The following is a 72,089-nucleotide window of genomic DNA, read 5'->3' on the forward strand; positions in this document are numbered from 1 at the left end:
AATGAAGTTGGAACTCGTCTATGGGTGGAATTTTATAAACCTAAAATGAAAAGAAATCAAAAGGCAAACTCAAATTTGGGTTAGCAAAAACAGTCCTCGCCTTTGTTTGAATACTCTCATCTTTTTCACTCGTTTCTTTTTCAATCTCATTTTCAAACTCTCTTTCTTTTTCCACACTCTCTTTTATTTTTGAAAACTCACTCTCACTCTCACTCTTCATTTCACTTTCTTTTTCAACAATGTCACTCCTTTCATTCACATTTTCTTTTATTTCTTCAATGTCAATGAAACACTCATCTTTCACATTTTCTTTTCTTTCGCTCTCATTTTCCTCATTTTCAATTTTTTTTTCTTTTTCATTCTCAAACTCTTTTTCAAGGTTCTTTTCTCGCTTGCATTCTCTTTCTTTCTCTTTTCTTTCAATTTCATTTTCTCTCATTCTTTCGTTACAACATAGGGTTTGCATGAAATAATCGGAATAAGAAGCTTTTTGTTGGGTAAGAGTGGAAGGATTTACATATGAGACACGATCAACTCTTCATGACTGAACCTCCGTGGATGAGTACTTTGGTGCAGTCGAAGAGATACTTGTGCCTTCTTGTTTGTTACCTCAAAAGGCTTCAAACTACGATTTGCTTTACTCCCACTCAAATTTCTCGATGAATAGGAATCACGACATGGATCTCTTCTCAAGAAATCATAGGATGATTAACTCCTTAATGATCTTACTTCTATACGATCTATTTTTTTGTATTTGCTCGATTTTTGATCTCATAATCCTTCTCATTTCTTTCAACAACATTTGCAATTTCAACTCGAAAAGTTCTTGGGACAAGATTTTAACAAAGAATTAGAAAATAAAAGAAGAATTAAATAGAAATATGAACCTCACCAAATTCAAAATTGATACGAGTCACAAAAGCCCAAATTCTTGAAGGCGAGGCCCAATAAGCAAATTCCCAGCCCAATCAAGAAATCCATACATATTTAGTTGAAAATCAGGCCAAAATGTCAAAGGGCCCAATTTGTAAACATTTTAGTTGTTTAAGTTAATTTTTAAGTTTTAGGAATATCACATGTTAAATTCGGCCCAAAACAGCCCAATAGGATGCATGGCCGAATTTTCCTTTGTTTTTTTTAATTAAGTTTAATTTTTTTAGGTTTTCTAATTAGATTAGGATTTGTTGGAGGCCTATATAAGCATTGGCCAGCCACCCTTTGTAAACATCTTATTATTATTTTTCTATCAAATTTCAGATTTGTTGAGTGCAGAACTTTCTTTGGGGTTTTCTCCAAGAATTCTCTCTTGAGTTTTCTTTAGAAGTTGTTTTAACAATCTTTTGATTGTGGGAGCCATCTTCAACCTTCTTCTTGCCATCGATATTCTTTGGAGGGGAGATTAGAGCCGTTTGAAGAGATTTGTGAAATCTTTCGGGATTTCAAGGATCTTTAGGACTTCAATTTACTTTCTTGCTGTTCATTCTTTTCTTTTAAATTCTGTTTATGCCGATTCTTTTGATCTAACTTGTTTATTCTTCTTGTGAATTTCCAGCCATCTTTATTACTCAAAAAGATCGATCGGTACTCATTCTTGGTAGCCAAATTCGACTAAACTTATCTTTTCCAATTAATCTTGTCGAATTCTTCTTGTCAAAACTGACTGTTTTAGGTTGCTGGAATTTTGGGAAAAATCAAGTTGCTGGAATTTGGGGCTTTATTCATCGGTTTAGTTCTTGGACAGATTCAGCTTGTTGAAAATCAATCTTGGAGATCGATTTCGTGTTTTTGCATTCCGAAAACATCTATTCATAAGATCTTTGATTCTTGGCTGTTCTTGATTGTTTTGGGGATCTTAATTTCCAGATCTGATTTGTTTTTAATCTTATTCTTTGTTTTGATTTCAGATCTGTTCAATTAGAGCTTTCGTAGGAGTTTCTCGTGACTTGGCAACTCGATCTTGGTCTGCGCGCAACCCCATATCAAAAATCCTCACAAATCCTCTCAAAAGGAAAAAGAATTCACTCCGCTCGTGTTTCACTCAATTTTGGCTTTTTCTCGTTCTTTTAATCTTACCACTCGTGCCTTTTTTTCACACAAGTTCTTCTCTAAGTACTAGATCGAACTAGTTAGGACCTGGTCAAAGAACACTTGCACCAGTCGGTTAATAACAAATAGTTGATACGTGATAAGATAGGTTCAAAAAGGAAAGGAAAAATGTAAAAAAAATTTAATCGAAAGATTTCAGTAGTATGACAACTTGTCGAAAAATATAAGATATACTCCAGGATATGAATCAATTTTTTTTTCAACTTAAATTATTTTCACAAAATTTCACTTCGTATTTTTTCATATTTTTTTAATTCTTTTCTCTATTTCAAAACTTCTAATACGATACTTGGATTAGGTTTTTGTAGCTCTGATATCAAATGATGTGTGCTCGTAATTGTGAATTTAATTCCAAGATGTTGAGTTGTCTGATCGTCTAGTGTTGTATCATTTTGAAATAGACTTTAAGGTGAAAATGGGATTAATGGTTATTGATTCAATGGAAAGGATGGAAATGGTGCTGGATGGATAACTTGCACGAAATGAACACTCAGAAATGAACCAACGATATGAAATATCGTGACCCGATTTCTATAAAGTGAAATAACAAACAAGTCTTTGAAGAAGAAGAAGTAAACTGTGACCCACTATTTAGCAAAATAGGAACCAACAGTAAGTTAGAACACAACACTTCAGAACAAAGAAAGAAAGGAAGTGGGTAAGTTCAAAAGAAAAAAGGTTTTTATGCCACAAGGAGAACCTTGATAACTCCAAGTAAGTTCTATCAAGAACAATGAGATAGAATTTTTGCAATAACTCAAAAATATTCATTCATCATAGTCTTATCAAAGTTCTATTTATAGGATATTTATAGGCACTTTTGTGACTATTCAACTACCTATGTGAGACTTTTCATATTCTGCCATTAACTAGTATTATTACGAGCACTAATCTCATTTTTCACTCTTGTAGGGAAGCCAATGAGTCATGTCTCTTCATTGGAATCTAATGTAGTTGAAAGGGCATGCCAATTCTCCTTAATGAAGACTTAATGTATTCTTCAGCTCCCTTAAAACCAAATTATAAAAGCTTGTGTAACATCCTCTTAAATGGCATCATGATGAATGTTTAACACTCCAAAAATGTTCAGACTTGAAGAGTCTCCTTTGGCCCATTAAACATCCTCCATAATGTTTTTTAAAAAGCTTTGAAACTGTCCAACTTGAAGAGTCTTTAAACATATGAAAAGTCACTTGCAAAAAATAGATAATTAAGCATTAAACAATAACTTAAAACACTCATAAAAACAACATATTTAATAACACTCATGGACAAGAATTAATTTAAATGCAACTTAAATCACCTTATTTAAAATGAAAATAAACACACTTTAATTTATGCATTAAAAAGTAATAGCCAAATTAAATAAGATACTTATAAACAAACTCAAACATATTTAACAACTAAAATGCTTAAATGTATGGTTTAAGATGCAAACTAAATGAACAAATGAGTTACTTAATGCATGAGTTAATTTAATGATGCAAACTTTAGCTAACATGGGAGTTACATAATGCATGTCATAATTTATGATGCAAACTTAACTAACATGAGAGTTACATAATGCATGACTTTATTAAATGCAGAACACATAGTGCATGTCACAATTAAAAGGTGTAGATTAATAATGCAAGACATTAATTAAAGATGCATATAATAAACAAGACATAATTAAAAGTTGTAGAATTAGTTAAACTAAACTAATAGCCACATGCAAAACATTGCATGGACTTGGGACGTTATTTTGGGACCATTAAGGGTTGGACATTTCATGTTCATCCCGAACTTGTTGAATTAGGCCTATCATATCCTTTTTAAACTTTTTTGATCTAGCACGTGTTATAAACCCGATGAGAATTTCAAATGGATCCTCTTTTGAAACGGGAAACTTGGAGTTTGGTCCACTTAATGAACTCGAATGCACTTCAATTGTTCCCGTGCATGTATCATGTTGAAGGACCACCCTTAACTTTTGAAAGTGAATCACATCTCTGATTCTAGTCGTATAAGATAAACGTGGTATTGGAAATCAAGAGTAAATCATTTATTATTAAAAAGGATAACTTAAGTTACAATTTAATGATGGATTATTATTCTGTGCTCAGATCTAAGATTGATCTAATTAGATCCAAGAGTCAGTGTTCGAAGGATTGTAGTTTAGCATTGGATCTATGAAGTTCAAGTGTGGGTCTAAGTTAATATAAAAATTGTATGAATAATGGTTAAGTAATATTTACTAATGATTGGCACTTTCATAAGTATTCTAAAATATGGTTATATGCATCCAAGTAAGTGATTCTGAATTGGTTAATCCGTGATGTTATAAATGTGTTTGTGTGTTATGTTGATAGATGAAATATTATGTTTATGTTCTAACACTCATGTTATGTGATTTAATGGCTTTATTTGATCAAGCAAAAATTTTATATCATGTTAAACCATGATTATTGCATTTTGTTTTGATAAGCATAAAAATATTGAAAATTTCTATTTATGTATGCCATATCACATGTATGGGGTTAGGACGATATTGAAAGGAGGAAGATTCTGTCAGTTTAATGATCTGCATATTCTGGTGGTTTAACAACATATTATGGCAGTATATTTGCGATTCTGGTGGCTTGTCCACATATGTCTTTTCAGGTAGCTTGTGATAGAGGGGTTGCGCGCGGACCAAGATCGAGTTGCCAAGTCATTGGAAACTCCTACAAAAAACCCTAAACAATCAGATCTGAAACGAAACAGAAAATTAAAAGATTAGAATTTTGAATTTCCAGATCTGAAATAAAATCCCCAAATCAGCAAAGAATCAAATTGATAATAGAAATAAGTGTTAATAAGGGTTCTTGAAACCCTAAAGGAGATTACGATTCTGCCCAATTGAACACCAAGATAGTTTTCTCCAAATTTTGACAATCTAATTTCACCCAAAAAGAGTATGGAAGAACCCTAGAAATTGGGGATTTTTGGGTTGATTCCTTAAGATAGAAAAGGCTGAAAACACAATAAGAACAGAAAATAAATTAGATAAAGATTCAGCACAAGCAGAAATAAAGAAAGAATTGACAGCAAGAAATTAAAAGATAAGTCCTAAGAAGCCTTGAAATCCCAAAAGATCTCACAACTCCCTTCAAACGGCTCTAATCTCCCCTCCAAAGAATATCAATGGCAAGAAGAAGGCTGAAGATGGCTCCCACAATCAAAAGATTGTTAAAACAACTTCTAAAGAAAACTCAAGAGAGAATTCTTGGAGAAAAACTCAAAGAGAATTCTGCACTAAAACAAATCTGATATTTTTGATATGTTTGAGAAGTTGTTTACAAGGTGGCTAGCCATGCCTTTAAATAGGCCTTATAACTAGTCCTAGTCTAATTAGAAAACTAAAATAAAAAAAAACTCCTAATTATTTTAATATGGAAATTCAGCCAAGGGTCTTTATTTGGGACTCTGGGACTAAATATTTACATAAAAATTAAACTAAGTAAAAATAAATAAATAAATAAATAAAAATAAAAATAAAACTTTACAACTTGGGCCAGTTTGACAATTTGGCCTGATTTTTAACTAAGTATGGGTGGATTTCTTGATTGGGCTTGGAATCTTCTTATTGGGCCTTGCCTTCAAGAATTTGGGCTTGTGATCCATCTCCTACTGAAATTGAATCGTTGATGCTCGTAACGGAGATCCAATGCGCTTTGGCTGCAAGATTTGGTTTCTTGGACCAAGATTCCCAATATTTGAAATCTTGATTTTCCCGTTCTTTCATGTACGCATCTAAGGCCTTACTAAGAAACTCCTGAATGGTCCCATTTAGTTTGGAACGCATTTTTCGGGCCTTTGATCTCGTATCATTCCCCCCTTCCTCAAAAAGATTCGACCTCGAATCTGAAAAATCAAATGGGGACAAGTCAGCTACATTAAAAGTGGAACTTACATTGTACTCACTAGGTAGATCAATTTTATAGTCATTATCGTTGATCCTCTCGAGTACTTGGAAAGGCCCATCGCCCCTTGGGTCCAACTTGGTCTTTCTTTTTGCAGGAAATCGTTCTTTCCTCATATGGACCCAAACCCAATCTCTGGGTTCTAGGACAACCCGTTTGCGCCCCTTGTTTGCTTTGTTGGTGTTGGCATCATTTGTTTTGGCTATTCGTTGCCTAGCCTTCTCATGTAAGGATTTCACCAACTCAGCTTTCTGTTCACCATCTAAATTAACAATGTGTTCAAGTGGTAATGGCGCAAGATCAAGTACTGTTAGTGGGTTAAAACCATAAACAAGTTCAAATGGAGAATAACCAGTTGTAGAATGAATAGATCTATTATATGCAAATTCAACAAACGGTAGGCATTCTTCCCAATTTCTAATGTTCTTTCCCACAACAAATCGTAATAAAGTCCCTAAGATCCGATTAACTACTTCAGTTTGGCCATCAGTTTCGGGGTGACATGTAGTGGAATAAAGTAATTTAGTACCAAGCTTACCCCACAATACCTTCCAAAAGTGGCTAAGGAATTTGACATCTCTGTCAGAAACAATTGTTTTAGGGATGCCATGAAGTCTTACCACCTCTTCAAAGAATAAGTCTGCCACATGTGTAGCATCATCTGTTTTGTGACAAGAAATAAAATGTGCCATCTTTGAAAACTTGTCAACAACAACAAATATACTATCTCTTCCTTTCTTATTTCGAGGCAAACCTAGAATAAAATCCATGGATAAATCTACCCAAGGTGAAGTAGGAATCAGTAAAGGAGTGTAAAGGCCATGAGGCATTACCTTAGATTTTGCTTGTTTGCATGTAATGCACTTGGAACATACCTTTTCGACATCCTTTTTCATATGTGGCCAATGGAAGTGTTCTTGCAAGATGTCTAGTGTTTTGGCCACTCCAAAATGTCCCATCAAACCCCCACTATGGGCCTCATGAATTAATAAGTCTCTCATGGAACACTTTGGTATGCATAACCTGTTTATACGAAAAAGAAAGCCATCTACAAGATAAAATTTTTCAAAAGTAGTATGTCCACAATTCCTATAGATATGGCCGAAATCAGCATCATTATCATATAGCTCCTTAATATGTTCAAACCCTAAGACTTTAGCATTCAATGTAGTTATTAAAGTATATCTTCTAGACAAAGCATCTGCAACTACATTATCTTTACCTGTTTTATATTGTATCACATAAGGGAATGTTTCAATGAATTCTACCCATCGGGCATGTCTTTTACTTAACTTACCTTGTCCCTTTAACCATTTAAGGGATTCATGATCTGTGTGTATGACAAACTCATTAGGCAGCAAATAATGTTGCCATACTTGAAGTGCACGAACCAATGCCAAGAGTTCTTTGTCATAAGTTGAATAGTTTAACTGTGCACCATTCAATTTCTCACTAAAATAAGCAATAGGTTGCTTATCTTGCATTAAAACGGCGCCGATTCCAATTCCTGAAGCATCACACTCAAGTTCAAAAGTTTTAGCAAAATCAGGTAATTTAAGCAAAGGAGCAGAACATAACTTAGCTTTTAGAGTTTGAAAGGCCTTTTCTTGGGTTTCACCCCATTTGAAACCCACTGATTTCTTTATAACCTCTGTCAATGGGGCAGCAATAGTAGAGAAATCTTTCACAAATCGTCTATAAAAACTAGCTAAACCATGGAAAGATCTCACCTCAGTTACCGATTTAGGAGTCAGCCACTCCTTAATTGCCTTGACTTTGTCCTCGTCGACATGAATACCTTAAGCACTAACTATGAAACCTAAGAATATTAGTTTATCACAACAGAATGTGCATTTATCAAGGTTGGCAAATAATTTTTCAGCTCGCAGAATATCCAAAACGGTTCGAACATGGAAAACATGGTCATCTAAAGTCTTGGAATAAATTAAGATATCATCAAAGTAAACTACTACAAATTTACCCAAGTATAGCCTTAAAACATGATTCATCAATCTTATAAATGTACTAGGTGCATTAGTAAGGCCGAAAGGCATAACTAACCATTCATACAATCCAAATTTTGTTTTAAAGGCTATTTTCCATTCATCGAATTTGATGATAACCGCTTTTTAAATCAATTTTTGTAAATATTATTGAACCATGTAATTCATCAAGCATATCATCAAGTCTAGGAATTGGATGTCGATATTTTACCTTTATCTTGTTGATTGGGCAACAATCAACACACATACGAAACGTACCATCTTTCTTTGGTACCAATAAGACAGGAACAGCACAAGGGCTTAGGCTTTCACGAATGTACCCTTTATCTAGTAACTCCTCAACTTGTCTTTGCAATTCCTTTGTCTCCTTGGGATTGCATCTATAGGCTGGTCGATTTGGAATCGAAGCTCCGGGTACTAAGTCAATTTGATGTTCAATCCCTCGTAAAGGTGGTAAACCTTTAGCGGCCTCACTAAAAACATCCTCATAATCCTGCAAAAGAGACTGAAACACACTAGGCAAATTTTTGTTAACGTTAGATAAAGATAAATAATTTTGCCTAAACCTCACAAGGATACAAGGCTGTTTGTTGAGTAGGGCTCTCCGCACATCTTTTTTTGTTGCTAAAAGATTTTTTTCGCTCATTTTACCTCTTGAGGATTCACTCACCTTTGGGCTTTTTAAATTGTGACTTTTTTCACTATTAGCCTCTTTTCTCTCTGTCTTTTGTACTTGCCCTTTCTCCCTTACCCCCTCACAAAATTTCATCATCCTCTGTTGATCTTTGTATACATCAGTGGGATTTAAAGGAGCAAAAGTGAATTTCTTACCTTTAAATACAAGGGAGTATCGATTAAGTTTACCTTGGTGTGTAACATCACGATCAAATTGCCAAGGTCGTCCAAGGAGCAAGTGTGTCGCATGCATTGGGACCACATCACACCAAACTTCATTTTCGTAATTGCCGAGCTTAAAAGTGACCAAGGACTATTTTGTAACTTTTACTTTGGAACATTCATTAAGCCATTGAAGGTGATATGGCTTAGGGTGTTTGGTACAAGGCAACTTTAAAGAATCCACCAAATAGCTACTCACTACATTCGAGCAACTCCCACTATCAATAATGAGTGAACATAAGTTACCTTTAATAAAACACCGAGAATGGAAAATATTGGTCCTTTGGCTATCATCATCTTTTATCTGAATGTTAAGGGTTCGGCGAACTACAAAGCAATGGAAATCAGCAAAGTCCCCTTCCTTTGGTGGTTTGACCAACTCATCGCCATTATCACTGTCATCCACAAGTTCTGGCATATCTGGATCTGTATTATCAGAGTCGGAAGTGTACTCACCGTTATCTTTTAGAAGAAGTAATCTCGTGTTAGGGCATTCTCTACTATAATGACCACGCCCTTTGCACTTAAAGCATTCAATCTCACGAGTCCTCTTCGCACTCGAATCACCTAAATTGGGCTGCTTAGAAGGTGTTTGCGTTTTAGCAGGAGCCCTTTTTTTCCAATCTGATTGCTTACTTCCATTACTTAAAGAAGACTTGTTAGTAACAAAAGGGGATTTCGAACTCTTAAAATCAGAATTGGAGTTGTTACCTCGGTAATATTGTGAAGTCGAGAAGGAACCAAACCTTTGTTCCTTTAGTTGTTGCTCAATCTCAATGGCTTTATAAACTGCTTCTTCCAAATCAATGTAAGTTTGTAGCCTCAATGTATTAGCTATCGGCCTGTTCAAACCATCAATAAATCGAACCATAGTTGTTTCCTCATCCTCCTCCACATTAGCTCTCTGAATGAGCATCTCCATCTCCTTAAAATATTCATCCACTGTCCTACTACCTTGAATAAGTCTTCTAAGCTTTGTTTTAATCTCCCTATAGTAGTGAGGTGGAACAAACCTTTTTCGCATAATTTGTTTCAACTCCTCCCATGTCGAAATCTCACCTTCATAATTTCGATGACGATTTATCCCAAGTTGAGTCCACCAACTTAATGCATAATCTGAAAATTCCAACATTGCTAACGCAACTTTCTCATCATCCGAACATTTATAATACCTAAACATTAGTTCAATCTTAGATTCCCATTCACAATAAGCTTCTGGATCATTCTTACCATGAAATTGGGGAATTGTGAACTTCGGTTTTGCCAAGGAGGGTTGCCCACGATCATGAAAATCAGCACCAGTTCTAGGGACACGTCGAGGACCGCGTCTATGAGTAGGAGGTGGGTTATCCCTATCTTTTGTAATTGGATCCCGATAATGAGGATTTGATTCAATCTCACCTCATTGAAAGCGGTACTCAAGGTGCGAAGTGTGGCAGTGTGTTCATCTAATTGTTGTTGGAGTTTTTGAAACATGTCATAGACATCATTATGGTCAATATCACCTTTAGACATTTTCCAAAAACCTGCAAAAATAAACACTCAACACTCAAAAATAAAAGTTAGCAAACCTCACCGTTAATCACTCAAAAAGAAAATTCAAATTCTCAATGAGGTAGAATTCAGTCTTGTGAGTCCTTTAGGAGATTTTATATCAACCAATTAGAGAGTGGATGAACCGATCTACCAAAGAATCCTAATGTGCACTAGGATGCCAAAAACTGACGAGACACCAATTGATTCGTGTTGCACCGAGAAAGAATTGGGCACACGTTTAAATCCTACTAACACAAGAAACAAGAAGGTGTTAGATAGCGTAAAGGAAGAATAAAGGCAAACAAATGAAAACCTACAGCTAAGAATCAATAAAAATTGTCGAAAACAGAAAACCCAAAAAACTGCGGAGTAACTTGACAACTTCGTTTGAGGTGTTCCTGATCTCTAAAAATCACGAAATTAAATCTGGAATGTCCTTATATATTGAAATTTTGATCTGGAAAGTTTTAGCACCAAATTCAACCCGCTGAATATTGTTTAAAATTTTTATTGGATTTCATCTTTTTTCAATTTTTTGACTTTTTCGACTAATTTTTTTGTGAGAAATATTTTTTTCTATTTAATAACAGTGCCTCAAATATGTATGTAAAATTTCAGATCAATCGGACAACGTTTACCCACTCAAATGAATTTTTTTCAAAAATTTTTTCTGGGTAAAACTGTTGTTTGTGCTTTAAAAAAATTGAGATCAGTTTAGAAATCAACCAAGAACACCCAAAACGCTCAAAATCTGATACCAAATGATAGAGGGGTTGCACGCGGACCAAGATCGAGTTGCCAAGTCACGGGAAACTCCTACGAAAAACCCTAAACAATCAGATTTGAAACAAAACATAAAATTAAAAGATTAGAATTTTGAATTTCCAGATCTGAAATAAAATCCCCAAAACAGCAAAGAATCAAATTGAGAATAGAAATAAGTGTTAATAAGGGTTCTTGAAACCCTAAAGGAGATTGCGATTCTGCCCAATTGAACACCAAGATAGTTTTCCCCAAATTTCGACAATCTAATTTCACCCAAAAAGAGTATGGAAAAACCCTAGAAATTGGGGATTTTTGGGTTGATTCCTTAAGATAGAAAAGGCTGAAAACACAATAAGAACAGAAAATAAATTAGATAAAGATTCAGCATAAGCAGAAATAAAGAAAGAATTGACAGCAAGAAATTAAAAGATAAGTCCTAAGAAGCCTTGAAATCCCAAAAGATCTCACAACTCCCTTCAAACGGCTCTAATCTCCCCTCCAAAGAATATCAATGGCAAGAAGAAGGCTGAAGATGGCTCCCACAATCAAAATATTGTTAAAACAACTTCTAAAGAAAACTCAAGAGAGAATTCTTAGAGAAAACTCAAAGAGAATTCTGCACTAAAACAAATCTGATATTTTTGATATGTTTGAGAAGTTGTTTACAAGGTGGCTAGTCATGCCTTTAAATAGGCCTTATAACTAGTCCTAGTCTAATTAGAAAACTAAAATAAAAAAAACTCCTAATTATTTTAATATGGAAATTCAGCCAAGGGTCTTTATTTGGGACTCTGGGACTGAATATTTACATAAAAATTAAACTAAGTAAAAATAAATAAATAAATAAATAAATAAAAATAAAACTTTACAACTTGGGCCAGTTTGACAATTTGGCCTGATTTTTAACTAAGTATGGGTGGATTTCTTGATTGGGCTTGGAATCTTCTTATTGGGCCTTGCCTTCAAGAATTTGGGCTTGTGATCCATCTCCTACTGAAATTGAATCGTTGATGCTCGTAACGGAGATCCAATGCGCTTTGGCTGCAAGATTTGGTTTCTTGGACCAAGATTCCCAATATTTGAAATCTTGATTTTCTCGTTCTTTCATGTACGCATCTAAGGCCTTGCTAACAAACTCCTGAATGGTCTCATTTAGTTTGGAACGCATTTGACGGGCCTTTGATCTCTATCAGCTTGTCTACATTATATGGTGGCTTGTCCACAATTTTTGTGTGTTACTGGATGGATAAGTTATGGGGAACTTTTTTATGGTGTGTAGCGGAGTTGGGTAGGAACTTTTCCGAAAATTCTGCATTGATTTCTGAAAAACTCTGAATTGACATCATCACTGTAACACCCAGCTTTGGAAGGTCCTAAGTTTAGCGAGTAAACCGAAAGAAATCTAAGTGGCGTATACATCGGGCACATAGTTGATGTTAGAATATCAAGTAAGGATTGTTCTCTGAACGTGTGGAGATGTAAAGAAGAAGAGATTGGTAAGAGTATTGAGGGTTTTGGGGTAATATGGGTATCGCCAAAGGTATAGTACGCCAAGTTTGTTTAGTTACTGTGCTAGTTCAATTCTAACAAGATGGTTAGGAATGAATGAAGGGATGAATCAGATATAAATATGAGATATTGGATTCTCGTATACGTTTGCCTACAGCTATAAACCATTAATAAAGGTAGTCTAGAAAATTTGTGATATGTGTCAAGTCCCACTATGAGAACATGGGTTTTATATATATTATGATATGGGCTTGAGAAGAAAAGAGAGTGATCTTTTTTCTTCCATTTAAAACTCTATTGTTGATCTGCCTTGGAGCTGAGCATAGATCTTTCTTGTCGAGCTGAAATAAAGGATCTGAGTTCATGTAGAGGGTTGTTTAACATCCTAGGTAAGTATTATGGTCTTGCATGTTGACTTCTAAAAGAGTAAGTCTGTTTTATGTGCGTGAATAGTAAAATGGAGAAGTAAGGCTTTGCATGGGGGTTCTCTGGGTTTGAAATGATGGTAAAGATTATATGAATGAGTTTTAATGGTGTTCAATGGTGTTCATGTGTCTTACAAGTAGAGGTTGCTAAATTTTCTAGATGGATGTGTGAATTTGGAGATCAAGTTGTTGTTCATGCGAACCAGGTGAGTCTCAAAGTTGACTCTTACATAAACACTATTCATATGACAAACTTTTGTGGGAATTGGTTGAACTATGAAACTAAAATCAGAAAAGTATAGTAAGAATGTTTGCTGAGAATAACATGTATAATTTATATGGAATCTGTCAAGTTTAAGTATGTGTTAAGAATCCTAATGTTGAAATGAGTCTATGTCTGTTCACCGCGGTGGAGTCTAAAGGGGTCCGTCGAGACTAAAAACATAATCTTTGATATGAATCTTGAAAGAAAAGCCCATGGCCATTTCACCTTTCGAAAGGAACTAAAGGATGGTGATTACCCAATGGGGTTCTCTGCATGTCCCAGGATGATGATGGGCAAACCTCACATAACATGAGTTTAGGCAAATCCATGTCATAAACATGTTAGGAAAGAAAAGCCTTTATGGCATAATATGAAAGAAAATAATTTGTGGCATAATATGAAATAAAAGCCTTTGTGGTGTAATATGAAAGGAAAGACTTTGTAGCATAATATAAAAGGAAAGACTTTGTGGCATAATATGAAAGAAAAGCCTTTGTAGCGTAATATGAAATAAAAGCCTTTTAGTGGCGTAAACTGTTAGGAATATCTAATAAGCTATGAATTAGAATGTCTGTCTCGATGGTAAGGTATGAGTAATTAGTAGTTCGATAACAAGTATAACTGAGAAAAGGTCTTGATCTTCTTTGGAATGAGAGTTGAATAAAGTCTTAAGGGTTCTCCATAAAAAAAAGATGTTTATTTGTATGAGTTCTCATGGTAGTGAGCTAAAAGTTGGTATATTGGGTAGGCGTGAGCATTTGATCAAATCGAATGAAAAAAGTTCGAGTTAATCGAGTTAATCGAGTTGATGAATCCTATTTTATCATCCTTATTCGATTTAAAATTTTTTTGAATCAAATCAAGTGGAATGAAATTCAAGTCGATTCGAATCAAGTGAAATTGTTCAAGTTAAATTAAAAAATTAAACATGTCAAATTGAAATCTTGTTACAATATAAGTAATTTCACGTTGGAGCACATAAATTTGAAACCATATATATTTGAAAACTTTTCAAAGAAAAAAAAGAAAAAAAAAGATACTTTAATATGAAAAACTTGAATCATTAAATTAACTTATTTAGGTCCCAAAATTATTATTTTAGAAAATTTTTAAAATTTTAACTTTCTTTATAAATTCTTTAGAATTTTTTTTAAAAAATTAATATAAATTGTGGAATTTTTATAAATATTTTGATTTTCTTTTTGTAATTTTTGCTGAGAGAGACTGATTTGCTCATTTTCAAAATTGATAAAGACCAAAGATATATTTACACCAGTCTGTTATTCGAATTATTCGAGTTATTCAAATTATAAAATTCAACTTGAATCAAACTCGAAACTCGAATTACTTATTTGAGTTGACTTGAAAAAATTGAATAACTTGAAATTTAATTTTTATTTTATTTTTTCAAATCGAATCAAGTTTTGCTCACCCTTACTATTAAGCACATAATTTATACTTACATGACTTCACTCACAATAGTAGAATAATAGGTAAATAGCTTCCTCTTTATCATTATTTTATGTATTATGCAAATGGAACAAGACTACAAAGTGTCTATGACAAATGATTGATCATCACTAATAATGGTCACTCTCATTATAAAAAAAACAAAAATGAGATAAAATGCATTAAATTAGGTCAACATATTTAATACAAGATGATGTAAGCACGGCTGGGAGCTCGACGACTTCAAGCCAAACATCTATTAAGCTCCCTAAAGGCCCTATAACTCGAGCTAAAGCTAAGCGCTTTGACGAAGTTGTTTTAGCTCTATGTGCTCAATTTTGGAATGAGAACGAGCTCCATGTTCAAGTAGAGTTTCGGACCAGCTCAACAAAGGCTCATTGCATCTTGGTGCAAGCTGAATTTAGCTCATATTCCGCTCCCCGAGCTCTTTTCAGCTCGAATCAGCTCACTTGAGCTCATTTAAGCTCGTTTAAGCTCAATTTAGTTTATTTTCAGCTCGTTTCTTTTATCATTTAAATAAATTAATTATTAGTTTTAATTTATTCTATTTGATACAACTCATGATCGAATTCCCTAGCTCAAATCAGTTCATTAATTATTTCACTTGTTTTGAGCTAGCCAAATTTAAATACTAGCTAGTCCTTTAATTAAGTGTTTTTAATTTGTCTAGATGATGCCTTGTTTATGTTCAGCCGAACCTATAACTAGTTTAATTTGTTTAAATGCTATGTAGGTTCAGCCGAATGTGAAGAGAAGCATTTAATGAAGATTCATGCACGGTTCGGTTCAAAGAATGTAAGGATGCATGCATGGTTACTTTCAATGAATGGCGGCTGATCCATTGGCTTCCCAAGGTATCTATTCGGCCAAGAGTCATCTCCTACCTTTAATTCCCCAAGGTTGGCCAAAGCTCCATCACTTCATTCATACTTGGTGTTCATACCTAGTGACCATTCGGCTGAAGGTGTTCACACACAAGAGGCTTTTCAAGGCTGACTTTTCACACCTCAAAGGCTGTTCAAAGACCCTCTTTAAGGCTCATAACCTTTCAGCCAAACACCACAACTTCAATGCCCATTTATGTCTATGGCCGAATCTAGACAAGACTAAATTAGCTTCCATACATTCACCAGGATTCAAGCTAATTTTACTTAATCAAGAAGCTGACCATTGAAGCTCCATTCAGCCGAATTTAGACTTAGTTTAATTAATGAATATTTCTAGATTATTACAGCACATTCATAGTCGAAGTACTAAGCTTGATTCATTTGTCCATTCGACTATCTATTGTAATCTATAAATAGTTTACTCTTTTCATGTAAGAAGAACTTTTTTGCCAAATTATTGAATGAACTATTGTTCTTATGAGGTTTCTTCCTCTTTATTTCGTTTGAGTCTCGAATTGACTTATCTAGCTTGCTAGTGGCATCAACCCGAACTCTTTGAACTTATCACCAACCTTGGTGTGGCGTTCTTCCATCTATTTATACCTTTGGTTCCTACCTCTTTAGGTAACAGGTCAAGGTCCATCTTCTATCATCCATTTACCCACCTTGAGCGATATAAGTCCCGGGGCAATACTCATTATAGTATTGAATCGATCTTGAAGCTTGAGTTCACTTATCCATTCCATCATATCTATCAACTATTTACTCTATTTCTTTGTTAAACCAAGCCTATCAAATATCAAACCCATCCAACTTCTTACAAAACGAAAGACTCTTCTCATCGACGATTGGACAACTAAAGTGATTTGACTCAACATTACCGAGCCGGCTCACATCACAAGATTGTGGACATATTATAGGAGTGACACATAACAAAGCCAACAAAGTCATTGAACAAAAATTTAATATAAAATATAAGTAGCTTTTAATTAAAGTGAATTTTTAAATAATCTATCAAAATTTAATTTTATTTAGATAATTAAATACGTTTACACAAATTCTAATACAATAAAATTTTAATACGATAAAGCTAAAATATTAACAAAATTAGAATGAATCGTATAAATTATTCAATTAAAATTAATTAATTAAACTAATTATTTATATTTAATAATTAATTTTTTTCAAAAATTAATTATTGACTTAATTAAATAGACTTGTTCTTTTATTATTTAAATCCAAGGGTAAACCAACCTCTAATCAGCCCAGCAAACTGCGTCATAGGAGACTTATTTCTCACCAGTATAGTAATATACTTCAAAAAGAAATAATAAAAAAGAATACAAGTTCAATTGCAATAAGAAAGAGTTTCTTGTTCATGCCAATGTATTAATTACAAATTGAATAGTAGCAATAAGCATACACAACTGTTTAATTCCAAATAAGCAGCATAAAAAATAAAAATTTAAAACAATTTGCTCAGTTTCCCCTTATATTTCTTTTATAGCGCAAAACCAAGAAATTGCATTTAAAGCTAATTCCCAAACTAAGTTGACACCTTGGTGTTATCCCGAGATCAAAATATTTAGCAAAACAGTGTACTCAAAGGCCAGGTATTCCTGAGTTTAGGCTAAAACCTAATCCGGAGAGACATCAATTTAGAGGTTGTCTTTTAGCCATTTAGCAACTCCATTTGCAATTGACCTGCAAGATGCCACATTTTCTATGATTATTATACCAGAAACTAACAAAGAAACTCGAAGAAAATGAGAGGAAACATTGACAGAGAGATCAGATATTGATGATAAATCAAATAATGGTAAAATGATTCGTTGCATCTGCTTCACATATTCTAGATAGAGATAAATTTTAAGATGTTTGAATGAAAAATGGTAAAACATGCAACACAAGGTAGGGAGCAATGGTTCACCGGATCTTGCACCACTATCATTCATACCCCATGCATCAATCTTGAATTGAAAGACCATGTCCCAAGCCAAAGAAAAAAAAATTAATTGCAAGTTTCTTTTATACATCTAATCTAATATACTATGTTGCTCGTACACAGATGTTGGGTATGGGTATGTGTCTAAATATCCAAATTGTCAATTAAGTTAAACTCAAGACTCGAGTATTGGTTTGGTTAAATATTAATAGGCGATGACAAATATGTGATGCTAACTTTCTAGTAGTATATAATACATTAGTATTTTTTTATATATAATACTTGTTATATCTTTTATACTTTTTATACTTTACTTTTATTTTTATAATTTTTTGTCAAATAGTTTTCCTGATTTTCATCTAATATCTTTTCTTTTCCTTTCTGTCGTTTCTTCTTTATTTTTCTTCTTTTTCTTCCTTTTCATCTCACCCAGTCACTAAGAGTCCAACAGATTCGACCCATATTCCGTACTCTTATCCGTGTCATGCCGTGTTGACACAGGTAGGGCTCCCATTTTGGCAAGTCTGAACAATTGTATATCTATATAATCATATCCATAGCAGCACATGCATGAAGAAAGGTAAGCATGTGAGAACGCATGCACACACGACATGTGGAGAGTAAGAGAGATTACCCGGCAAATTTTTTTAACTTTGTCCACGTATCATTCTCATCTGCAGCTGCTTCTTCAGTTTTCTCTCCATCGGTACTAACCTTGCTTCCGCTAGTTTTGGCTGCATGAGTATGTGAATGCTAAATTTGTGTAATCCAAGCAATAAAGTATGATCTTGCGGAACGTACGAGAAATACAACTTTTGCATATAGCCCAGATGGTGACGATGATATGTTAGTATCGCAATATATTTGACTCATTAAATGCTAAAAGTTTAGGCCATATGTAACAGTGGAGTGCATATGAATTCAGCAAGTTAAATAATAAACAAAAAGTCATCGCTTTCACAAGGCATAAGCAATTGCTTACTTGCAGTTGCGGGTTGAGTCCTAGGGCGAGTTCGAGAGCGACTGCCGTTTGTATTACTTAGAGAGGAAAGTTCCTCAAGCAATTCTCGCTCCTTAGCACTGCATGCAAGGAAGAATTACAGTATGAAGTTATTAGAAATAACTAATATCCGAGGCATTGAGGGAACGGGTTGGTCAATAACAGGTCAGGTCAGGCAAGGCCACACCATTATAAAGTAGTCTAATTTACCAAACTGAAGATAATTCATATGGTCTAGAAAGAAAATATAAAAGAGAATCAAATGATATATTTAATTCAGAATGCAGTTCAGCTATCCTATTTCCACATAATTAAATGCTAATAAAAATTTATCTTATACCTAATTCTATTCGGTATGTTAACTTTGATTGTGAATAAATGGTCACCACGTATAGATGGTTTGTTCAGCTTTGGTGCGCCTTTCCTTGCAAGTACTAATACATCCCCTGGTTGAGTCCCTGGTGGGATCTGTAGGTCAGTCACCCCTTCCACTGTTTTAACCTGTTTAAGTGAAAGGAATCAAATACTTGATGAAGTACGAGGTGTTGGTTAAGGGAAAATAAGAATAAAGTTACACCAAGTATGTTCCTGGGACTCAAGTGTGTCAGATACAGGCATGTCTCCGACATGGGTATGTTTAAAATTTTAAAAAAATTTACATGTATTTGGCGGGTCATAAAATGCCATATGGCTGTCTCGTTGATTGAACATAAGACACAAAAAATACAAATTTGTATCTTTATTTGGATCATGTTAAAAAACAAAAAAGTAGCAGATATAGCTCAGAAAACACTTCACTGTGCAGGGCAGTGATTCGCAAAAACTCTCTGGCATAAAATGGCATATGGCTGTGATGCAGAACCTAGATGAGTTACTTGAGCATGCATCAGGCTGTCTCCCTGATTGAAGCTATGTGCAGTGCATTTTAGGATGACACCTTGAGAATGTGATTTCATAAGGGAGATAGGAATGGGCTTACAAGTAATGTAATAAAATAAAATACGGGACACGATTATCAACCAGATAAGAACTAAACGATCAAAGAGATATGTAGATGCAGGCTTTTACTCTCCAAAGTTGCGCATTAATTTTCTAAACACGCATGCTTTTTCATTCAAACTTTATGCATTTCTTTAATTTATAAGAATTAATATGAAAACTAAAGCATAAAAAATTTAAAGCATGAATGTAAGATAACGCAAAAAATAGTGAGGAACTACCTTGACAACAGACCCCAATATGGCATCAAGGTAACAAATGGAAACTGTTGACAAAAGATTTATGCCATCTCTTTGAATTCCTGGGACTTCTTGAACATCTAGATATGCATAGAGATCTCCTGGAGGGCCCCTGTTAAAACCAGAGCATTTTCTATACTCAACAACAAGAAAATATCTAAGACCTAAGACTACAGCCTCCTTTATCCTACTTCTGCAGCTAAAAGTTCCTAGTTACTCAACAGTAAGTTTTATTCCTTGCATAAACAAATTTGTCTAAAGTAGTAATAAGCAAAATATAACCACTTGAGACATGAAACAGCATCCCTGAAAATATTATATTAATAAATTTACTTCATAGAAAATAACACAAAAAGAACACTAATTGGGAAGAAAAGGAAAGAAATAAAGTGGAAGGGTTAAAATCACAATATAATAACATTTCTGTGACAATACTTCAATGAAAAAACGGACCATCTACATCAAATAAATGCAGTAGAATCATAGTACAAGTGCAAGAAGTTAATGTCATTCCAAAAAGTCAAGGAATTTGAGAAAAGGAACATCACTATCATTGCAACTTAAAATCAAACTTCACCATTCTTAACTTTAAAATGTAAGACTGGATGTTCCCATGCATATTTAATTCAATATAACATGAACAGGCTGTCATGATGCAAGATATAGTTTTGGCTAGTATTTTAACTTCCTGAAGGTAACCACCAGTTCCCTAATTTTACAATTAGCCAACAAACTAATGTTGTATCCTAAAAGTAACAAATATAAATCTACATCTGCCATGAAATCTAGCTGCAACCCTCATACCAGGTCATTATGGATAACAGAAATGAGCTTATGTATATCCAATAACCAATTACAAGAGCAGGAAACTATCTAGTATAACTGAAAATTAAAAATGTAACTTCAGAATGCAATTGGCATTTAATACCCGAATATCTCATCAATATTAGATATACAATAAAAAGTCCATCTACATACCCTTTTGGTCCAGCATCACCCTCGCCTGCAACTCTGAGGATACTGCCAGCACTAACCCCGGGAGGAACTTTGACTTTGATATTTTTCTTAACTCGTACATGTCCTTTACCAGAGCATTTTCGGCAGTTTTCAGAAATAACTTCACCATCCCCACCACAATTTGGACAAACAGAAACCTAACATATTGCAATGGAGAAGCTATATAAGAAGCATCGTATAACAAAATCATCAGACATTGGTTCAGATCAGAAATCAAGATTGGAACTGCAAACCATGGAGGGAAAAAGGACAACCAAAATCATTATTTTTAAACATAATTGCTTCCCTATCTAGCAGGCTAGCAGACACTTTAAAAGGTCCCTATATTGAATACAAATATCATCCTGTTCAATGTCTCCTTTGATCTATTTGTTCTGCACTGGAAAAAAAAAAGTACTGGGAGGTTCTTTCCCTCTGCCTTTTGAGTCAAATTCATCAATTGGGATCAATAAAATTACTACAACTTAAATGAATGTAATCCATTACACAATAGCATCATCAGTTTTCCACTAGAACCTGGCTAGACAAAAACCCTTCCACGGATGAGATTGAAAAGCTCATTGGCAATGTCTTCCAAATTTATCTTTTAATCCTTAAGAGGCTTTATCATTTTGGTCTTGGAATTTTAACCATGTACCAAGTACCAACATGGCTCTATCACTATTCCCGTGTGGTAAAGCAGTAGACATTTTTTTGTACAAAACTGATCTTTGGCATCAAACTCTCCACTTTTACCTCTTTTCTTCACAATATGATTTCCGATTTGTTAGTATACAATGTGACCAACTCAAGTACCAGTGAGTGAACCCACCTCAAGTAAACCACTGTCTACAATTTATGTATAACAATCAGATAGTAGTCCATTGTTATAACTAAATAGAATGCCTAGTACCACCAAGGTCCTGATCCTAAAGGATGTTACACACTTAAAATGTAGAAAATGCCATGATGAGAAATGATCATAAAAAACCTTATTTCCTCATAACACCCCCTGCCATGATGAGAAATGATGATCATAAAATGCCTAGTACCCCCTAGCCCCCAAGAAAAAAGGTGACCAAGAGCCAATTGGACAAGAAAATTTCCAATTACCTGTGAAAACAAGCCAAAGGGCGTCTGCTCAGTCCTCATAACTTGACCCCTTCCACCACAAGTTGAGCATATCCTCATTTTTGACCCAACTTTTGCTCCAGTTCCAAGACAAACTTCACATGTTTCTAAATGGGAAAGCTCAAATTCCTTTTCAGCTCCAAAAATAGCCTCCGAGAATTCTAAAGTAATGTCGTAACTGAAAATATTTGAATTACCAGAACAATATCGATTACAAAAGCCTTTGAAAAAGGATGTATAGATGCATAGATACAGAAAAATGAGAACATATACAAGAACCTGCAAAAAATATTTGATTAACATTATTACCAAGGGCTTATCTGACATAAATGATATTTCTTCATAATCAAACTTACAAGACATTTGAAGTTTATCAAAAAGAGCACTTACGTAAGTGATAAGATGATAGGATGGGATTTAGTTATATATCGTTGGTTTGACTGGTTATATTTTTTCTGGTACTAAATAAAAAGAAAAGAGCAGAGAGAAGCATGATTTAAGCATTACATGAAAACAATCAAACTATTAGAAAATGAAAGATTGAAATAGTGTGATCACACAAGGCAATAAAACACTGTCAGCAACACAAGAAATGCTACAGATTGGAAATAGAGAAGACCGTAGCCAAGCTTGGTAAACATACTAAAGCAATCAATCAATCAACACTCACTGTAAACAAAGCGAATAATCAAGGACTGGTAACTATTATCAAAACATCAAACGAAGATCTCAACTTACCGTATATCATCACCTTTACTAACCGTACTACGACGGCTTGTTCCGAATCCAGTTTGATCCATGCCAGGAAAACCACCCATACTTGGTCCAAAGAATGTTTCAAAGAGATCAAAGGGATTAGTCTGCAGGGAAAGAAAATTAATGTCTGAGTTTTACTTAGACAGACAGATGTCGAGAGTCTTTGGTGCTGCCTGGGCTAATTGCATGCTAGTTAGTAGAGCATCAATCATGACATTTCACAACATTATAGGTGCATAACAGTTTTATTTCCCCATCTATTGTGAAACACAGTTAAAACCCTACACATAAAGCATGCAAAAAAAAGGTCACTGCTTAGAGGTAGACATAGATCACAAATTGGCAAGTACAAGGAAATAATGACTCAGACAGGCTGTCTGAAAAAAATGATTATCTCACAATGATTATTTGAACTCAACATTTTAAGAGGCATCATTCTTACACCCGGGTAACCAAATATTTTGAAATGAATAACCAAACTATATCTTCCCATGAAGTAATAAACAAGGCAAAGCATATCTAAACTTCCAAGCATATGCCAACCAGATATCCTTTGCAATTATGACTCATGAGTACAAGCTTAATCAGAAAATCTCATAGTAGATGCATACCGTATAAGCACTGGACTGGCCCCCTACTGCACTCTTGACTCCAGCTTCACCGTATTGATCATACAAAGCTCTCTTTTTATCATCTGATAACACCTGACAGTGTTGCACTTCATTGTTCAAAAAACAACATGAATAAATTTGAACATGGTAATGTACTTTTACACAAAGAAAACTCTAGCAAAGAAAATTTGCAGCACTCCATGCTCCACAAATTGAAATGTCGCTAACAGAGAAGGACTAAAATATAAAACAATTGTGCTGACCAACATGATAAATATCAAGACTTTTATATCCAATCATAGGATAAATAATAGAATTGAATCTTAATACTTCAAGGCATGTTGAATCAGTATCAACAACACTTCAATAAACTCATCATTAAAGACAATTAATCAACTTGACACAATAAAAACTCATTTTTTGCTTCCCTATTCAAAGAAGAATGCATATCATACGTGTTTTATCACCTCCCAAGGATGAAATGGTCAAATAAATTTAGTTTGTGGGGCAAGAAAATTTCAGATGCTTTTTCAACAGGCTTTACATCTAATTCCTCCTTTACCAGGATTCTGAAGTTGTTTAAGTTTGAGAGGACTTTATAGGGATCATACATGAGTTAGCCTAGATGTCTCGCCCAAAAGGTAAATAACAGCTTGACATATCATTGATCACAAATCACAATAAAAAATAAGAAAGCCGGTATTCATTGTCCTTATAATCTAAAACGTTCCATGCTGTAACAACATTTTGGTCTAAACCTTTTGCGCATACCTCATATGCAGCACTAATCTCCTTAAACTTTTCAGTTGCTCCTGGCTCCTTATTGACATCAGGATGATACTTCAAATGAAGTTGAAACGTTACAATGTCAGATTACCAAGACAAATGAAACAGAAGTGAAGAAATAGACAATTCATTAATGTTCACAGTGCCAATACAAACTTAGTAGCTTCAAATTTATATGAGAGCACATTTACAAATTGAAAGAGATAATGGAATTAAACCAGCAAACTAGGAAGAACACCAAGGGTTCCATAGCTTGATTGAATCAAGCCAAATAAGAAAGTTCAAAGAACAATATAAAAGACACCAGCTTGAGATAGTGGTGCATGAAGTACAATTTGATTCCTAGTGGTAGCTATTCTGCCACCGATATTATGACTAGCAACAGATTACAACAAGTGAATTTGGAATAGTTCAAAGAAACAATGGAAAAAGATAGGCCAAATGAGATTAAATTAAACACAAAATAAATTTGCCAAGTAATTGTCACCCCATGCATGCCCTTCTATAAAACCAATAGAAAAGATTGAGCAATAATGCTAAGCGCCTCACACTGATAATGAATTCACATTACTAGAATAATCCATGATATGTTACAGTTTAATTACTCAAAATATGAAAAAGAAAATAGGTTTCTGCCAAAATGATATGACCAAAATAATCCAAGGAACAATCAAGTGTCTTGCCCCATTAAACATTCATTCATATCCACCAATTCCAACAGTTAAAACTTGAGCTTGAGCTCTCGGTCCGAATTTCGGGTTCTGCTGGGAAAATTTTCCTCTTTTTCGTAACTCAAAACCTAAGAAAAGAGCTTTTTCCTTCTCTAATACAAAGTATCTTCTCTTAGAACTATATTTAACTATTTCTAAAAAAAAAAAAAGAGCAGCAACAAAACCCAGAAAGGAAATGCAAAACTAAACTTGTAAATTTTAAAGAGGAGAGGGGGGGGGCAACAACAACAATTGAACTGAGTGAAGTACCTGACGAGCCAATCTACGATAAGCGGCCTTAATTTCTTTACCGGAGGCTGATTTGGGTACGCCAAGAGTAGCATAATAGTCCCCAGAAGCAGCCACCACCGTGGTCCCAAAACGGTGAGTACCAGCCCTATTATTGAATCTCCAAGAACATGTAGAGGAAGAAGAAGGAAAAGTCACACAAGCGAAGCTGTCGTGGGACCTGAGACGGGTCCCAGCATTGAAGAAAACAGAACAAGAACAAGAATAAGAAGAGGATTGTGAAGTGCTGGAAGGGCGTTCATTTGGAAAACCAAGAGATGAAGGCAGTAGAGATAGAGAAGTAGTGGCAGCCATAAAAAGAAAAAGGAAAAGGAAAAAAAGAAACGAAAAAGTTAAGTTTCAAAGTTGTGGTACAAGGTGTTGGATAAAATTGATATCTCAACAAGACAAAATGTTGCTTTTGATTTTGTAATTCATGTTTGATTGTTGAGCCACAGTTTCAATGGAAACTGCAAAAAGGGCAAGAGAGTGAAGGTAAAGGAAAGGAGAAGAGGGGATAGCCACAAAGATTGGATTTTGTTTGGTTGCAAACTTTGTTTTCGTACCCGGACTGGACTGAACTAACACGTTTTTTATTGCTACCCAACAAAATTTCCCCTCTTCTTTATTTTCGTTTTTTTTTTCTTTCTTCCGCTTCAAATTTTTTTCCTTTGGGAAAATTTTTTACAACTACATCGATTTTTTAATAAAGGAGGATTTAGTTTTTGAATTTAACAACCTTTTGATTTAATCTTTGAATTTACTTTTGTTGATATTAGTTTAAAAATATGATTTTTTTTTAAATTTAGTCATTGAACTTGAATTCCTTTAGAACCTCAAGTTATCATTTAAAGATTTTAAAATTTTATATAAAACTTTAAGAATACAAAAAGTATTAAAAGTTATAAATTTTTTTTAAAAATATATACATATGATAGGACACAATCTCAAAGTGATCTCGCACAATCTCAAAGTGTTTTGTCTTCACATTTTAACAAAATCAAAGTTTAGAGATCAAAATGAGAAAAACTAACAAGTTCCAAAACTAAAATGGAAAAAAAGGGGCCAAAGCTAGAAAGTTGTTAAGTTCACAGACTAAATATTGTTTTATCCCTTTTTTTGTTGTTTTAGGTCTAAAATTGATAATTGCAATTTAGAAACCGAGTAATTCTACAAGCAGTGCCAACTACTTCAGGCACTCGATATGTTTACTAAGTTCGATTTCTGATACGATCTCAGTTTAGTAGTTGAACCCGAGTCGTTTATGATGTGATCTCAATCGCATCATGTTGTGGCACCACTCGTTGCTATCATGATTGGCCTAAACACGAGGGCCCCAAGTGCAAGATGAAGCTCAATCTCAGCTCAACAAGCTCAATCTTAGTTTTTCCCAGCTCGATTTAGCTCATATGAGCTTAATTTAGCTCGTTTGAGCTCAATTTAGCTTACTTTAGCTCGTTTGAGCTTGGCTTAAGTTTATTTCAACTCATTTATTTTAATGTCTGAATAAATTAAGTAATTTATTAATTTAGCTTAAATTAATACAGCTCATAATTATGTTTTGACTTATTACATGTTTTAAATGTGTCTTGGCCGAATTTAATATGTCTTGTTAAGACTTTATTAAATTTGTCTAATTTAATTTATGTTTAATTAGTGTGTCTAAATTATATTAATGTTTGTTCAGCTGAATTTTATGTGATTTAATTTTGGTTCATGTGTTTTTGTAGGTGAGTTGAATTTGGAGAGTAATTAAACAAGGTTCATGCATGATAGGTTCAATGTATGGGACGGTGCATGTAAGGCCTCTTTCAATGAATGGTGGCTGATCCATTTGGCTCCCCAAGGCATCTATTTGGCCAAAAAGTGTCCAGCAACTTAAAGCACAAGCTTGGCCGATCGTATTCCCAAGGCAGCATCTAAGCCATTCACACCTCAATTTGACCAATCAGCTCCTATACATGTATGGGTGGATTCATGAACGTCCAAAGGGAGGGAATATTACCTTAATTCATCACATTGAATGTATAATGTGCATGTACAAAGGGGAGAACGAATTTACAAGGTACATGCTTCCATTCATGAAGCAGCCCATCATTAAAGTTTTAATTAAGAGAGATGCATGACCCATGCACCTAGCATTCGTCCAAGAGGGGTTGGATATGAATTGAAGATGCACATTCATGGAACAAGGAAGCTTTCTTATTGGTTAAGCATGCATGAACGGGTTTTGGGAAGAAACATGATTATTCAACCATGCATGAACTTACACTATCCATGAACAGAGATTTAATGCTTGAAGTGTGAACATTTTTAATTGTTGTGTGAACACCTTAGTAGCTGAATTTTAATAGGCATTAGAGAGCCTATAAATAGTTTATTTTGTTTATTGTAAAAGGTTACAGAATTTGATTATTGAAAACTTGATTGTGAGGTTTCCTCCTATCCTATTTCGTACGAGTCTCGTTCTGACTTATCTAGCTCGCTAGTGGCGTCAACCCGACTTCTTGAACTTATCACCATCCTGGTGTAGCGTTCATCCACCTTTTTATACCTTTGGTTCCTACCTCTCTATAGGTAACGGGTCAAGGTCCATCTTCGACAATCCATTAAACCCACCTTAAGCAATATAAGTCCCGGGGCAATACTTCATATAGTATTGAATCGTTCTTCGCTTGAGTTCTATTTTTCCATTCCATTTTAACTATTAAATTATAAACAATATTTCTTTATTTCACCGAGCCTATCAAACATCTATCCAAACCATCTTTTGAACCCATTTTCTCAACTTCCGCTATAAAAAAATCATCTAACTCAATCTATCTACAAAATCGAACAAACTTCTCGTCGACGATCGGGCAATCAAGTGAATCGACTCAATCAACCGAGCCGGATCACATCAGTTTAGTTCTCGATCGTAAACGAAGAAGTATATTAGACAAGAAGAAGAAAGAATATATTTGTGTTCAAAGAAGTAAAATAAGTTTGATCAAAATAAGATGTGGATTTGGCTTAAGTCAAAATGGTATGATTAGTATGGTCGAATTCGGTTTAGGAATAAACAAGAAATGGTATTTGGTTTAGGTACGATTTGGTATTTAGGAGTTGGTACGAAATGGTATGGTATTTGGTACGAATTGGTAATGGTTCAAAAAGGTCAAGAGTGAACCAACACTAAAGAAGAGTGTTGACCCGAAACTTATAAGACCAAATTGAGTTGGAAATGGTGGATAAGGACCTTGACCCAATACTTAGTAAAGTATGAACCAAAGGTATCAAAGGTGAACGCCACGCTCGGGTTTAGGGAGTGATAAGTTCGAAAGAAAGACTCGGAAAGACGCCACTAGAAGCTAGATAAGTCTTACGGGTCTCGAACGAAATTTGAGAGAAAATGCCTCACAAATTTGGCAGCAATTCGTTACTTAAAATGTCCAAAGTCCTTTACAAAATGAAATTTCAGCTATTTATAATCAGCAACTAAGTTAGCCGAATAGTCACATACATTTTCTTAAAAATTAAGCTAATGAATTCTTCAATGGCTTGGCTAGGTTCGGCTGGACTTGGAAAGCTTCTAGAATTCACATTGAACCTTGGACAACTTGAATGGTGCATGGATGAGCTAGATTCGGTCAATGTGCATAAATAAGCTCATTTAATTTGTAGCTTTTGCTGAAAAGTGACCAGCAATTAAAAGGGACTTGAATGGCCAAATGAAGTGTGAACACTCAATTTTGAAAAGTCCTATGGTGTGAACATTCCAAACCGAAAAGCCATGAGTGTGAACTCCATGTGTGAACGGCATTATGCTGGTTCTTGGAATAATGAAATCAGCTGAACATTCATCATGCATGTATCACCAAATTCATTGAACCTATTGTGCATGCATCTAACTTAAATGCTCCCTTCCACATTCGGCCAACCTACAAAACATGAGCAAATGAATTTAAGTATTCAATATTCAGCTGAATCATATTTAAACACAATCTAGACAACTTAAATTCTTATAATTAAAACAAACACAATTAATTAAACTAAAAGCTAATTAATTCGGTTTGGACAAGACAAATTAAAAACATGTAATAAGACATATTGATAAGCTGTAGGAAATTAAATTGACTTAATAATGTGTAAGAAAAACACAATTATCATGCATAATTAAATTCGCCCAGATTTAAGACCAATTAAACAACAAAAATTAATTGAGCTGGATTAAAAGCTATGGAGCTAAAATTGAGCTGAAATGTACTTATTGAGCTGATTCCGAGCTTAATTCAGCTCGTAGTAAAATGCATGGAGTGTTCTTCGAGTTGGTCCAAGCTTCTTCGATGTGCCCAACCAAAATCTCGCCCCAAACTTTGTTAACTAAAGCCGAAACAACCTCCTTGAATTGTTTAGCTCGTGATCGAGTAATAGGACCTCGAGGCAACTCCAAAGGCTCCTTGCTCGGGCTAGGTAGGGCTTGAGGCGTGGCCGTATCATCCTCCCCCTCTTCAAAGATATTTGCCCTCAAATCGGAATCTGCATCAAAAGGGGATAAGTCAGAGACATTAAAACTTGCACTTATATTATACTCACCTGGTAGATCAAGTCGATAAGAGTTCTCGTTGATTCGTTCCAAGACTTGAAAAGGTCCGTCACCACGTGGTAGTAGCTTTGACCTTCGTTGGGCGGGAAAACGTTCCTTTCTCATGTGAACCCAAACCCAATCACCATGTTCGAAGATAACTCTTTTACGACCCTTGTTCGCCTTCCGAGTATAACTTTCAGTTTTTGCTTCAATATTGGCTCGAACTTTCCGATGTAACTCCTTTACATATTCAGCCTTTTTTCTAGCATCTGCATGGATAAGTTGATCATTAGGCAAAGACACTAAATCTAAAGGAGTTAACGGATTAAATCCATAAACGATTTCAAAAGGAGAGTGTTTGGTTGTCGAATGAACGGATCGGTTATACGCAAATTCAATATGCGGTAGACACTCTTCCCATGACTTGAGATTTTTTCGTATGATGGCTCGTAACAAAGTTGATAACACTCGGTTGACCACTTCTGTTTGGCCATCGGTTTGGGGGTGGCAGGTGGTTGAAAACAGCAACTTAGTTCCTAAATTTCCCCATAATGACCTCCAAAAGTGACTCAAAAACTTCGCGTCTCGATCAGAAACAATCGTCCTCGGGATGCCATGCAAACAAAAAATTTCCTTAAAGAAAAGATTAGCAATGTGAACGGCATCATCAGTTTTTGAACAAGAAATAAAATGAGACATTTTTGAGAAACGATCAACAACAACAAAAATAGAATCCTTCCCCGTTTTGGTTCTTGGTAATCCAAGGACAAAATCCATGGAAATGCCTTCCCAAGGTGCGTCGGGTATAGGGAGGGGCGTATACAGCCCGTGCGGTTTAATTTTGGATTTAGCCTTCTTGCACGTCACACATCGCGCACAAATTTGCTTAACATCCCTTTTCATTTTCGGCCAATAGAAATGTTCTTGGAGAGTTGCTAAAGTTTTCCCAACACCGAAATGGCCCATGAGGCCTCCGCTATGCGCCTCATGTACTAATACATCCCGTATGGAACTACGCGGCACACACAATTTTCCTTCTCTAAAAAGGAAACTATCGTACCTATAAAACTTATCAATAGCAACGTTTTCACAAGCAACAAACATTTCTCCAAAATCATCATCAGTAGCATATAGAGCCTTCAACAATGCAAAACCAAGCAATTTAGAATCCAAATACGATAAAAGAGTATACCTTCTTGAAAGAGCGTCAGCCACGATATTTTCCTTACCCTTTTTATATTTTATGACATATGGAAACGATTCCAAATACTCTACCCACTTAGCATGGCGTTTATTTAATTTGTGCTGACCTTTAATATGCTTTAATGCTTTATGATCCGAATGGATCACAAACTCCTTCGGCCACAAATAGTGTTGCCAAGTCTCGAGAGCGCGGATAAGTGCATACATCTCCTTGTCATAAACGGGGTAGTTTAGCACAGCACCATTCAACTTTTCACTAAAGTAAGCGATCGGTCTCCCGTCTTGAGTTAACACGGCACCTATTCCAACACCTGATGCATCACACTCAATTTCAAATGTTTTAGAAAAATCAGGCAATGCTAACAACGGAGCTTTAGTAAGACAATCTTTAATAATATTAAAAGAATTTTCTTGCTCTTCGCCCCAATGAAAAGTCGAATTTTTATTGATAGTGCTTGTCAACGGTGCGGCCAATGTGCTAAAGTTGGGTACAAATCGCCTATAGAAACTTGCTAGGCCATGGAAGCTTCGCACTTGGCTTATACTCGTCAGTCTCGGCCATTCCTGAATCGCTTTAATCTTTTCGCTATCTACTTCGAGGCCCTCCGAGCTAACCACGAAACCTAAAAAGATAACTTTGTCAGAACAAAATGTACACTTTTTAAGATTAGCATACAAAGTCTCTTTTCTAAGTACTTCTAAAACAGTTCGCAAATGAATTACATGCTCATCCAATGACTTACTATATATAAGGATATCATCGAAATACACAACGCAAAACTTACCAATGAAATTTCGTAAAACATAGTTCATAAGTCTCATAAAAGTACTAGGGGCGTTGGTTAAGCCGAATGGCATTACCAACCATTCATACAAACCATGTTTCATTTTAAAAGCGGTTTTCCATTCGTCACCTTCTCGCATACGAATCTGGTGGTATCCACTTTTGAGATCAATTTTCGAGAACAACTTTGCACCACTTAACTCATCGAGCATGTCATCCAAGCGCGGTATGGGATGCCTATACTTAATGGTGATTTTATTTACAGCGCGGCAATCGACACACATGCGCCACGTTCCGTCCTTCTTTAGCACTAATAAAATCGGAACAGTGCATGGACTAAGGCTCTCTCGAATGTAGCCTTTTTCCATGAGTTCATTAACTTGATGTTGAAGCTCTTTGGTTTCTTCGGGATTGGTTCGATATGCCGGTCGATTCGGAATAACGGCTTCGGGCACAAAATCGATTTGGTGCTCAATCCCACGAAGTGGTGGCAAACCACTCGGCACTTCATCCGAAAAAACGTCTTTGAAATCCTGCAAGAGAGACAAAACAGAAGAAGGGGGATCTCCGGATAAGTCGTTAGTATTAAACAAATTTTCCTTATACATAAGTACAAGGATCGGTTGTCTCGCCAAAAACGCTTTTCGAACATCACTTGCTTTTGCAAATACATTCAACTTTTCACTCACTTTTTCTTTTTCATCTTTTTCTTTTCTTGCTTTCTTTTCATTTTCATTTTTTGAATTTTCTTTCTTTTTTTCATTTTTCTTTTCTTTTGTATTTTCGCTCTTTTCTTTTTCTCTTATTTGATCTACGAAAATTTTCAGCTTAAGTTGATCCTTATAGACTTGCTTCGGTGTCAATGGGGCTAAGGTTACATTTCTTCCCATATGTTTGAATGAATATCGATTTGAGTAACCATCGTGCATAACTCGACGATCGAATTGCCATGGACGGCCCAATAACAAGTGACCCGCGTGCATTGGAACAACATCGCATAGCACTTCATCGAAATATTTTTCAATGGAAAAGGAGACTAGAACTTGCTTTGTCACTTTTAACTCTCCTCCATCGTTGAGCCATTGAAGTTTGTACGGAGTTGGATGCTTGGTGGTCGGTAGATTTAATTTTTCCACCATGAGAGTGCTTGCCACGTTCGTACAACTTCCTCCATCGATGATGACGCTGCATAGCTTTCCTTGTACTTGACAATGAGTATGGAAGATGTTCTCTCGTTGTTGTTCATCGTCGATGCTTTGGATACTTAGGCTCCTTTTGACGACTAAGAGTTCCCCATCAAGGGCGTGCTCCACTTCTTCTTCATTGTCAGAGACGGTTTCAGGCTTATCTTCAAGCTCTTCTTCCTCCGATTCTATTTCTCCATTTGCTCGAACCACCATGACGTTGTGGTTGGGACATTGACTCGCAATGTGGCCCCTTCCAAGGCACTTAAAACACTTAATATCCCTTGAACGATTAGCAAATGAATCGGTTGCCTTACCTTTGCTCGTGTCGCCCATGGGTTTGTTTGCTTTGGCAAGCACCATTGGCTCTTTGGCACGACTTGGTGGATTATTCTTACTCATGCTTTGCCCCCATCTCGTTGTGCTCGTAGTGGGATAACTTCGCATGGTACTCTTTCGTTTGAGTTGCTTCTCCACCTTAATGGCCATGTGTACCATGTCCACTATCTCAACATAATGTTGGAGTTCCACAATGTTAGCAATATCTTGGTTGAGACCAGCAAGGAATCGTGCCATTGTTGCTTCACGATCTTCTTGGACATCCGCACGGATCATTGCGATCTCCATCTCTTTGAAATAATCCTCCACACTCCTTGAACCTTGAGTGAGATTTTGAAGCTTTTGATAGAGTTCCCGATGGTAGTAGGAGGGAATGAAACGACGTCACATCACGGCCTTCATCTCGGCCCAAGTGGATATTGGTCGTTCCCCATTCCTTCTTCGGCTCGTAGTGAGTTGATCCCACCATATCATAGCATAATCGGAGAATTCTATGGCTGCCAACTTCACCTTTTTTATCTCGGAATAATTATGACAATCAAAAACCAATTCGATCTTCTTCTCCTATTCCAAGTAGGCTTCCGGATCAGATTTTCCTTGAAAGGATGGAATAGATAGTTTAATGTTCCTTAAGTCGTCATCCATGCATCTTTGATTCCGATTACCTCGGTTCCTTTGACCTCTTCGTCCTTCACTTATGTTTGATCCTTGATCACTTTCGGCTTCATTCGGATCATATAGGTCGTCTTGATTGATTTCCAATTGGTCTCGCCTTCTTTGCGGCCCTTGGGGTGTACGCTCTCGTTGATACCCCAATTCAACTCGATCCAATCGTTCGTTAACGGATTCTAACTCACCTCGGATCATGCATTGGATTTCTCGTAATAAGGCTTGTTGAGCCAAATCCAGCACTCCACCTCCTCCAGGCGTAATGTTTCGGATTGGTTGCCTTCCACCTCCTTCCGCCATATTTCGTTCAGGACTTTAAGACATGAAAATAAAAAAAAAACCTCACAACAAAACCTCACGAATCTCTCGAAAAGAAAGAATAACACTCCACTCATGTTTCACTCAATTTTTTTGGCTTTTTCTTTTGATGTAACTCTCACGCCTTTTTCCACTCAATTTCCTCTCGTGATTTTGTAAGCAACTCGTCGTGACCTTATCATAGTTCAATGGGTCGGCTTCAAATGGCTTTACAAGGGTTTGATGTTAGGTTACGGGTAGGCTAAAAGAAACAAGAAAGGCTTTAGGCTAAGTGTGGCTTAGAAGATGAATAGAAGAGAATGCCAAACTTACAAACTCGAAACACTTTTTTTTTATATCGAAATTTTTTTTTCAATAGCGTGAAATTTCACTAAGAGGGATATAAAAGAGTGTAAAATGTGATTTTGAAAAAATTTCTATTGAAGTGTCTCCAGACTCTTTTTTTTTTCGGATCTTTCACGTTCTTTTCGTCCGCACCTAGACCGTATACAATTTTTTTTATTTTTTTTTCGATTTCTTTTTTTTTCAAATTTTTTTTTCACGAATCTACTTACTCCGGCTCTTCTCGAACGTCCGTTCTTCTCATTTTAATCAGCTCTGATACCAAATGATATGATCTCGGTTTAGTAGTTGAACCCGAGTCGTTTAGTTCCCGATCGTAAACGAAAAAGTATATTAGACAAGAAGAAGAAAGAATATATTTGTGTTCAAAGAAGTAAAATAAGTTTGATCAAAATAAGATGTGGATTTGGCTTAAGTCAAAATGGTATGATTAGTATGGTCGAATTCGGTTTAGGAATAAACAAGAAATGGTATTTGGTTTAGGTATGATTTGGTATTTAGGAATTGGTACGAAATGGTATGGTATTTGGTACGAATTGGTAATAGTTCAAAAAGGTCAAGAGTGAACCAACACTAAAGAAGAGTGTTGACCCGAAACTTATAAGACCAAATTGAGTTGGAAATGGTGGATAAGGACCTTGACCCAATACTTAGTAAAGTATGAACCAAAGGTATCAAAGGTGAACGCCACGCTCGGGTTTAGGGAGTGATAAGTTCGAAAGAAAGACTCGGAAAGACGCCACTAGAAGCTAGATAAGTCTTACGGGTCTCGAACGAAATTTGAGAGAAAATGCCTCACAAATTTGGCAGCAATTCGTTACTTAAAATGTCCAAAGTCCTTTACAAAATGAAATTTCAGCTATTTATAATCAGCAACTAAGTTAGCCGAATAGTCACATACATTTTCTTAAAAATTAAGCTAATGAATTCTTCAATGGCTTGGCTAGGTTCGGCTGGACTTGGAAAGCTTCTAGAATTCACATTGAACCTTGGACAACTTGAATGGTGCATGGATGAGCTAGATTCGGTCAATGTGCATAAATAAGCTCATTTAATTTGTAGCTTTTGCTGAAAAGTGACCAGCAATTAAAAGGGACTTGAATGGCCAAATGAAGTGTGAACACTCAATTTTGAAAAGTCCTATGGTGTGAACATTCCAAACCGAAAAGCCATGAGTGTGAACTCCATGTGTGAACGGCATTATGCTGGTTCTTGGAATAATGAAATCAGCTGAACATTCATCATGCATGTATCACCAAATTCATTGAACCTATTGTGCATGCATCTAACTTAAATGCTCCCTTCCACATTCGGCCAACCTACAAAACATGAGCAAATGAATTTAAGTATTCAATATTCAGCTGAATCATATTTAAACACAATCATATTTAAACGACGTCACATCACGGCCTTCATCTCGGCCCAAGTGGATATTGGCCGTTCCCCATTCCTTCTTCGGCTCGTAGTGAGTTGATCCCACCATATCATAGCATAATCGGAGAATTCTATGGCTGCCAACTTCACCTTTTTTATCTCGGAATAATTATGACAATCAAAAACCAATTCGATCTTCTTCTCCCATTCCAATAAGCCCAATAAGCCCAACTCTGAAGGGGGGAATGATACGAGTCACAAAAGCCCAAATTCTTGAAAGCGAGGCCCAATAAGCAAATTCCCAGCCCAATCAAGAAATCCATCCATACTTAGTTGAAAATTAGGCCAAATTGTCAAAGTGGCCCAAGTTGTAAAGTTTTATTTTTATTTATTTATTTATTTATTTATTTACTTAGTTTAAATTTTTATGTCAATATTCAGTCCAAGAGTCCCAGATAAAATGACCTTTGACCGAATTTCCATATTAAAATAATTAGGAGTTTTTTTATTTTAGTTTTCTAATTAGATTAGGACTAGTTATAAGGCCTATTTAAAGGCATGGCTGTCCACCTTGTTAAACACTTATCATTATTATTAAAATTTCAGATTTGTTGAGAGCAGAATTTTCTTTGAGTTTTCTCCAAGATTTCTCTCTTGAGTTTTCTTTAGAAGTTGTTTTAACAATCTTGTGATTGTGGGAGCCATCTTCAACCTTCTTCTTGCCATTGATATTCTTTGGAGGGGAGATTAGAGCCGTTTGAAGGGAGTTGTGAGATCTTTCGAGATTTCAAGGCTTCTTAGGACTTATCTTTTAATTTCTTACTGTCAATTCTTTCTTTATTTCTACTTGTGCTGAATCATTATCTAATCTATTTTCTGTTCTTATTGTGTTTTCAGCCTTTTTCTATCTTAAGGAATCAGCCCAAAAATCCCCAATTTCTAGGGTTTTTCCATACTCTTTTTGGGTGAAATTAGATTGTCGAAATTTGGGAAAAACTATTTTGGTGTTCAATTGGGCAGAATCACAATCTCCTTGAGGGTTTCAAGAACCCTAACACTTATTTCTATTCTCAATTTGATTCTTTGCTGATTTGGGGATTTTATTTCAGATCTGAAAATTCAAAAATCTAATCTTTTAGTTTTCTGTTTCGTTTCAGATCTAATTGTTTAGGGTTTTCGTAGGAGTTTCTCGTGACTTGGCAACTCGATCTTGGTCTGCGCGCAACCTCGTATCACAAGGTATGTAGTATGATCATTGATGGTGGTAGCTGTACTAATGTAGCTAGTATTATGTTGGTGGAAAAGCTAGGTTTGGCTACAACTAAACATCCAACTCCATACAAGTTGCAATGGCTAAATGATGGAGGTGAGCTGAAAGTAACAAAACAAGCTGTGGTGGCATTTTCTATTGAAAAGTACCAAGATGAAGTGGTGTGCGATGTAGTTCCTATGCATGCGGGACATCTACTTTTGGGACGTCCATGGCAGTTTGATAGGCGCGTGATCTATGATGGTTATACAAATCACTATACATTCAAGCATTGAGGCAAGAATGTAACTTTAGCGCCATTGACTCCAAAGCAAGTGTACCAAGATCAATTGAAGTTGAAGGAAAAGATTGAAAAAGAGAGAGACAAGAAAAATGAAAAAAAGAAAGAAAAAATTGAGGGAGTGGAGGTAAAAGTACGAGAGGAACAAGAAAGTCAAAAAGAAATTGAGAGTGGTAAAATGAGCGTATTTGCGAGAGAAAAAGAGATAAGAAAATCATTGTTGTTGCATCAACCCGTACTTGTACTTATGTACAAGGAATGCTTATTTGATGCTAACGAACTTGATAATTCTTTACCTTTGTCTATTGTTTCATTGCTTCAGGAATTCAAAGACGTTTTCCTGGAAGATGTGCCAAGTGGATTGCCTCTTTTTCGAGGTATTGAACACCAAATAGACTTTATTCCTGGAGCTACAATTCCAAATCGACCAGCTTATCGAAGCAACCCAGAGGAAACTAAAGAGTTGCAACGACAAGTAGCGGAATTAATGGAAAAAGGCTATATACGGGAGAGTTTAAGTCCATGTGCGGTTCCCGTTCTGTTGGTGCCTAAAAAAGATGGTTCATGGAGGATGTGCGTAGATTGCCGAGCTATCAACAAAATTACCGTCAAATACCGACATCCCATTCCTAGACTTGATGATATGTTGGATGAACTTAGTGGTGCAAAATTGTTCTCTAAGATTGATCTGAAAAGTGGCTATCATCAAATTCGTATGCGGGAGGGGGACAAGTGGAAGACTGCATTTAAGACTAAATACGGTTTGTATGAGTGGTTAGTGATGCCTTTTGGCCTCACCAATGCACCGAGTACTTTCATGAGGTTGATGAACCACGTTTTGAGGTCTTTCATTGGTCAATTTTGCGTAGTTTATTTTGACGATATTTTAATTTACAGCAAATCATTAACTGAACATCTTGAACATTTGCATGCTATTTTGAAGGTTTTACGAAAGGAAGTATTATATGCAAACCTTAAGAAATGTAACTTTTGTACTGACAAAGTTGTTTTTCTAGGTTTTGTTGTAAGTGCGAATGGACTAGAGGTGGACCAAGAGAAGATTAAAGCAATACAAGAATGGCCACGACCAAATAACATCAGCCAAGTTAGAAGTTTTCATGGCCTTGCAAGCTTCTATAGGAGGTTTGTACCGAATTTTAGCACTCTTGCTGCCCCATTAACCGGTATTATAAAAAAAAATTCACCTTTTATTTAGTCTGATGAACAAGAATCTACTTTTGTTAAAATCAAAGATTGCTTGACTAATGCTCCACTTTTATGTTTGCCGAATTTTAACAAAATTTTCGAGGTAGAATGTGATGCTTCTGGAATAGGAATAGGTGCGGTTTTAATGCAAGATGGGCGACCGGTGGCTTATTTTAGCGAGAAACTTAATGGAGCTACGCTCAATTATCCCACCTATGACAAAGAAATGTACGCATTGATACGTGCATTAGAAACATGGCAGCATTACCTTTGGCCTAAGGAGTTCGTTATACACACCGACCATGAGGCTTTGAAGCATTTGAGAGGGCAAACTAAGCTTAACAAACGACATGCAAAATGGGTAGAATTCTTAGAATCCTTTCCATATGTGATTTAAGTATAAGCAAGGTAAGGAAAATATCGTTGCAGATTCTTTATCGCGAAGGTATGCTCTTTTAAATTATTTGGATGTTAAGTTACTTGGTTTTGCTTATTTAAAGGAATTATATGCTGATGATTCTGATTTTGGAGAAGTTTACCAGTTATGTGTACAAGGTGCATATGACAGGTACTATCAGCAAGATGGATTCCTATTTCGAGAAAATAAGTTGTGCATACCCCAAGGATCAACTAGAAATTTGCTGGTTCATGAAGCACATAGTGGGGGTTTAATGGGACATTTTGGTATTGCCAAAACTTTGGCCTTTCTTCAAGAACACTTTTATTGGCCAAAGATGAAATGAGATGTGGCTAAAGTGTGCAATCGATGTATTGTTTGCAAGAAGGCGAAATCAAGGGTCCAGCCACATGGACTCTATACTCCATTACCGATCCCAGAAATGCCATGGATGGATATTTCTATGGACTTTGTTTTGGGTCTTCCTAGAATAAAGAATGCCAAAGATTCTGTGTTTGTTGTAGTTGATCGGTTTTCAAAAATGGCTCATTTCATTCATGTAACAAAACTGATGATGCTTTAAATGTTGCCAATCTATTTTTTAGGGAGATTGTACGATTGCATGGAATTCCAAGAACCATTGTTTCGGATCGAGACACTAAATTTCTCAGCCACTTTTGGAGGACTTTATGGGGAAAGATTGGAACTAAACTATTATTTTCCACAACAAGTCATCCCCAAACTGATGGCCAAACAGAGGTTGTTAATAGAGTTCTGTCAACACTACTGCGGGCCATTATACGTAAGAATTTAAAAACTTGGGAGGAGTGTCTACCTCACATTGAATTTGCATACAATCGATCGGTACATTCAGCTACCACGTTTTCACCATTTGAGGTAGTGTATGGATTTAATCCCTTAACTCCATTGGATTTATTGCCTTTACCTTTTGATAAATTGGTGCATGTAGATGGAAAGAAAAAGGCAGATTTTGTGAAAGAATTACATCAGCGAGTTAGGGATAATATTGAACGAAGAACGGAGCAATATGCACATCAAGTTAACAAGGGCCGTAAACGAGTAATATTTGAACCTGGTGATTGGGTTTGGATTCATATGCGCAAGGAGAGATTTCCCGTTCAAAGACGATCCAAACTATTACCATGAGGAGATGGACCTTTTCAAGTCTTGGAGAGAATTAATGATAACGCTTATATGTTAGATTTACCTGGTGAGTATGGGGTTAGTGCTACTTTTAATGTTGCTGATTTATCTTTTTTCGATGTAGGTGACGATTTGGGAGCAAATCGCCTCGAAGAGGGGGGGAATGATGCAACCTTAGCAGGGGAAATTACTACCGAATCCATTGAGCTGCCACGAGGACCAATAACTCGATCACAAGCTAAGAGATTTCGAAATGTAATAGCAAGCTATGTGGAACGAGCTTGGGAAGAGGGAGTGGCCGAATTTGATAGTCGTGCTTCAAACCGTTCAAAAGGCGTTACTTGCAATTTATTGCAAGCTGGATTTGTTTCTTTTAATTAACTTGTTTTAGTTTAATAAATAAGTTGCTGATCAATTAATTTAACTTATCTTAAAGTTTTAATACATGAGTTAGTTATTGAACTTTATTAAATAAGATGCTTCTTAATTGATTTAGTTCCTAGGATTATTTATTGATGCATAAATTAAGTTCTTTAAATTATGCTTCTTTAATTAAACTAGTTGTTGGAATAATTATTGCATATATGTTTTAGTTCATTTATTTAAGTAAGTTTAATATGTGTTATGATTAATAAGTGTTTTAATGTGTTTAATAAACTCATTTTAATGTGTTTATTGCAGGTGACTTTTTAGCTTATAGTGGTTACAATTCAAGGCTGTTACACATTTAATAAGTGGCTGTTCAAGTTCTTTTGAGTTACAATTAAAGGGGCTGTTAAAAAAAGGAGATTAAAGATCATTAAAAGGAGTTTTTAAAGAGCATTTTATGCCCTTTAAAATTCAGCAGCAACTCTTCCACTTCCAGCCGTTTTTGGAGCTTTCAAGAGAAATTAATCAAACCTTTGAATGTTATTAAGGAGCAGGTTAAAAGATGGTGTCTATTCAGCTAGCCAAGGACAACTCAAGAGACATTTTTAAGACATTAAAGACATTCAAATCAGCTGAATTGAAATGATTTTATGGAAGGAGTTATTTGGTTCAAAGCATAAGAAAAGACATCAGTTTTTATGGCACATTAAGTGGATGTTTTTGACCATTCGGTTACCTTGCTCTAGCATTATAAATAGTTGTAATCAGCCTTAGAGAGGGGACTTTTGCTGAATATAGATGTTATATTTGAATTGTGAGCTATCCAATTCTCTTTGTTCTTACGGAATTGATTTGACTTATCAAGCATAGCTTGTGGCGTCCATCTTTTCTTTGTTTACCGAACTTATCACCTTTGGTATGGCGTTCAATATACCTTTGGTTCCTATCATAGTTGATAGTGGGTCAAGGTTTCTTGCTGTTTCTTTAAACCGTTAAACACCTAAGCACCATTTTGAGATTCGGGTCAGCAATTCCCTTATTTGTTGGTTCATTCTCGGTCTTATCCAATTAATTTGTTATTGTTTCCTATCTATTTTGTTTATTACCTTTGTTTGAAGCCATTATTTCTATTTTGTTTCCTTTAAACCGAAACGATTCTATTCTACTCAATTCACGATCGGGCATCACTAACGACTCGAATCAATCACGAAACGAGTTCGTATCAACGCCCCTAGTACTTTTATGAGACTTATGAACTATGTGTTGCGATCGTTTATTAGTATGTTTTACGTTGTGTACTTTGATGATATTCTTATCTATAGCAAGTCATTGGATAAGCATGTAATGCATCTTAAGTATGTTTTGGAGGTTCTTCGAAAGGAGACCTTATATGCCAATTTTAAAAAGTGCACGTTTTGTTCTGACAAAGTTATTTTTCTAGGTTTGTGGCCAGCTTGGAAGGACTCGAGGTGGACCAAGAGAAGATTAAGGCTATTCAAGAGTGGTCGAAACCAACGAGTATTAGCCAAGTGAGAAGCTTCCATGGCTTGGAAAGTTTCTATAGGCGTTTTGTACCCAATTTCAGCACTTTGGCTGCACCATTGACAAGTGTCATCAAGAAGAACTCAACCTTTCATTGGGACGAAGAGCAAGAAAAATCTTTTAATGTTATTAAAGGTTGTCTTACTAAAGCTCCTTTACTTGCACTACCTAATTTTTCTAAAACATTTGAGATTGAATGTGATGCATCAGGTGTGGGAATCGAGCTGTGTTAACTCAAGACGGAAGGCCTATCGCTTACTTTAGCGAAAAGCTAAACGGAGCCACGCTAAACTACCCCATCTATGACAAAGAGATGTATGGTCTCATTTGAGCTCTCAAAACTTGGCAGCATTATTTGTGGCCAAAGGAGTTCGTGATTCACTCTAATCACGAGGCATTAAAGCACATCAAAGGCCAGCACAATTTGAACAAACAACATGCCAAATGGGTAGAATACTTAGAATCATTCCCCTATGTCATCAAATATAAAAGGGGTAAAGATAATATAGTCGTTGATGCACTTTCGAGAAGGTATACAGTTTTTTCATATTTAGACTCTCAATTGCTTGGTTTTACATTCTTGAAAGACTTATATGCTTTTGATGATGACTTTGGTGAAATGTTTGTTGCTTGTGAAAATGTGGCTGTTGATAAGTTCTATAGGTACGAAGGCTTCCTCTTTAAGGAAGGTAGGTTGTGTATCCCACTAAATTCCATTTGAGACTTGCTAGTTAACGAGGCGCATAACGAGGGCCTCATGGGCCACTTTGGAGTGGGAAAAACTTTGTCGATGCTCCAAAAGCATTTTTATTGGCCTAGAATGAAATGGGATGTCGAACAAGTTTGTGAATGATGTGTGACGTGTAAGAAGGCCAAATCCAAGATTAAGCCACATGGGTTGTACATGCCACTTCCTATACCCGAAGTGCCTTTGATGGACCTGATGTAAGCACGCCCAGGAGCTCAACGAATTCGAGCCAAGACCCCATTGAGTTTCCTAAAGGCCCAATGACTCGAGCTCAAACTAGGCAATTCCAAAAAGCTATTTCAGCTTTAATCACTCAATTTTGGGAGGAGAACAAGCTCAATGTCAATGGAGGAGTTCGGGCCAGCTCCTTAAAGACCCCTTGTACCTTAGTGCAAGCTGAACTCAGCTTATTTCTAGCTTCCTAAGCTCCACTTAGCTCAAATCAGTTCACTTGAGCTTATTTCAGCTCGTTTGACCTCAATTTAGCTTACTTTCAGCTCGTTTCTTTTACCATTATAATAAAGTAAGTATTAGTTTTATTTTATTTAATTTGATACAGCTCAAAACCAAATTCCCTAGCTCAAATCAGTTCATTAATTGTTTTCACATGTTTGAGCTAGCCGAACTTAATATCCTAGCTAGTCCATAATTAATTGTTTTTAATTTATCATAGTATAATAATTAATTTGTCTTAAAATTAAATGAACTAGGTTTAGTTGAATGTGAAGATGAATTTAATACAAGATTCATGTACGACTTGGTGCAAAGTATGCAAGGGTGCATGCACAATTGAGGTTCAATGGATGGCATTTAAAGGAGCACATGTATTTGGGACGTTCATGCAAGAGGGAGCTGCTGAATGTTCATGCATTTGAAGATTCATGGACTATATTTATGGAGGAACATGAATTGGGACATTTTCATGCATGTTTCATGCATATTCAAGATGATCATCAAGTATTCAAGGTACATTAAAGCTTCATTTGGCCAAGGGAGATGTAGGAGCATTAAAGTGATACGAACTCGCCTTGGTGATGATTCGAGTCACTTGTTGCCTGATCGTTAAAATGGAGTAGTATTGTTCAATTTGGAGTTTAACTGAATTTGGCTAAGTGTAGGCTTAAATGAAAGGTTTTCAAAGAGTTTTAAAATGGATTAAGGATAGGCTCAACTAGATGTTGAAACAAATGGGAATAAAGAGAAGGGCTGAAATTGGCTAAGTGAAATGATAATGGACATGGCTAGGTGAATGAAGATGAAGATTCGGCTAAGGTTTTGAAGCAAACAAATCAGAATGTTGGATAGAACGGAAAGTTGAGCTTAAGGACAAGAATGAACCAATACTATGGAGAGTACTAACTCGAAACTTATAAGTCACTTAAGGAGCTGGAAAGGACCTTGACCCACTAACTATAAAGAGTTAGGAGCCAAAGGTATCAAATGGTTGAATGCCACAATCGGAATTTGATGCGACCCGACCCGGGGTAATCGAGTCGTTTCACAAAGTTTGCCGATCGTCAACGAGGAGCAGTTGAGTTGTCAAAAATAGAATGAAATTAGGCTAAGGATGCTAAGCTTTCAAAATGGTTTTAAAAATTGACTAAGGTGATGGTAGGTTTATAAATGATAGTAGGTTCGGTTTAAGAATAAAATAAGGAAAAAGGTAGTTGGATAAATGATGGAAATGGAAAAGGGAACTTAACGTAAGAACGATGCAACACTAAAGAAAGTGTCACCCCGATTCTTATATGGTTAAGGTGGTCGGATGCGATTAGTAGAATGATGGACCTTGACCCACTACTTATAGAGAAGTAGGAACTGAAGGTATAAAAAGAAAAACGAACGCCACGCCAGGGTTGGTGATAAGTTTGGGAGGAGTTCGGTTGACGCCACTAGCACGCTAGATAAGTCTAATCGAGACTCACACGAAATATAAGAGGGAGAACCTCACAAGAACAATAGTTCATTCATAAATTTGGCAAAAAGTTTTTTTACAAAGAAAATAAACAACTATTTATAGAACCATGCATGGCCAGCCGAATGGGCAACTTAATGGCTAAGAATTCAGCCATGAGAAATCATTAATTTGCTGTAGCTAAATTCGGCTGAATGGGCATGAATGAAGCATTAAAAATTTGATTCATGCTTGGAGATGATGCATGGATTGGTCGAATCATCATGTTGCTTCACTTGATGCATTCATGCGTCCTTAACCTTGAAGAAAGCTTAATTCCATGGATGTGCAGCCCCTTAATGGTTCCAACATCTTCCTTGGTTGAATGGAGCTTTAAAGTGCCTTGAAAACTTGAATGGCCATCTTGAAAATACATGGAACATGCCTGAAATGTCCCAAGGTATGTTCTTCCATAAATTCGGTCCATGAATGTGCAAATGCATGAAAATTCAGCAGCCCCCTCTTGCATGAATGTCCCAAGTGCTTGTGCTCCATTAAATGCCTTCCATTGAACCTCAATTGTGCATGCACACTCCCATACGTTGCACCACGCTGTTCATGAACCTTGCATTAAACACATCACATTCGGCTCACCTACATAAACACATGAACAACATTAAATCACACAAAATTCAGCTGAACATGCATTAATATAATTTAGACACACAAATTAACATAATAATTAACTTATGACATATTTAATATTATCTTAACAAGACAAATTAAATTCGGCATTGACTAAGACACATTAAAAACATGTAATAGACTTAGACAAATTAAAACATGCATTAAAAAAAGAAATAAAACACATTTAACATAAAAATTAATATGTCCAGATTTTAACAAATTTATTAACTTAAACTAATTTATTAATTTAACTAGCAACAATTTATTTATTTATTTATTCCAGCAAAATAAATACAAACTAAAGTAAGCTAAAAATGAGCTCATTGAGCTAAGAACGAGCTCATTGAGCTAAAATTAAGTTGAATTGAAGTCGATTGAGCTGGATCGAGTTTCATTTTGCACTTGGGCCCCTCAAGTTTAGGCCACTCTTGATGACGTCGAGTTGTTTCGAAACATGATGTAACCAGGTTCGCATCATTCCCTCCATCTTGAAGATGATATGTCCTCAAATCGGGCCACTTGCTCGAGAAAAAAATTTTCAAATTGACAAGCCCTTTTGTTCTTGATCCGGATAGATTCATTTCCAAAACTCTGAGAACCACCAATGGTTTGAGAAGAAATCGGGTTATTTTCACGCCCTCCCTCTTTAGGAGGGTACCACCTCATATTGTCACCTACAAAAGAATTAAGCAAATGAGTGACACGATGAAGATTAAACACAAAGAAACTTTCTGAGATTTTATTCACAATTTGAACAAATAAACCAATACCGGGATCAAAAATAGAAATCAGTCTTACCTTTCTCTTCGATGGAAACAAAACTAAATTACAAGGCATTCGATAGCTATGGTTTTGGAAATCAACTTTCCATGGTTCGATTCCCTTAGACAATGATATAGAATGATGTGCACCGGGGTCAAAGACAAAGTATTCTCTTGCCATTTCAATTTGATGTGACAATTTTAAGATCGGCATTATAGAAAGGACACGATGCAATCTTAAGTCATTTTCATGTAAAACATGTTCAAACCTTTTAAACCACAATATGGAGCAATTTCCAAAATCATAAATCGAATTTTGACTTTGCAAGGCAATGATATTCACATGCTTTGTTCTCGAACAGAATAAAGATAAAACTCAGAACAAACAGAAGGGGTCAACTGATGCGGTCCAGCTCGGTTGATTGAGTCGATTCACTTGATTGCCCAATCGTCAACGAGAAGTGTCGTTCAATTTTGTAGATCGATGGAGTAAGGTTGATTTATAAGCGAAAGTAAACAAAATGGGTTCAAAAGATGGGCTTGGTTTGATGGTTGATAGGTTCGATTTAACAAAGAAATAATTTATAAGTTGATAGATAAAATGGAATGGAAATACGAACTCAAGCATCAAGAACGATTCAATACTATATGAAGTATTGCCCCGAGACATATATTGCTTAAGGTGGATTAAATGAAGAGTCGAAGATGGACCTTGACCCGTTACCTATATAGAAGTAAGAACCAAAGGAATAAAAAGATAGATGAACGCCACACCGGATTGGTGATAAGTTCAATAAGTTCGGGTTAACGTACTAGCAAGCTAGATAAGTCACTTCGAGACTCAAACGAAATAAGAGAGGAAGAAACCTCACAAGAACAAAAGTTCTATTAATAATTTGTCAAAAGTTCAAAGATCCTTTTACAAAGAAAAAATAAACTATTTATAGACAAAAAGATGACTACTCAAATTCGGCATCTATGTGTTCACACAATTAATAAAAATGTTCACACTAAATCATTAAAATTTCAGTTCATGCTTGAAGATGGTGCATGAATTGGCCGAACCATCATGTTGCTTCACTTGATGCATTCATGCATACTTAGCCTTGAAGAATAGCCTTAATTCCATGAATGTGCAACCCTTTAATGTTCCTACATCTCCTTTGGCTGAATGGAGCTTTAAAGTGCCTTAAAAACTTGAATGATCATCTTGAAAATACATGGAACATGCCTGAAACGTCCCAAGATATGCTCTTCCTTACATTCTATCCATGACTGTGCAAATGCATGAACATTCAGTAGCCCCCTCTTGCATGAACGTCCCAAGTACTTGTGCTTCCTTAAATGCCTTCCATTGAACCTCAATTATGCATGCACACTCCCATACATTGCACCAAGCCATTCATGAACCTGTAGCAAATAAAATCAGCAAGTTAAATGCATTTCAGACACATTAAATTAGCAGCATATGAACTCATTAATTTGCACATTAAATTCGGCCATACATATTAACAATTTCAGACATATTTAAAACAACACAATTAATTAAGTATTTAATTTAGATATAATTAAAACACTTAATTAATTATTTGTCCAGATTTTAACAAATTAATTAACTTAAAATAAACAACAAATTTAACTAAAGACAAATTAAATGGTTTATTTCAGCAAAATAAATGCAAGCTAAAGAAAGATAAAAAAATAAGCTCATTGGGTTAAGATTGAGCTGAATTGAGCTCGAATGAGCTAACTTGAGCTCGAGTGAGCTGAACTAAGTTAAATTCAGCTTGCACTAAGGTGCACAGATTGCTCAAAGTTTGGGCTCGAGCTGGTCCTTCATCTTTGGGATGGAATTCATGCCAAAACTACTCGTTAACGCTGCCACATCCTCTTACATTTGCTTAGCTCGAGATCGAATATTCAGGCCTTTAGGAGGATCGAGAGGATGGAAAAGTGAATCTTGGGTTGCCCGGGTATGCTCACATAACAACACATTGATTCAAAATACACATTTGATACTCACCTTCGGTTGACAATATCTTAGGAATACATGCTCTGGGTTGAAAAACACGGTTTTCATCGGTCGTTCCGCAACGCAACAAAAATTTTGTTTTCACCAAGACATCACGCATGCCAAGCAAATAGGATTTAGGCATGCAAACATGCAAGCATTCAAGCTTCTCAAGTCTTAGTCGAAGCTTCGTGGCTAAATTAACCTTGTTGGATCAAAATGCGAACTTTAGGTACAACCACAGAAATGGATTAAGGAACGGATATAAAGTGTAATCAAATTTATCGTACCTCATTTCCTTATTCAAAAACCAAGTATCAAAACAACAGAAATTGTTCACACACAATCGATGATGCTTGATTTTCCCATAAAACAAACCAAAACATATTCCAGGTTTAAAAACATGAGTTTGATTACTTACACCAAAGTGTAGCAAAGGGTTCAGTAAATCAGACAGGTCAAATCGAAAGGATTTTTGCATACACAGGGACAAACAATCAAAACTTTTTACATTCATCAAATCAGACTTACACAAATTCATGGATTTTTCACAAAGCATTAATTGGTGCACAAAATTGTCACAATTGAAAATTTTAATCGCTTTTCGTGAAAAATCGACATCACGCAAAATTAAATCTTTGGTTTGTTGATCGGAACAAAAATCAACCACATTCAAGGAGTAGCAATTAATCAAACCAAAATAAGGAAAGCGTTTAAAAACTAAGTCACTTAAAAGTATTTCAACAACTTTCAAACCTGGTGTCCGTGACTCGGTTGTTAAAATTTCCTTACCTTGCTTACCTTCGAACTCGTGGGGCATGATTTCATCTTCAACCTTACCTATGCTGATCATACGAATGCGTCTTTCATCGGAAAGGTTGTCAATTGAAATTCGAGGAACCTGAAAAGAAGAAACAATACAAGGAGAATTCACAGGATGGTTAGTAAAAAAATTCCTTGCTTGTTCACTTTCATCTTTTTTGCTTATTTCTTTTTGCAACTCATTCTCAAATCCTCTCTCTTTTACCATATCACTCATTTCTGTTGTACTCTCGTTTCTTTCTTCAATCTCACTTTCTTTTTCAGTTGTCTTTTCTTTCTCACATTCTTTTTCATTCTCAATCTTGTTTTTCTGTTTCTCACTCTCATTTTCTTTTTCTTTTTCGATTTTATTACAATGTGAGGACGATACAAAAGAATCAAAAAGATAATGTTTGTCTCAAAGAAAGAGAAAGCATTTTCGTGGGCTTCTCGTCCATTTCTTCGGGAATAATCCTTTGGGAAGGACTTCTTTGAAGCGTACGAGGAATAACTCATGTTTTCTCGTTCATCATATCAAAAAGTTGCAAGCTCAAAGCTGTCGCATTTTATATTCCTTGATGAATAGGAATCTCGATAAGAATCTCTTAACGAGTTCATGCGATCTTGACCGCATCATGTTTCAATACCACTCAACGCCATCGAGAATGGTCAAAACACGAGGGCCCCAAGTGCAAGATGAAGCTTAAACTTCAGCTCAATGAGCTCAATCTTAGTTTTCCCAGCTTGTTCTTAGCTCGACCCATCCAATGGAGCTTAATTCGGCTTAATGCTAGCTCCTTGAGCTTGATTTCAATTTATTTAATTGCATGCATTTAATTTTAATTAGTTAGTTAATTAGTTAAATTTCAGCTCAAATAATTTAATTTTAATTTTAATGTGTATAAATTCTGGACATTTTTTAAATTAAGCTTAAATGTGTTCTAGTTAGTGCATAATTTTAATGTGTCAAGTTTAGGACAAATTTATCATTTGTTGATAATTAATTTGTCCAACCGAATGAGCTATTCAAGTTGTCTTAGCTGCAGCCTTATTTAAGCTGTCCTTGTTCCAACCGAATTTATGATGTTTAAAACTAATTAATTGTTCAATTTAATTTGTATAGGTACTTGTATCGGCATGGACATTGGCAGCCCTTGCATGCATTTGCCGATTCATAGAAGATGGCTGCTAGATATGCATGCATTTGCACATTCATTGAACTCCTTTAATGAGCAGCATATATTCGGTCATACATGAACCTTGGAGCTGCACTTCTCATTTTTTTTAGCTGATCATTTATATTTTCAGGGCAACAACTTCAGATGTTCACATTGCTGGAGGTTTTTTTCACACTGGTGGCTGATCAATTTCATCCCTTCACACTTGGAGGCTATTGGAGTTCATCAATTCACACTATTTAGGCTGTTCATGCTCCAAAACTCCCATTAAAATGCTGCTGCACATTCAACTTCTCAAGACAAGATTTAAGGAGCTCATTTAAGCACTTGGCCGAACTTAGACATGGCCAATCAACTCCCAACTCTTCCAAATACATTCAGCTGACTCTCCTTCATCTAGAAGTTGTCCAATGGCATTCTAAAGAGCTGAATATAGACCTGGAATTTATTTGGATTTATTATGGAATTTTTTAGCTTATTAAAAGCTAAAATTAATTGTCCATTTAGCTGCTCAAGTGTCCATTCAGCTAGCCTAGGAATTTAGCTATAAATAGTTTGTTTTGTAATAATTTTAAGGGTTAGACAAAATACCTGGACATTTTATGAATTTTAATTCATTTGTGAGTTTATTCAACTCTCTAAATTCATTTAAGACTCAAGTAGACTTATCTAGCTTGCTAGTGGCGTCTGTCTTGTTTCTTTGAACTTAGCACTCAATCCCGAGTGTGGCGTTCAACCCCGATACCTTTGGTTCCTATCTCTTAATAGATAGTGGGTCAAGGTCATTTCTATCAACTATCCATCACCTTAAGTGTTAATAAGTCTCGGGTCAATACTCACTAATAGTATTGGTTCATTCTTGACCTTAAGTTTACCTATCCATTCCTACTATCTTCATTGCCTTACTTGTTACTTTCCTTAGCTGAGCCATCACCTATCCTATCCCTAAACACTTCTTAGCCAAACCATCATCTATCCTACTCTCAAGACACTTTGCAAACCTTCGTTAAGTCTACAATTAGCCGAACAAGTTCAAACTCCAAGCAAGAATGATACTTCTCTATTTTAACGATCGGGCACATCAACAACTCAACTCACATCACCGAGCCGGTTCGTATCACGAGTAGCCTTTGGACGTGTATCGAGGTGATGATCTCGACTCCATTTCTTAACTCGGTAGAGTTTGTTTTCGTCGGACTTTTTCCTTCACTCAGTCTAAACGTCTTTGTAATGGACCTAGCTTCCTTTTAAGCATTCAGCCCATCTCGTTCACCAAATACTAAAATTCATTGACCGAAAATGTTTCTCAATACATGATTAAGTAATGACAAGAAAAGTGTTAAACAAAATAAAGAAAGTAAATACCTTACCAAAAACCTCACAGGATCACTCACAAAGAAGAAATCACTCACTCTCGTGTTTGAACTCTCTCTTTTAGGCTTTTGCTCGCTCTAATGCACTCACCACTCGTGCCTTTTTTCGTTCATCTCACTCTCGTAAATTCGTATTCTGTTTCAAGCAGACTTATTGCGACTTAGAGGGTCAACTTCAAAATGGGTTACAAGGGATAACGCCGGGTGTAGGTAGGCTGAACAAGAAAATAAAATCAAAGTATGTGTGGCGTTTTGGGGGAAGAAGGAATGGTAGAATGAATGGATGATCGCAAATAACAAGAAATGAAAACAAAATAAGCTCGCAAGACTTTCACTTCTTCTTTTTTTAACTTCAATTTTTTTTTTCAATTTTTGTATCTTTTTTATTACAATATGCTGAAATACAAAGGAAATAAAAATTACAACATGAATTTTTTTTTCAAATTTTTTTTTGAATTTTTTTCAAAACTTACTCCAGGATTAACAAGAACATCGGCCCTCCTTGTTTTAGTAGCTCTGATACCAAATGATGCGATCCGGCCCTGGTTAATCGAGTCATTTCACAAAGTTTGCCCGATCATCGACGAGGAGTAGTTGAGTTGTCAGAAATAGAATGAAATTAGGCTAAGGATGTGTAAGCTTTCAAAATGGTTTTAAAAATTGACTAAGGTGATGGTAGGTTTATAAATGATAGTAGGTTCGGTTTAAGAATAAAATAAGGAAAATGGTAGTTGGATAAATGATGGAAATGGAAAAGGGAACTTAACGCAAGAACGATGCAACACTAAAGAAAGTGTCACCCCAGTTCTTATATGGTTAAGGTGGTCGAATAGGATTAGTAGAAGGATGGACCTTGACCCGCTACTTATAGAGAAGTAGGAACCGAAGGTATAAAAAGAGAGACGAACGCCACACCAGGGTTGGTGATAAGTTCGAGAGGAGTTCAGTTGATGCCACTAGCACGCTAGATAAGTCTAATCGAGACTCACACGAAATATGAGAGGGAGAACCTCACAAGAACAATAGTTCGTTCATAAATTTGGCAAAAAGTTTTTTTTTACAAAGAAAATAAACAACTATTTATAGAACCATGCATGGCTAGCCGAATGGGCAACTTAATGGCTAAGAATTCAGCCATGAGAAATCATTAATTTGCTGTAGCTAAATTCGGCTGAATGGGCATGAATGAAGCATTAAAAATTTGATTCATGTTGGAGATGATGCATGGATTGGTCGAATCATCATGTTGCTTCACTTTATGCATTCATGCGTCCTTAACCTTGAAGAAAGCTTAATTCCGTCGATGTGCAACCCCTTAATTGTTCTAACATCTTCCTTGGCTGAATGGAGCTTTAAATTGCCTTGAAAACTTGAATGGCCATCTTGAAAATACATGGAACATGCCTGAAACGTCCCAAGGTATGTTCTTCCATAAATTCGGTCCTTGAATGTGCAAATGCATGAACATTCAGTAGCCCCCTCTTGCATGAACTTCCGAAGTACTTGTGCTCCCTTAAATGCCTTCCATTGAACCTCAATTATGCATGCACACTCCCATACATTGCACCAAGCCGTTCATGAACCTTACATTAAACACATCACATTCGGCTTACCTACATAAACACATGAACAACATTAATTACACAAAATTCAGCTGAACATGCATTAATATAATTTAAACACACTAATTAACATAATAATTAACTTATGACAAATTTAATATTATCTTAACAAGACAAATTAAATTTGGCATTGACTAAGACACATTAAAAACATGCAATAGACTTAGACAAATTAAAACATGCATTAAATAAAACAAATAAAACACATTTAACATAAAAATTAATATGTCTGCATTTTAACAAATTTATTAACTTAAATTAATTAACTAATTTAACTAGCAGCAATTTATTTATTTATTCCAGCAAAATAAATACAAACTAAAGTAAGCTAAAAAAATGAGCTCATTGTGCTAAGAACAAGCTCATTGAGCTAAAATTGAGCTGAATTGAAATCGATTGAGCTGGATCAAGTTTCATTTTGCACTTGGGCCCCTCAAGTTTAGGCCACCCTTGATGACATCGAGTTGTGTCGAAACATGATGCAACCAGGTTCGCATCAGGATTGGAGTGATAAGTTCAAAGAAATGAGAAAGATGCCACTAGCAATCTAGATAAGTCTACTTGACTCTTGAATGAATTTAGAGAGTTGAAGAAACTCACAAATGAATTAAAATTCATAGAAATGTGAAAGTATATTGTCTATCCCAAAAATGATTACAAAGCAAACTATTTATAGCTAAATTCCTAGAATAGCAGAATGGACACTTAGTAACCAAATGGACATTTGATTTTAGCTTTTAATGAGCTGAAAGTTCGATGAAATTTCCAACCAACTCCTTGAAGTTCCTTGTGAATAGAGGACGTCAACAGAAAGCTTCTAAATGGTTGGTTTCAGCTGGAAATTAATTAAGGTGTTTTGGGAGCTGAGTTTAACTCAAGTAGATTCGGCCATAGTGCTTGAATGACTTTAATTGTGCTGCTTTGGTTAGATGAACAGCCTTGATGATTTTAATGGTGTCTTGAGTACTCTAATGGCCATCAGGTGTGAAAGTTGAATGTGAGTAGCCTTGTGTGTGAATGCACAAAATCGAACAGCCATGCCATGTGAAAAGAACGTCCATCAATGTGAAAAGAATTAAGCATCTAAATGGTCAGCTTTGGGAAGAAGGAAAAACAGCAGCTCTTCATGTGTCCTTTGCTATACATGAAAAGGTGTTTGGAAAACTATTTTCAGCATGATGCTTATCTTTTTCGTGAAGACAAGCTCTGTGTACCACAAGGACCAGTGCGAAACGTACTTGTCGATGAAGATCATAGTGGTGGACTTATGGGCCACTTTGGAGTTGCTAAAACTCTAGCAATATTGCATGAGCATTTTTTTTGGCCTAAAATGAAACGTGATGTAATAAGGAAGTGAGAACGTTGCATTACCTACAAGAAGGCGAAGTCACGAATTAAACCACATGGTTTATACACCCCGTTGCCTATTCTCGATGCACCATGGGTTGACATTTCAATGGACTTCAATCTGGGCCTTCCTAGAACTAAACGAGGAAAGGATTTCAATATTTGTTGTTGTAGACCGTTTTTTGAAAATGGCCCATTTCAACCTTGTAATAAAACTGATTATGCTACTAACGTTGCTAATCTGTTTTTCAAGGAAGTTGTTAGGTTGCATGGGATTCCTCGAACCATCATTTTTGATCGTGACACAAAGTTCCTAAGTCACTATTGGAGGATGTTGTGGGGGAAATTGGGCACTAAATTACTGTTCTCAATGACATGTCATCCCCAAATAGATGGCTGAATTGAGGTAGTTAACCGAGTATTGTCAACTTTACTACGAGCCATCTAACGAAAGAATTTAAAGATGTGGAAAGAGTGTCTACCTCATGTGGAGTTCGCATACAACCGAACTGTTCATTCAACCACAAAGTATTCTCCTTTTGAGGTTGTATACGGTTTTAACCCTATTACCCCTCTTGATTTAGTTCTTATGCCTGCTAATGAGCTAGTGCATGTAGACGGCAAAAAAAAGGCCGAGTTTGTCAAACAACTACACAAAAACGTCCAAGATAATATCGAGAGGAGGATCGAACAATATGTTCGAGCAGCCAATAAGGGACGCAAACGAGTTGTATTTGAACCCGGTGACTGGGTTTGGATCCACATGCGCAAAGAACGATTTCCCAAACAAAGGAAATCCAAACTTCAACCAAGGGGTGACGGTCCATTCCAAGTGTTGGAACGAATTAGCGATAACGTTTACAAAATTGACTTACCAGGTGAGTATGGAGTGAGTGCAAGTTTTAACATTGCTGATATCTCTCCTTTTGATATAGGTGGCGATTCAAGGATGAATAGCCTTAAAGGGGGGATGATACGAGCTCGCCCAAGAAGCTAGATGTCGAATCCATGGAACTGCCTTTGGGGCCAATCACCCGAGCACGCGCCAAGAGGTTCCAAGATGCCATAGCAAACTAAATTGCTCGAATGTGGAGTGATGGGTTGGCTGAACATAAAACGCCCAGTTCAACTAGCTTGACTCGCACCTTTTTATAGGTTGATTTAGCTTGTGTCAGCTCAATTCATCACTTAACTAGTTCAATGAACTGATTGCATTTATTTGAATAATTTAAATTAGTTGTGTTAGTTTAAATCAGCTCAAATCATTTAATTAAATAAATGTGTTTAAATCTGGACATTTTAATTGAGATTATTAAATATGTCTTATATTAGTACATGTTTTTAATATGTCCATGTTTAGTCATAAATTAAATATGTTTAGTTTAATTACAAAGTTTTAATGTGTCTAGATCAAGACAAATTTATTAATGGCTGCTAATTAACTTGTCTTAGCCGAATTAATGTGCAGAATTTTAATATGTTTCAGCTGCTGATTTCATGAGTATTAAATATGTCTTAACCGAATTTATTTGGCACTTTTTTTCAGATGAATCAGCTAGCTTAAAGGCAAAGGAAGTCATTAAAGGAGGAGCATGTATTTGGCACATGCATGAATGGCATTTAAAGTGCAGCTGCCTTGTGCTTTCAGCTGACTGTTTGGGTAGATCAATAGACTTCCAGCTGCTGTTTTAAGCTTCTCCATGAGTCAATTTCGTGGGGAGCAATGGCCAATAGTTGCCTCATAAATTCTAGCAGCTAATAAAGTTGGAGGCTACTCATATTCGGCCAAAGGTGCATGTATTTTCAAGCTGGCCATTTCTCTTTCCCAAAGTAGCAATTAAGCTCATTAAAACACCTTAGCTGAATATGGATTTTTATCATTAAGAGTCCAGCTGAATCATCCATTCTAGAATTATAATTTTTTAGATTTTAATTAAGAATGTACTTAGGAAATTTCTAGGAAGTTTCCTAAAGAAACTTAAGGCTTAAGGAGCTGTCAAAGAGACCATTCGACTAGCCTTAGTCCAGCCTATAAATATGCTATGTAATCCACATTTGGAGGTTAATGAACAAATTTAGAACTTTGTCAAATTGTGAGGTTGTTTTCAACTCTCGATTTTCTCCAAAGACTTGTGTGACTTATCAAGCATCTTTATGGCGTCAAACTTGTCTTTGTTTCTATCCGAACTTGTCACTTTAAACCCAAAAGTGTGGCATTCAAATCATGCGGAGGTTCCTATCATCTTTGATAGCGGGTCGAAGTTTTCTATTCATTTGTCAAATCCTTCCATCAATACCTTACCAACCTAAGCGTTCTCATAAGTTACGGGTTAACGCACTTCTATTGTGTTAGTTCAGCTTTTTGAATCCTTAGCCCAAATTGCATCCATAGTTATTCTGAATCATTTCTTAACCCATCAAACCCATTTAAGCCTAAATAATCCTTTTTCTTTTAACTTATATTGAAAAATCTTCAACTTACTTCTTATTCACGATCGGGCAAATCCTACGACTCAATTTATTAATCGAGGCGAGTGCGTATCATCGTTTGGATGGATTCTTGATCTATTTTTATAATTTCGATTTGTTGTTATGCATTCTCTATTGTCGAGTATGGAGATCCATTTTGAAAAGGTTAATTCAACCAAGGAGTTTCGACTACTCTATACCCCCGAGGAGTGAAGGTTTGTGTTGATCGAGCAAGGTAAAAATGATCTTTATTTTTCTGCTCATAAATGTAAGATACTTGAAAGTCATGAAATGTTTCTGTTCTCCTTGGATGTTGTTAAAAATTCGTGTTGATGATTTAGTTTTTGTAAAACACTTAGATTGTGACGTGCTTAATTATTCTATTTTGCTTGATGATGATCTATCTGTTTTGGTTGTTGATAAAAAGATTATTGTTTTTTTATCTTTGTGACTTTGTTGGTGACCATATGATTAAACAAAAATTACAATGTCCAACCAAGCCAATTCATGAATCATGTGAATCTTTTCAAATACTTGTTTGTGATGATTATGTCTATCTTTTGACCCATTATTCACATTCTGGTTATGACTTGTGGAAACAATTTGGGACGTTTGAATGCCTTAGAACATTTCCATTTCTGTTTCGAATATTTGACAAGGCATTGGCGCGTAAATTAATTTGTTTGCATAATTGTCAACATGTTGTTTTGAACCTGTCCATTCGTATGTGTTATACTTGTTTTGATAAGATTATGCTAGGACTAAAAATTTGTTTGCATTGCTTCTTGCTTGCTAACTCATGGCTATAAATTTTAGATCTCTCCTTTTCCATTCACTCCTTTCAACCAAGGCAAGATGTGCGAATGCTTTTGAGAAAACTAATGGCTCGACTTGAGGACAAGTCACTTCAAAGAAGGGGGAATGATACGACCCCGGCCTGAAAATGTCCTTGGTTCAACTCATCAAGCGCCGTTCGCAAACTCTTGCAAGCTGAACTAGCTTGTTCCAGCTCAATGGAGTTCAATTCGAGCTTATTCTAGCTCATTGAGCTTGAACTTCAATTTATTTAATTTTATGCTTTTAGTTTGCTAGAATAAATTTTACTTAATTAAGTTAGTTAAAATAGTTTAAGTTCAGCTCCAATAATTTCGTACTTAGTGTGTCTAAATGCTGAACAAATTAAATCAAAGTTTAAACGTGTTCTTAATTAATGCATGTTCTAATGTGTAAAGCTAAGGACAATTAATATTTGTAGATAATTAATTTGTCCAGCCGAATCTGCCCATTTAAGTTGTCTTGTGCAGCCGAATTTTATTGTGTCTTGATATCATCTAATTTGTTGCATTTATTATGTCTCCAGCTAATATTTAAGTGCAGGTAAATGGATGGCATTAAAGAAGTGGTTGCTGTCGAATTTAATGTGTGCATGGGTATATGGATGGCAATTAAATGAGGAAGAGCTGATGGTTGTTTTTCCTAAACAAGTTCTTGATCAATGCAAAAGCAAGCAATTAAGAAGGCATGTAGACTTCTATTTTTTCAAGCATGGAATGACATTAAAGGACCATTAATTTGCCACCCCAATTGAGAGAATGCATGAGCAGCATTAAGGAAGACTTGCAATTAAGATAAAGACTGTTGGCTGCTATTCCCTAAGTAGCCCATCGTGCATTGCAAAGGTCACCAAAGCTTCCACATTTGTTTAATTCGGCTGAAGGTTCTTTCCACACCTAGAGACCATTCAGCTTTGAGCTTTCACACCCAAAGACTATTCAGCTGATATTGTTCACACACCAATGACCCTTCATAGCTGGCTTTTCACACTTACTTGGCTGCTCAAAAACCCTCCTTAATGCTCCCAACTATTCAGCCAAAAGGTGCCAATTCAATGAGAAATTTAAGGGCTTGGCCGAACCTAGACATGGCCCTTAGCCTACCGGTGTATTCATCTTGCAAGATTCATTTACTTAATTCTTAAGCTTGCCAATGAAGCTCCCATTCAGCCGAATCTCTCTAAGACATTTTAGTGAATTAATTTTGGAAATTATTAGTTTTTCTTAGCCTTTAAGTTTGACTATTCAGCTAGCTTGTAGAAGGCTATAAATATTTTACTTGTTCATTTGTAAGGAACTTTTGAACCTTTGATTAATTTTTATAACATTTTGTGAGTTTTTCAACTTTCTTATTTCGTTTTAGACTCAACCTGGCTTATCTAGCATAGCTAGTGGCGTCTATCTTGTTTCTTTGAACTTATCACTTAATCCCGAGTGTGGCTTTCACCCCATTATACCTAACTTATCACTTACCTAAGTATTGGGTTAAGGTCCTATTCCATCACCTTTAAGTGTCTTATAAGATCTGGGTTGGTGCTCCATTTTAGTACTAGTTCTTTCTTGACCTTAAAGCCAATCGAGCCATTCGCATTTCCATCTCCAAATCACCTTAGTCTTTTTGCTTAACCGAATCCATTACATATCTTACTTAGCCATTTTGACCCTATTTTGGAACTTAAATAGCACACTTAGTCGAATTTAATCCCTTTGTTCTAAATCGAATGATACTTCTCATTTTAACGATCGGCCACATCAACGACTCGACTCACATTACCAAACTGATTCGTATCAGCAACTCAATTGGATCAAAAGTTGTTTTGGTTGAGTCCTTGACCATGATCGCATCACTTCAAAATGGCCTCACATGCCCGTGTGCCAGGATTTGCGCTAGGCCATGTAACAGCCTGACTTGCAACCCTTTGTAAGCTACAGAGTGTAACACCCCGAACCCGAGACGACAACGGAGTCGGACACGAGATGTTAACAAACTTTGAAAAATTTTTCCAGACACTGCCCAGTCTGAGTACTAGTCGCTTCAAAAATCATATCTTGAGTTTCACAACTCGAAAATCAGTTTTGTGATTTTTCCCTGAAACTAGACTCATGTCCCCACCTATGTATTTTTTTCTAGAATTTTTTGTCTGGCCAATTAGTACAGTTTATTAGTCAAAGTCTCCCATGTTACAGGGGTCGACTACACTGACCTTTTCCCATTACGACTTGGATATCTCTCTGCACAGAGCTTCAATACTGATGCCGTTTGTTTCTATGGAAACTAGACTCAGAGAGGAATCCATACATATATGGTATGACTCCTAATTATCTCTGATCAATTTATAGTGAATTTCCAAAGTCGGAACAGGGAATCCAGAAACTGTTCTGGCCCTGTCCCACAAGAACCCGAATATCTCTTACTGTACTGTTCATATGATTGTTTCGTTACTTTCATATGAAAGTAGATTCATCAAGGTTCGATTACATAATTTATTCACTATTTAACTCCACTCCTACGAATTCTTGTGATTTTTCCAATCCACACCACTGCTGCTGTCAGCCTCTGTTTTCAAAGTAAACCTTACCTATTTTCGGGGTTTCATGGACCAACTAGGGCCTTGTCATACATATGCCCACATATGATCATACTTAGCCATTCCAATGGCTGATCATTTGCTCAACACTTCCATTCCAACTATAGTTACATCATGAAACCATCTATACATTCATAAACACGAATGGTCTAATGCCATACTCCACTTTTACAAGCCATTTTCGCATGGCTGTACACTTATACATTTCATAAAGTACTCGAAAAACACCAATGGGTAGTCCTATACATGCCATATCAAAATTCAACCAAAATAGTACCCAAAAGAGCCTTTGATAGTGTGGGCGACTTCGACTTCAAGATCCCGAGTCCGATAGCTGGAGAACCAAAAATCTATAAAACAGAGGAGCAGTGTAACGAGTAAGCAATTTATGCTTAGTAAGTTTTGAGCAAGGAATTCCAGCATAAACAAAGAATAACACACATTTAGCTAAACGGAATATTTCATAATACGCAATTTACCGATATCAAACTTGCTTCACAACATTAACAACCCATATGTACATACACAATAGACTAACTTAGCCGAAGGCCGGTAGCTCGTTTATCAACTGAGCGAACATTTATTTGTAAGGGCTCGATTAAATTCAACACATGCGTAACATATCCCCATATTGGGATGTTTTTCGAGTATTCGCTGGAATTTTACAGCAAGCTCATTCATTACCAAATCACGTACCTTCGGGATTTAACCGGATATAGCTCCTCGTTCAAATGCCTTCGGGACATAGCCCGGTTTTAGTAACTCACACAATGCCTTCGGGACTTAACCCGGATTTAATAACTCGCACGAATGCCTTCGGGACTTAACCCGGATTTAGTATCTCGCACAAAGGCCTTCGGGGCTTAACCCGGAATTTGTATCTCGCACAAATGCCTTCGGATCTTAGTCCGGATATATTCACTTAGCACAAAGCCTTCGGGACTTAGCCCGGACAGCATTCAATTAATCATGCACATCTAACAATAATTCATGGCACATTCATATTTCATTTTCATTTGCGAAACTCAAACACAAGGCACATATCGTCCTTGCACATTCGGCTCAATAGCCACACATAGAGCATGATTTAATCACATCGTAATTTAAGCTCTCTTACTCAAGAACTTACCTCGGGTGTTGTCGAACGATTCCGCTAACTATTCGACCACTTTTTCCTTCCCTTTATCGGATTTATTTCCCCTTTGCTCTTGAGCTTAATTAAACAAATAAATTGATTTCATCATTTAGGCATCAAAAAGATGAACACAAGGCACTTAGCCCATATTTATACATTAGACATTAAAGTCTCATACATGCAAAAATCATGCATCAACACAACATATTAGCTAATTTCTTTCCCCTTGGCCGAATATGCATGTCTATTTTTGGGGTCGATTTCAACACTTAATACACACATATACACACTAGTAAAGCATCCTCCCCCTTTTCATCAATTTAACACATGCATTGCTCATTAACATGCAAAGTTACATTCGGCCTTAGCACACATCTTGCTAGCCGATTCTTCTCCATTTAGCAACCAATGCACATATGTGCTCACACAAAAATGCTAAAAAGGAGGTTCAAGAATCATCAAGCCATCATCACATGCATCATTAACAAGCTTCATATTTTGCATGCAATGGCATTAACACGACCTCCACCTAGGCCGAATCTTAACTCATCCTCATGCCTCATCACCACAACTTCAAACATCAACCAAGAATGATGCATCCATGGTCAAGTGCCATTTCCATCACATAGCAAGATTTAGACCATGGGCTAGGTAGAACTCAAGCTAACAACTAAAACATGCATGCATCTCATGGAACATCATCAAACATACCTTAGCCTAGCTACATGCATGGCCGAATCTCTTCACCTTTCTTCTTCTTTCCTCCTTAAAATTTTTGGCCAAGGATGAACCAAAGGATGAGAAATTTTTTTCTTTGTTTTTCTTTCTAATTTAGGCTAAATGAAAGTGAGAAAAGGATGAACAAAGATCTTCTCCTCTCTTTTCTTTAGCTCACGGCAATGGGGGGGGAAGAATCAACTACACATTTTTTTTTGTGTATTCATCATACTCCTTTTCATTATTTAATTTCCATGCCTATTATTTTATTTTTTTCCACCCATGATGCACCAACAAAACATGTCTATGACATGTCTTGGCCATCAAACTTGGTCTACCATGCTTGTCATGGCCGGCCACTACTAGTAGGGGAGGGGAATTTGACATGCAAGTCCCCCCTTTGTCCACATGCACTAATAGGTCCTCACACATTGACCTATCACATTTTAGAATTTTCTCACATAAGTCCTATTGACTAAATTCACATGAAATCAACCAAATTGAAGCTTGAAATTTTCACACATTCATAATTACATATTCTAGACGATAATTATCACATTCAAACATTTCGGTGACTCGGTTTAGCGGTCCCGAAACCACTTCCCGACTAGGGTCAACTTTGGGCTGTCACACAGAGGACACATGGTCGTGTCGCCTGGTTGTATGTCACACACGGCTGAGACACATGTCCGTGTCCCTGGCAGTGTGGACGAAAAATAGGCCATTTCCAAGCCATTTTTCTTACCCAAACATGCATCCACCCATAACTAATTTTCCACATATAATCAAGCACTCCAAAGTGCACCAAACCATGCCATAATAAGCTATTCAAATAAAGTACATATACATACAACCAATATGCCCAAAAGGCACCTCAATCATAACAATTAAACATGTATAATTATATACACAATTTGACCAAAAGTTCAACTAACTTATAACTAAATTTATATCAAAACTTACGTTTACCTATTAAATATCATACCATTTAACATCTAGCACCAATAGCTATATATATATCATATATAAAAAGTATACCAAATCGCCACATTCAAACATGTCACAAGACCATTTATAACATGCATTTTTAGCTACCATTCCATCTTCAATCGTTCAAGCATTATGAGCCAAGATATCAACCATTTTAAGACCAAATATATACATGCCAAAATTAGTACCATTTCATCACCCATAATACCATAAACACAAGCCACAACAAATGGCTACTTCATCAAGCAAAATACCTATACATGTCATTATAACCAACATTTAGAACACCAAAAATCTATCGTTTAGCCGATGGATAGTGTGATATAACTCCGACAAGCTTTCAACCCGAGCGAGCTTCCAATTCACTATAAAACACGAAAAAATAACATAGAGTAAGTATAAATGCTTAGTAAGTTCGCATAATGTAAAACTCAACTTACCATTTCATCACATAATAAATAAGTCAAACATGGCATAATCCAACCACAAGTTGGCCAAAGCCTATGCATTTACACCAAACATGTTAGCCATATAAGCATATAACATAACCAATTAATCATGGATGATCACAACATTTAATCATGTATCATATGCATGTATTATCCATCTCAACTTTCATTATACCATGTATCACCAATTCAATGTAATTCACATGTGTTCATGTCTTTGTTCGTATCAAACTCTTACCATTCTCTTTCAAATCATGCCCATTGAATCATTTAGAATACCATTGGATACCTGGGATAGTTCACATAGTGTGCTAACTCATATAATTGTAATATGTCAATTCCTATACATGTATGCTCACACGAGCTGTGAATTAGATTACTCACATAAGCTGTGAAAATGGGTCTGTTCACACGAGCTGTGGGTCAGAACGTAGCTACACGATGTTGCTCGCACAAGCTATGGAGTATTCGCAACACATGTTGAACCTCAACCAATGGTAGGATGTTCAAGACCAGCACCCGAATCATGTAAACCCTAATGACATGTCATTTGTATACTACGAATTCCTAAGGCTCAAATGGGCTCGGTAGTCGACATAACATCGTTAGATATGTAACTGATATATATATAGCAGTCCACAATACATGTATATTTCAAATAAAGGCACACAAATACAATGTAATTATACGAACTTACCCCGACGATTAAACGTAGATATGGCGACGGCTATTCTGAAACTTTATCTTTGCCCTGATCTAAAGCCGTACGAGGTTTGTCTTGATCTAAACAAATAAATTTAGTTCAATTCAATACTTATTTTACTCAATTTAACCCAAACTCATAATTTAGAAAAATTACATTTTTGCCCCTATTATTTTGATTTCATTTCAATTTAGTCCCTAGCTTATAAAATGAAAATTTATGTAATTTTACATTAGCCCACTGATGTGATCCCAGTCACATCATGTTACGACACAACTCGATGCTACCGAGATTGGCCCAAACTGGAGGGGCCCAAGTGCAAAATGAAGTTTTTAATTTCAGTTTGTCAAATTGGCTGCTGGAAAATAAGGACTTTGATTCATTAATTTTTAGTTATTTTAGTTTGTGTTTCTAATTATGTCATAGTTTGCACATCATTAATATGTGTTTTGCATTTAATAAAGTCATGCATTATGTAACTTTCATGTTAGTTAAGTTTGCATCATTAAATTAAGTCAAGTTAGTTTAATTATGTAACTTTCATGTTAGTTAAATTTGCATTTCAAAACCATGCATTTAAGCATCTTAGTTTAATAAATGAGTTGCTGGACATTTATTCAACTCATCTTAGTTTTAATTAAGAAGTGTTTTTGTTGAACTTTATTTAATAAGTGTTGTTCTTAATTAATCTAGTTCCTAGGATTATTTATTGATGCATGAGTTAAGTTCATTTAATTATGCTTCTTTAATTAAACTAGTTGATGGAATAATTATTGCATATATGTTTTAGTTCATTTATTTAAGTAAGTAATAATGTGTGTTATGATTAATAAGTGTTTTCATGTGTTTAATAAACTCATTTTAATGTGTTTATTGTAGGTGACTTTTTAGTTCATAGTGGTTAAATTTAAGGCTGTTATACATTGAATTAAGTGGTTGTTCAAGTTATTTTCAGTTACAATTAAAGGGGTTGTTATAAAGGAAGCTTAAAAATCATTAAAAGAGTTTTTAAAGAGCATTTTATGCCCTTTAAAATTCAGAAGCAACACTTCTTCTTCCAGCCATTTTTTGGAGCTTTCAAGAGAATTTAATCAAGCCTTTTAAATGTCATTAAGGAGCTGGTTAAAAGATGGTGTCTATTCAGCTGGCCAAGGACAACTCAAGAGTCATTTTTAAGCCATTAAAGACATTTAAATCAGCTGAATTAAAGTGATTTTATGGAAGAACTTATTTGGTTCAAGCATAAGAAAAGACATGAGTTTTTATAGCACATTAAGTTGGATGTTTTTGACCATTCGGTTACCTTGTTCTAGCATTACAAATAGATGTAATCAGCCTTAGAGAAATGACTTTTTGCTTAATATATATGAAATCTTTGAATTGTGAGTTATTCAATTCTCTTTGTTCTTACGGAATTGATTTGACTTATCAAACATAGCTTGTGGCCTCTATCTTTTCTTGTTTGCCGAACTTATCACCTTTGGTGTGGCGTTCAATATACATTTGGTTCCTATCATAGTTGATAGAGGGTCAAGGTTTCTTGCTGTTTCTTTAAACCGATAAACGCCTAAGAACCATTTTGAGATTCGGGTCAACAATCTATTATTGTTGGTTCATTCTCAGTCTTAGCCAATTAATTCATTATTGTTTCTTATCTATTTTGTCTACTGCCTTTGTTTGAAGCCATTATCTCTATTTTGTTTACTTTAAACTGAAATGAATCTATCCTACTCAATTCACGATCGGGAAACTCAAATACGACTCGACTCAACACCGAGGCAGTTCGTATCACCCACCATAGCCGAAATTCATATAAGTCCCTAGCAAGCCCTACATTTCATTTATTTCATAATTTCACCATGTAATATTTCTATTTTTTAATTTAATCCATAATTGACAATTTTATCAAAAATCACTTAACAAAAGTTGTTTATCTATAAACAACTAATCATTTTCTTTCATAAAACATCAAAAACAACCTATATTTATTCACGAAAAAACTCTAATCTTTTAACAATTTTACAAATTTGCCCTCGGGCTAGCTAGATTAAGTTATAACGATCCTAAAATCATAGAAATCATTAAAAACGAGGCTTAAAAACTCACCATGCAAGCAAAAGAGTGATGGTTGAACCCTAGATATGTCTTAAATAAGAAATTTCGGTGGTTGCTTGATGAAAATGAAGAAGATGAACATTATTTACTTAGTTTAATTTAGTTTAATTACTTATTTACCATTTTTCCCTTTTAAAACATTAAAATTTTCACTAATACCAAGCCATGTGCTTCCACTAACTTTATTAATGGTCTAATCACCAGACAAGGGTTCATAATTTAAGGTTCTATAGCCATTTAATACCTTTAGCTTATAGAACTCAAGTTTTGCACTTTATGCGATTTAGTCCTTTTTATCAAATTAAGCATTTAAATGTTAAAATTTCTTAACAAAATTTTTATACGATAATACTAACATGCTGTAGACATTAAAATAATAATAAAATAAAGATTTTAACAACAGATTTGTGGTCCAAAACCACTATTCCAATTTTACTAAAACAGGCTGTTACAGTTGATGTGGTGCCTTGGTGGCAAACCAAACCAAGCCTTTGTGGTGAGTTATTTGGAAAGCTTTTGTGGTGAACTATCTAAAAAGCCTTTATGGTGAGTTATCTGTAAAGCCTTTATGGCGAATTATCTGAGAAGTCTCTATGGTGAATTATTTGTAAAGCCTTTGTGGCGAGTTATCTGTAAAGCCTTTGTGGCAAATTATTTGTAAAGCCTTTATGGTGAATTATCTGAAAAGCTTTTATGGCAAGTTATCTGTAAAGTCTTTATGGCGAATTATCTAAAACATCTTTGTGGCGTATTGTATGGAAATGTTGAATGACGAATTTTATAATGCCTAAGTGGTGAGTGGTTAGATCGCCTTCGTAGTGAAATTTGGGTATGCCTTTGAATCATTTTCTGAAAGAATTCTCAGTAGTGTATCCGAACGAGGAATCCACCTTAGTAATCCACCAGGATGGAGAATTTGGTGTATCCAGAGGTACGGTGGGGTAAACGTCTACCAAACCTGAATATTTTTACATTATGTATCAAATTTATTTGGAAATATATTAGATGATCTAAAATGATACATTCATCTAAGTAAGTATGTTTGTCTGGATTAATTTGAAGATTCGGTGTAAACGGCGTTTTGACAGCCACTAGAGTTAGTAGGAGAATCAGTCAATAGTAGTATCTATATAAATATCGTTTTGAGGAGTGTATCCAACTACTATCTTCCAAGAGATTGTGTAATAGGATTTGAACTATGATGTGAAGTATGTGATTCGCTGGTCAGGTGGACTGTCTATAAGGTGTTCAAGTATAGAGATTGGTGTATAGTTATCTGTCAATCAAAAATCAGAAAAGTTTCAGCCAAGGTTTGAAAGGAAGTCTAGGATCTTAAAGCTGAGGATTTCTTCAGTGATGTTAAAAGGTAAAACTGATTGAGACTATTAAGGTCCATTGAACTTATGGATGTTTATTTGTAATGCAGGTTCTTGAGTTGAACCAGTTCGCCAAAAAGGACCAAGCCAGGAATGCATTAAGGTGGTTTGATCGTAGTGCGATATTATGCATATAGAGGGACACTTTTGGGAATATGTTTTGAAATGGAAAATAGTATTATACGCCACAAATATGCCTGTCTTATCAAAGATTTAAGTTGTAATGCTTTATACTGCTTTTAAGAGTCTGTTATAAATAATAAACATTTCATTCAAATCTTTTGACTTAAAAATAATTTTAAATAAATAAGAAGTACATCTAGTATGGTTTTCACCAATTGTAAAATTTTGTTAAGTATGTAAGTATTGTGACATCTTATATTCAGATTTGGTAAATCTGGGGGGTTGCAAGTTAATGCATCCGTTTTCGTGATTGTTAAGTTTGAGTAATTACGGGAGAGTATTTAGGGGGAGCATTTGTTTCTATCTGTGAGTATGTTCTCCTTCAGAATTTAGGCTTATTGGGCCTCGCCTTCGTCTGCACGTACCACTATATTGCTACGGTTGGGACATTGGCTGGCGATATACCCCCTTCAGAGGCACTTGAAACACTTGATGTCCCTCATTCCATTGGAAAATGACTCGGTTGCCTTACCTTTACTAGTGGCACCAATAGGCTTGCTCGTCTTGGCTAGCACTATGTGCTCCTTGGCATGGCTCGGTGGATTATTTTTGCTAGTGCCTTGGATACATCTTGATGTGCCCATGGTGGAATAGCCTCGAACGATGCCTTTTCGCTTGAGTTGTTTTTCTGCCTTGATGGCCATGTGTACCATGTCCATGACTTTAACATAGTGTTGAAGCTCCACGATGTTGGTAATGTCTCGGTTGAGACTAGCTAGGAATCGTGCCATTGTTGCCTCACAGTCCTCTTAGACATCCACACAGATCATTGCGATTTCCATCTTTTTAAAGTAGTCTTCAACACTCTTTGTACCTTGGGTAAGGCTTTGGAGTTTTTGGTGGAGTTCTCAGTGGTAGTAAGATGGAATAAATCGCCTTCACATCACCTCCTTCATCTCGACCCAAGTAGATATTATTGGTCATTCTCTATTCCTTCTCTGACTTGTGGTGAGTTAGTCCCACCAAATCATGGCGTAGTCAAAAAATTCAATCACTACTAGCTTCACCTTCTTGGTCTCGGAATAATTATGGCATTCAAAAACCAATTCAATCTTCTTCTCCCACTTTAAGTAAACTTTCAGATCAGATTTTCCTTGAAAGAGTGGGATGGAGAGTTTAATATTTTTCAAGTCATCGTCCACTCGCCCTCGTTCTCTAATGCCTCAGTTCCTTGGACCTTTCCGCCTTTCACTTTGGTTTTCGGCTTCACTTTGGTCATAGAGGTCATCTTGGTTAATTTTAGGGTGGCCTCGTTCTCTTTGTGGACCTTGGGGAGTCCACTCTCGTTGGCCCCTCTCCTCGACTTGATCCAAGCACTCGTTGATTGATTCCAACTCATTCTGAAGCATGCATTGGAACTCTCGCAAAAGGGCCTGTTGAGCCAAGTTCGGTACTCCACCTCCATCGGGTGCAATGTTTCTTACTGGTTATCGTCTGCCTCCTTCCACCATATTGCGTTTAGGACTTCTAGACATGTAAAATGGACCTCACAGTAAATCCTCACGTTTTACTCGAAAGGAAAATAGATGGCACTCCCACTTGTGTTTGCACTATTAATGGCTTTTTCTTCTCTCTAATGCTCTCACTACACTCGTGCCTTTTTCCACTCGTTCTTCTCTCGTGATGTCATAAAAAAACTTGTTTAGGCTTTATCGTAGTCTAGGGATTTGCTTCAAAAGGGGTTTCAATGGTAATGATGTTGGGTGCAAGGTTGGCTGAAAGAAACTAATTTGGTTTTGAGTGTAGCGTGAAGGTAGATGGTGATAGTAGTAAGAAATTGATGATTGGGAATTACAAAATATGAATACAAACTTTCAACACTTCGACAGAACTTTGGAAATCGAATAACACAGAATTGAACACTTTTTTATAAATTTCAAATTTCTTCTTCTTTTCTTTTTTTTTGTTTCAATTACAAAATGCTAAATACATTGAGTACTTTTTGGTCATGATTTTTTTACGAACCTACTCCGGGATAGCTCTGAACGTTCGTGCTTCTTGTTTTTAAGTAGCTCTGATACCAAATGATACGATCTCACCCCGGTATGGTGAGTTGAGTCATTGTAGATGCCCGATCGTCTAACGAAGAAGTACCATTCTGATTTTAAAGTATGGTTTGTAATTGACTAAGTATGGAGTTAGATATCTAAATAGACTCAAGAATAGCTAAGTTTAAGTTTTTTAAGGTTCGGCTATCAAAGAAAAATAAAACGGAATAGTGGCAGTTTGGATGTGATGGAAGTAAATCTTAAGTGTCAAGATCGAACCAACACCATGAAAGAGTGCTGACCCAGGACTTATACGACCTTAAGGTGGATAGGTGATGGAAATAAAAGGACCTTGACCCGTTACCTAAAAAGGTGGGAACCAAAGGTATAAGTTTGGGTTGAACACCACACTCAGATTAGAGTGATAAGTTCAGAAAAGACAAAAATTGACACCACTGACAACAGATAAGGCAAGCTAAGTCTTTGGACAAAATTTGAGAGAAGTAAATCTCACAAAATTCCAAAATAATTCATGAAAATGTCAAGAGGTTTCTTCAGCCTTGAAAACGTCATTGGACAGCTTCTAGATGATGTATAATTAGTTGAAATGAACTTGGAGTGATTGGTAGCTGATTGGCCATGTCTATGTTCAGGTATGGTGCTTTAATAGGCTTAAATGCACTGCCTTGTTCAACTGAATGGTTGGTGAAATTAATGGGCAGCTTGGGAAACATAAAGGAGCAACTCTTTTGGCCATTGGACTCCTCGAAGAGATGCTTGGAAGAGCTGAACCATCAGCAGTCCTTCATTCAAGTCGTTCATGTATGCAACTGCACCTAATAAATCAGCAAAATTAATTAGTCTTAAGACAAATTAATTTTGGCAGCAGCTAGGACATATTAAACTTGCACATTAATTCAGTTGGAGCTAAAACATATTAAAATTATGTAATAGGCTAAGACAAATTAATAACATGTATTAACTAGGACATATTAAAAAAATGCATTAAATTAAAACACATTTAAAACATATTTAAGATGCCTAGATTTTGACACATTAAACACATAATAATTATTTCAGCTGATTTAACTAATTTAACTAAACACATTTAATTTTATTCCAGTAACTAATAAAATGCATAAATTAAACCAAGCTAGGTTTGAGCTTATTGAGCTAAGTTTGAGCTTAGTTCAGCTCGTAAAAGATTGCAAGGTGAACTCGTAGGGCTGGCCCAAGCATCCTCGATTTGTCCAGCCAAGGTCTCGCCCCACACTTGTTCTACTAAGGCCAAAATAACCTCTTTGAAGTGCTTGGCTCGTGCTCGGGTGATAAGACCTTGAGGCAGCTCCAAAGGCTCTTTGCTCGAGCTAGGTGTGACTCGGGGCGTGGTCGTATCACACTCCATCCAAACCCCCTTATCACCAACCATACTTTGTTATGCATCACTTAGATAACATAATGGGCGCATTTACATGGATTTCACTCATACTCTTAATATAATCACACTTCTTAACACATAATTTCTCATGCATGCTTACCATACATTGTCATATTCATATAGCACATCAAACACTTTAGTACATACATACAAGTGCTTCACAAAAAACACAAAAACATACATACATACTGCAACTCCTTAAGAAGATATGATTATCTATATGGACGTCCATCATACAAAGAATCACTATAATATAACGTGCAAGTGATGGGTCTAGAGACTCACCAAGGACTCACCTTTACCTCAGTCTAGAGCTTCTGTTTTGATTGTCCATCCCAATCCAGCAACAATAACTACTTACAAGTTCATAAAATTTCCATTAGAATCCCTATTACAGGCAGTTTACT

The 72,089-nt window shown here is 35.9% G+C and overlaps 1 protein-coding gene across 2 annotated transcripts; it reads right to left on the reverse strand.

The window, feature by feature from the left end:
* Positions 1-17,159: 17,159 nt before the first annotated feature.
* LOC107900121 (chaperone protein DnaJ) lies at positions 17,160-25,956 on the reverse strand. 2 transcript variants are annotated; one of them, XM_041096429.1, is made up of 11 exons: positions 25,251-25,956; positions 24,256-24,324; positions 23,485-23,577; positions 22,856-22,977; positions 22,100-22,295; positions 20,969-21,144; positions 19,973-20,102; positions 19,093-19,253; positions 18,735-18,832; positions 18,387-18,486; positions 17,160-17,511 (listed from the first exon to the last, which is right to left on the reverse strand). In XM_041096429.1, exons 1-11 carry the CDS (start codon positions 25,581-25,583, stop codon positions 17,466-17,468), a joined length of 1,524 nt encoding a protein of 507 aa, XP_040952363.1. In that variant the 5' UTR covers positions 25,584-25,956; the 3' UTR covers positions 17,160-17,465. The 2 variants fall into 2 exon arrangements, 1 of the variants encoding a protein (XP_040952363.1); XR_005915208.1 differs by having other exon boundaries at positions 17,467-17,511; positions 18,387-18,505; positions 25,251-25,851.
* Positions 25,957-72,089: the final 46,133 nt, after the last annotated feature.

The sequence above is a fragment of the Gossypium hirsutum genome, chromosome D06, assembly GCF_007990345.1.
Source record: "Gossypium hirsutum isolate 1008001.06 chromosome D06, Gossypium_hirsutum_v2.1, whole genome shotgun sequence".
In the NCBI taxonomy this organism is placed as follows: Eukaryota; Viridiplantae; Streptophyta; class Magnoliopsida; order Malvales; family Malvaceae; genus Gossypium; species Gossypium hirsutum.

Coding starts and splice junctions, on each gene's coding strand:
- LOC107900121 (XM_041096429.1), bottom strand. CDS start 25,583: ATGGCTGCCACTACTTCTCTATCTCTACTGCCTTCATCTCTTGGTTTT. Junction 24,325..25,250: donor ATCGTAGATTGGCTCGTCAG/GTACTTCACTCA, acceptor CTTCATTTGAAG/TATCATCCTGATGTCAATAA. Junction 17,512..18,386: donor AAGTTAAAAAAATTTGCCGG/GTAATCTCTCTT, acceptor GGCATCTTGCAG/GTCAATTGCAAATGGAGTTG.